This window comes from Erpetoichthys calabaricus, chromosome 3 (assembly GCF_900747795.2).
Source record: "Erpetoichthys calabaricus chromosome 3, fErpCal1.3, whole genome shotgun sequence".
NCBI classification, from domain to species: domain Eukaryota; kingdom Metazoa; phylum Chordata; class Cladistia; order Polypteriformes; family Polypteridae; genus Erpetoichthys; species Erpetoichthys calabaricus.
This window is the reverse complement of record NC_041396.2, coordinates 299,995,954-300,068,042: the sequence shown is the minus strand read 5'-3', so window position 1 is coordinate 300,068,042 and position 72,089 is coordinate 299,995,954. Positions and strand designations below refer to the sequence as shown.

Below are 72,089 nucleotides of genomic sequence, written 5' to 3'. Positions count from 1 at the left end.
CGTAGTTTCAGACACGCGTTGTAGGAGCTTGCGTTGTTTTGAACCCGTGCTTGCCCTGCTTCTGCAGTTTGAGATGCGCGTTGTAGGCGTATATCCGTCAGTCGAGCTCATTCGGTTTGAACCCGTGCCTGCTTCGCCTCCGCAGTTTCAGACGGTGGGTTGCGTTCGGCGATTTGTACGATCCCAAGCAGCACATTATTCCTAACTTCACTCCGCAGTAGTGCCACGCACAATATGGCGGTGACGCCTGCGCCTTCACTACGCAGTAGTGCCACTCACAATATGGCGGCAATGCCTGCGCCTTCCATATTATGTCGGGTTTTACCATGCTGCACCTTCCGGGTCTGCCTCCGCTGTGTGGTGTGGACGTTTAACTGTCGTTTTTTTCTGCTTTTATATTCTGTATCTCGCTGTGCATGTGTTTCGTGCCTAGGTTTTTTTGAAGCTGTTGCATTCCAGTTTTCATCATCTGTAACCTGCTCTCCATGTGTTTGGCCCCTTTCTTTAACCTCTTTATGACGTTTTACTTTGTTTCCTACTCTGTCTTTTATTTCTGACCTCGCTTTATCCTGCTTTTGTTTCAATGACACCTGGTCCGTGGTGATTATATTCTCCCTTTTTCGAGGCATGTCAGACGGTTTGTAGTCTCTCCCGTTTCGCTCTGGGGAGGGGGGCTTTGTGTGGCGCCTGCGCACTATGTCTCCTGCGTCCACGGGCAGGTCCCTGCGTCCATATCCGGTTTACCATTCTCGGTTAGTAATATGGATTCCCCATTGTCATTTCACTATATTCACATCCCTTTCCTACATCTCCGTCTAGCATCCCTTCCTAGCATCTTGTCATGGATATGTCCCAGCCCCTGTTAATACAGGTCCTGATCTCAGTCCCCTTTACAGCCTTCATTTTTTTTCCTTATTTAACTTCATGGCTCCTGACATATTGCTTTTATTTACATTTGCAGTTGTTGCACAAAAATCAGTTATGAAGATCTCACTCTTCAAATTCCAGTTCCAATCCTTTACCCATTTAAATGACTCCTCTCTTGGTCATTCTCTTCAAATCTGATGGAATCCCAAAGTTACATTAACAAAATGTCATGAAACAGTACACAATTTCCGCCTGTCTCCACAAACAATGACATTGACTACAGTGTGCACAGTCCTCCGATCTCAACTCAGTTATCATACTTGGAATGAGACAGAAGGGGAGGTTAGTTTTCAAAAAGTCTGCAAGATGTGTGTGAAGCTATTGAGTATGCATGAATGAAAATCCATAAGGAATTTTTACAGCCCTTTAACTGTGAATGTTTACTTAATAAAATATTTAAAAAAGGGGTTCAACCAGAAACCAAGACCAGGAGATGAAAAAATAACCCCTATGAATCATGGGATTTTCATCAGAGACAGGAGAAAACAAATTCAGACCAATTTTAACAATAGATGAGTTGTACGAATAAATGGCTGATGGCACACAAGGAAGTCAGCAGACACGGCAGACAAAAAAACGGGTAGTGCCACAACTTGAGATGTTCTTCTTCTGTAGAATTCAATTATGTTTTTGTTTTGAGCTTTTGGTTTCATTGTATAAGTGTTATTAATTTTTCATTTTTTCTGCACTGCTAATTTGGTTTCTGTGGGTGGGACCATTTTGTAATGTAACAGGTACATGACATAATCATCAGATAAGCTTGATATTGTGGAATGGTGTTCAGATTTGTGAATATTTTGGAAAATGTTCATGATGTAACAACAACATTTATTCCTGTCCCATTCATTCAAAGAATACAGCTCAAAGTGTTTTACAAGATGCCAAAGAGATAACAGATGGTGTCATTGGAAAACATTTTCCTACAAAAGGTTTTGGGTTAGCGTACTGCATTCAGACCAGTGCGTGAAGCGTATAAAAGAACTGTGATATCTCCTTGTTGTATACTTTGAATAATGGGGGGATAAAACCCCGCTTTAATGTCTGAAGGTGTACTACTATGCATAGATTATACTGAAGAGTGGGAATAGGGGCTTATCCTTCTTGGAGTTTCTAAAACACAGTGAAATGTGGTAACTGTAGAGAAGACTTGGTGTGGGGATTCTGGGTTAACCATGGAAGTTTGAATGATCAGTTAAAAGACAGAATGTTTTTCTAAATATGGATTGGTAATAAGGGATAAAGTGTCAGTACGCACTGGTACACATATATTAACTACTGATACTCATAAGGCTTTTATATGGAAGTGAGAGTACGGAATATCAGTGTGTACCGCTCCACTTCTGGCCCTGGTTTAGATGATTGCTTTTTGAGTTTCTGACAATAATTTTGCCTCCATTTTCTCACTTTTTTCCTGTACCAATTTCCAGGTTAATGGATTTTTATTGTTCTAGCTATTTGTCAGCATTGGCAGAACAGGTAGCAGCTGACCAGCTTGAGCAAATCAGCTTAGTATAGAATTAGAAATCAGGAGCATGGTGGCCTTGGTAAAGGACTGAATGGTGGCTGAGACAAAACAGACTAACTGCTGACCAGACAACTAGAGAAGACATCCATAAAGATTTGGCCTACTGGAAAAAATAAAACTATCTGCAAAGCATTGCATGTGACAATGAAAAAAAACAAACTGGACACACACCACTTAATAAAATGTAGATGTGAAATATGAAACAAAATTAAAACACATACAGTGGTGTGAAAAACTATTTGCCCCCTTCCTGATTTCTTATTCTTTTGCATGTTTGTCACACAAAATGTTTCTGATCATCAAACACATTTAACCATTAGTCAAATATAACACAAGTAAACACAAAATGCAGTTTGTAAATGGTGGTTTTTATTATTTAGGGAGAAAAAAAAATCCAAACCTACATGGCCCTGTGTGAAAAAGTAATTGCCCCCTGAACCTAATAACTGGTTGGGCCACCCTTAGCAGCAATAACTGCAATCAAGCATTTGCGATAACTTGCAATGAGTCTATTACAGCGCTCTGGAGGAATTTTGGCCCACTCATCTTTGCAAAATTGTTGTAATTCAGCTTTATTTGAGGGTTTTCTAGCATGAACCGCCTTTTTAAGGTCATGCCATAGCATCTGAATTGGATTCAGGTCAGGACTTTGACTAGGCCACTCCAAAGTCTTCATTTTGTTTTTCTTCAGCCATTCACAGGTGGATTTGCTGGTGTGTTTTGGGTCATTGTCCTGTTGCAGCACCCAAGATCGCTTCAGCTTGAGTTGACGAACAGATGGCCGGACATTCTCCTTCAGGATTTTTTGGTAGACAGTAGAATTCATGGTTCCATCTATCACAGCAAGCCTTCCAGGTCCTGAAGCAGCAAAACAACCCTAGACCATCACACTACCACCACCATATTTTACTGTTGGTATGATGTTCTTTTTCTGAAATGCTGTGTTCCTTTTACGCCAGATGTAACGGGACATTTGCCTTCCAAAAAGTTCAACTTTTGTCTCATCAGTCCACAAGGTATTTTCCCAAAAGTCTTGGCAATCATTGAGATGTTTCTTAGCAAAATTGAGACGAGCCCTAATGTTCTTTTTGCTTAACAGTGGTTTGCGTCTTGGACATCTGCCATGCAGGCCGTTTTTGCCCAGTCTCTTTCTTATGGTGGAGTCGTGAACACTGACCTTAATTGAGGCAAGTGAGGCCTGCAGTTCTTTAGACGTTGTCCTGGGGTCTTTTGTGACCTCTCGGATGAGTCGTCTCTGCGCTCTTGGGGTAATTTTGGTCGGCCGGCCACTCCTGGGAAGGTTCACCACTGTTCCATGTTTTTGCCATTTGTGGATAATGGCTCTCACTGTGGTTCGCTGGAGTCCCAAAGCTTTAGAAATGGCTTTATAACCTTCACCAGACTGATAGATCTCAATTACTTCTGTTCTCATTTGTTCCTGAATTTCTTTGGATCTTGGCATGATGTCTAGCTTTTGAGGTGCTTTTGGTCTACTTCTCTGTGTCAGGCAGCTCCTATTTAAGTGATTTCTTGATTGAAACAGGTGTGGCAGTAATCAGGCCTGGAGGTGGCTACGGAAATTGAACTCAGGTGTGATACACCACAGTTAGGTTATTTTTTAACAAGGGGGCAATTACTTTTTCACACAGGGCCATGTAGGTTTGGATTTTTTTTCTCCCTAAATAATAAACACCATCATTTAAAAACTGCATTTTGTGTTTACTTGTGTTATATTTGACTAATGGTTAAATGTGTTTGATGATCAGAAACATTTTGTGTGACAAACATGCAAAAGAATAAGAAATCAGGAAGGGGGCAAATAGTTTTTCACACCACTGTAAGTGCAGATACTGCTTATGATAACCTGGTCAGTGCAATAGTACAAGAAAGTCATCTTTGTTATAAACATGAGGGAGAGGAACAAAAGTTCATTGGGAATTTGAGAAAGACAGAATTAGACAAGGAGACTGAAGTCACCAAAATCGCCTGCCAGAGGTGAAATCAGTATAACAGTATCTGAGACATATTGGCAAAGCCAAATCACTAAGTCGGAATTCAAGTAAAACAAAATTGTAAAGTCCTCACAATAGGGGACATGACCAAAAAAAGGAATTCTTATTTCTCATGCGCAAAACAAAATATCAGAGGCTCATGAGATATTTTTTGAATATGGAAAAAGATGATCTGCTGTGGCAACCCCTAACGGGAGCAGCTGAAAGAAGAAGAAGATGACATATTTTTGCATGTGCATGAAAAGGTTTCCCGTGTGCACAGAAAAATATTGTGTGCTCACAGGATATTAACTGTGATAGAAATGGCCTGACAATAGACAACATATGGAGCTGGGCTAATGACTGGAACCTGTTCTGCATAAACACGACTGCATCTTCAATGTCGCTGTAACCCTTCCGGAGAAGCAAGCCTCAAGAGTTCAGAATTTGTTTCAAATAATGTTCAGAAAGGAGGTATCAATGTGTTTGGAAGCATAAAAACAATGTCTTTATAAGTTCTGACCCAGGTTAAAGTATAAGCTTATAAAATTCACATTCACGCCAACGTTCTGATAGGCTACACAATAAAGCAGTTACAGTTAAGGAAGTAGAACAGGTCTACTGGAAATACATACATTTGTCCCATAAACACTAAAACAAAAATATCTTGTGCGCATGCAAATTTTTTTCATGCACACTATGAGAAGAAATAAGTGGATAGGACTGGTGAGCTTTGTTTGGCTGAATGGCCTGTTCTCGTCTAGAATGTTCTAATGTTCTAATGAGAAGTAGGAATTTTATTTCTTTGGTCATGTCCCTTCAAGAAGAGAAGGATTGGGAGATGGATGATAAGGATAGAGCTGCCAGGGAAGAGGAAAAGAGGAAGGCCTAAACAAAGGTTTATAGGATGTGGTGAGAGAGGACATGCAGGTGATGGGTGTAACAGAGCAAGATGATGTGGACAGAAAGATATGGAAGAAGATGATCCGCTGTGGCAACCCCTAACGGGAGCAGCCGAAAGCAGAAGAAGAAGAAGGTCATGTCCCTTCAAGGGCTCTATAGGTTTGTATTATATGCCCTTAACTATATTAACTATATTTTAAGAACCCAATGCATAGATACTAAATACTGCAGGTAGCCATCCTGAATTAAGCTTTCATCATGACATGATTTGTCTGTTATGATTCACAGCATGCAAGAATGACAAAGAGACCTCCAAAGCAAAGCCCAAATAAGGATGACTGCCAGGCAGCCCAAGTGCCTACTCCAATGGCTCACTTCACCCTAAACTGCCCTAAATGAAGTTTTGGTTGCAAACGTTCCACACATAATGGACAAATCCTACAAAATATTTAAAATACCCCACAAGGGAGGGGATAACCATCAATCCCTGGCTTGTGTAAGAAACGGCAGCAAAAAGAACCTTTATATATATATATAAAAAAAAAACAAGGATTTATTGGCAATATTGGGAAAAATGACAAAATATTCCTTGCTACAGTGACCAAGTTCTAATGTAAAAATCCAGCAATCGAAATCCAGAGACATAAAAAAAAACAAGTGCATCAAAATAATGAAAATACATAACAATACACCACAGTGTATTCAAATGAATTTCAAGAAACTTGCTTTCTCATCCCACCTTTATAGGCTTGGAGCAATTCCTTATACCATTGTCTAAGACCGCTTAATCCTGAGCAGGGTCACAGAGAACGATTATATACAATGAATCAAAAATGAACAAAAATGATTTTAAAATGAAATTTAAACATAAGGAAGTAGAATCCTAGCTTAAACATGACAGTGTCATTACATAGCCCAAAATTCATCACTAGGAACAGACGTCATCTCTACAAGCAACATGGCTGCAGCCATCAAAAACAAATGTAAAACAACAGTGCCCAAACAATAGTATAAAAGAAGAATGAACCGATGTCACTGTCAAAATAACAAAAATGAAACAAAATGAAAAACTTATTCAAAATTGACTGAAGTGGGTAAGCCACAATCAACAACACCAAAACACAAATACTGTATACTGTTTAAATAATCCACAGTAACAAAACCACTGAGCAGTTAAACAGGAGCAAAAACAAAATCAAACAGATAAAACAAAACGCTCTCTCCTGAAACCCTATTCAGTCTAGGGTTCTGGTCCTCTAATTGATGTTATTTTAGAAGAATTCACTGGATAGGTCTATCGCACTTTGTTGGGCTGAATGGCCTGTTTTCGTCTAGATTGTTCTAATATTCTAATGAAAGGAGTTATTTACCTTTAAAGTGTTCTTTAAATGTATGCTTCCACTAAGTTTATGTTCACACTACTATGTTTCTGTTTAAAAACTCAGACATTAGTCTCCGTTCTGGCCTTTGGTTCACACTACCTTGATATTTTTAACCCCCTTAAAACAGCTCACCACAGCCATATATTTCTGAAAAACGTCAGGTTACGGTGGCAATGTAGATGGTTGAAAACACAGACTTTTAAAAATGCAGTTTCTAATGCAGTTTCACTAAAGAGTGATAAAAACACAGTGCAAGTTAAAAAGTGCAAGGTGGAGAGTGCAAGGCAGGTATAATAGACAATAATGTTGTATAGTGTTAATGTTTACCCCACTGGATGGAATTGAAGAGTCGCATAGTGTGGCGGAGGAACGATCTCCTCAGTGTGTCAGTGGAGCAGGACGGTGACAGCTGTCTATCGCTGAAGCTGCTCCTCTGTCTGGAGATGATCCTGTTCAGTGGATGCAGTGGATTCTCCATGATTGACAGGAGTCTGCTCAGCGCCCGTCGCTCTGCCACAGATGTCAAACTGTCCAGCTCCGTGCCTACAATAGATCCTGCCTTCCTCACCAGTTTGTTCAGGCGTGAGGCATCCATCTTCTTCACGCTCTGATTGGGTTATGTAATTTATGTGGCTCTTCCCTGGTTGTATCTTGTTCATTACAACATCCGATTTCCTGATTGGTCAGCATAGTGAACACAGAGGGGTTGCTTTTCATGGTGCTTGTTGTGTCGCCTACCTGTATGCATCTAAATTGTGTTGTATACAGTTTGAATGCTGCATAAATGCACAAAAGGCAAATCATTTACAAGTCACTATAGTTAAATCCGACGGCCAACAGCATTACCAGCCCTTCAAGGACTTTTCTGTCATAGTGTAACATAGGTGAATGGCTATGTGTAAATGTGGCCTAAGACAAAGAAATAAAGCAGTAGGCACAGTAAGGAGTTTTCAATCCAAATTTTTAAAATGGCAACAGTGATGTTGCAAATGAACAAATTTGTGTAAGCACCAGGGAAAAATATTCACAGCATGGCATAGTATATATGTATAAATGTCCCTAGTGAGATGTCAACATGGCCTGCCATGAATAGGCAAGACACAAACTTAAAATAAAAATAACAAATGCACTTAGAATCTCACAAAATGCCAACAGGCACCTACAATAAATCCAGGGCTTAGTTGGAAGGAGCAAACAAACGAAAAAACCAACACACTTTGGTGCATCTTTCAGTTAGAGGTAAAATGTTAAAAATTACAAGCACCAGTGAAGAATCGTTTGATGGCCATCTAGTGCTCACAGCACAAGCTTAACAATCTTTGAGAGTTTCAGATAACTACTTCAATAATAGTTTTGGTTCACACCTCACAATCTAAATTGTAAAGGCAAGAACTCTTTGGATGTGTTCCCTGTGTAATATTTATATTTTTAATTGTGGTTATTTATGTTGTTTTTGAATTATTAATTTATATGCTTTTTGCTAATTTTGGTATGTTTATTAATTGTATTATATATTTACACTGTTTACTTGTGTTCCTTGTGTTAGTTCTCTCAAACGCACAAACCCAACAAAAAAGCATGAACAGTCCTCTTAATATACAAAAATTTAACCACTACTCCTCTGGTTACTTTTAGGATCAGGCCTCACCTCAGGAAGCCTGGCTCCAAATTGAAAAGAACGTCTTTTCAAAGACCCTCAGGCTCAAATTTAGGGTTTTAAAAGTTCAAAATACATCTTGAATGTAGAAAAAGGGCAGGAGACAAGAAAAAAAGGATAAAAATTGTGCAAAAAAGGTTTGAATTTAAAAGCAAGCCAAGACCAAAAAGTCCAGATCAATATCTGGAGAACAGTCAATCAAAAACAAAGCAAAATCACTATAAAATATAAAATCCAAGACAATACCTATTATAAACAATCTTCGCTTGACAACCTCAATGAATCTCTGAGAGGCCTAAACTACAACCAGAAATGCAAAGGCTGAGGTTGGTCTCTCATTGTTGATGTAAGGTGGCCTCATAGATGCATAGACACTGCATAAATACACAATACATAAATAGATAAACAAAACAACATCAGCATAAATTACATTATTTAAACATAATTTAAAATCAAAAGGAACTAACAATACAAGAATAACAGAGATAAGCTAGGGAACAAATCCTAGCTGAAACCTAACACCCTGAAGTCTGCCCGCTGGAACCAATTGTTAACACTATTATTAATAAATGATGGATGCCATGGTCCTAACCTAAGATGTGCTCCCCTAACTCGAATATATGAGCTGACCCCAGGATGATAGGCAAGAAGCCACCATGTCAGATCCAAAATCCACCAGAAGTGTCAAGTTTAAAGACTCCATACTGAACTATATAGGGGGATACTACTAATTTAACAAAATTCATGTGTTGAATTAAATATTGGCAAACTACACAGTTGATTTTGATAAGTTGAGTTGATAAAGAAGAAATTGTTGCATCTATTGCTTTGAGGTCAAAGGTGTACTAGCAATATTTTAACATTTAGTCAATAGACTGTTCTCGTCTCATGGTGCCTTTACTTGGGGCAAACCTTTGTCTTTTCACTCACTCAGGAAAAGTGAGTGAAGCATTTGACCGGCTACCAAAACAAAGAGAAAAGTGCAAGCTTTTTTAGGGTCAGTGGAACTATAAAAGGGTTATAATCCCTCTGAAAAAAAAATGAATAAACAAATTATGCAGCATTGACACCAAATGCAAAAACTACATTTCAAGACCTCAAGAAGGCCCTGTTTATAGCTTCCATATTGATTGCCCATAGCTTTCTTTTTCCATTGAATTTCAAGGTGGATGCATCTGAGGTGGGATTAGGAGCAGTCATTGTACAGATCATCAGTGGAAAGTAATACCAGAAAATGTCTCTAAGTCAGGATCTACTGTAAAGGAGCAATCTAACCAGTTAAGTAGGTCTGTCTCCAAATATTTTACTGTCAATTGGGTGTCAGCACAGTGGCAGATAAACTTTTTGAGCACAACCAGAAGATACATGTAGGAAAACCAAAATGAAGCTGAAGCCAACACGACAGACTGAGGTCGAGAGAACAAGCAAGAGGCAAAACCTCATAGTAAGTTTGTTTTTTTGCACAAGGGTGTTTGAGGTTTTGGTTTCCACAGTGGGCGGCATGGTAGCGCAGTGGGTAGCACTGCTGCCTCGCATTTAGGAGACCTGGGTTCACTTCCCGGGTCGTCCCAGCGTGGAGTTTGCATATTCTCCCCGTGTCTGTGTGGGTTTCCTCCGGGTACTCTGGTTTCCTCCCATACTCCAAAGACATGCAGGTTAGGTGCATTGGCGATTCTAAATTGTGTGGGTGTGTGTGCCATGTGGTGGGCTGGCACCCTGCCTGGGGTTTGTTTCCTGCCTTGCGCCCTGTGTTGGATGGGATTGCCTCCAGCAGACCCCCATGACCCTGTAGTTAGGATATAGTGGGTTGGATGATGGATGGATGGATGGTTTCCACAGTTCAGATAAGGAAATGACTTCTCAGCCCTACTTTTTTTTCTATTGCTCAGATTAACCACAGCTCACAAACTCAGTGGACACTCCAATAGATACACCGGGAATCAAATCTAATGATGTGATTACAAAATGGCAGCAACTGAGAGACCTAAAGTGGCATCCAAGAAGTCACAAAACAAATCACAAAGAATGAATCATTACAAAATACAAGCAAATAATTAAAGGAACAGCGTCCTCAAACCTCAGTCATGACAATGGAGGTATATACTGGATACTGGCATTGGGAGACCGGGTAATTCACAGTCGATAACCATCTCAAAAAAGTATTGCAAAGAGAATACTTTGTGCAGATGTACTTCCCACAAACACAGGTTCAGAGAAGGAACTGCTTGGCTTTGCCGCTCTTAAGAGAACTCAATCGGTCGGGATGTATTCTATGAGAAGACAGACCGTTCCATGAGGAAATCACTCGTTTATCACGATATCTGGGTCAGTAAGTCCTGTACTAGCTGTGCATCAAGGTGCAGGTCATGCATTATTTCACGTATCAAATGACACACAAGGTTAAATTGAAAGAAAGAAAGAAAGAAAGAAAGAAAGAAAGAAAGAAAGAAAGAAAGAAAGAAAGAAAGAAAGAAAGAAAGAAAGAAAGAAAGAAAGAAAGAAAGAAAGACTTTGCTTCCTATATTCCAAAGGTCATATTGGTTTAATGGATTGTCTAATTGGCTTACATACTGTACAGTGTAGTGCTCAGTATGATGAAAGGGCATAATCCATTTAAAGAGTGACATCACTGGTGCCACAATGGTTTACTTTCCTGCGATTTCTTTTTTCTGATTCGACTTGTTGAGGCTTTCTTTCAGAGTTCATCACATAGCGTTATGGATGTTTGTTTTTGGTATTCACTGGTGGTGTTCAAAGTTATCTATTGCCTTATATATCACCTTTTATATCTATGTATCCATTTATCTTATGTACCCTGAAGGGACAGACCTGGCGGTGTGGAGAGAATGACCCCAGTTTGGGCTAGTTTATATTACCCATCACTGAATAAAAGACACAGCAACTTGCAATGGTGTTTTCAGCATGGCATCACTGCCATTAATACCTATGCCTAACTCATTGATCTCTCAGTTACTGACAAATAGCTGTTCTGTGAAGGGAAAGAATTGTTCTCTTTTTAGTCAAGTTTAGATTCTTGACTAAAAAGAGAACAATTCTTTCTCTTCACAGAACAGCTATTTGTCAGTTTGTCAGTAACTGAGAGATCAATGAGTTAGGCATAGGTATTATTGTTTATTTATGGTGTTACTGAGGTTAAAATAAATAACCTTGCAAATGAAATGGCTAATTTTCTAATGGATCAGATGAGATTGCCAACTTTCAAAACAACAAAAGAAAATATCACAACAGATAAATACTGTGAATTATGCATTATGCTTGTCTCTCAGAATATACTTGGATTACTATGTTATAAAATAACTTTCAAATTAGATACTTTGGTAAGTGGGTGGTGTGATCAGGAGACAGTTCCCACAATAAATGGATTTCAGCTTGTTTTCCTTATTCTGATTTCAATTTCAGATTTTTGGGTAGTTTAGACATATGGAGTGAAAGCTGGGAGGTGATTGGATAAAGAGATGCACCAAGATGGAAGAGGTGTGGATGACAACTATTGGCAGGCCAAGGATCACATAGTTGGACTTGGTATCAATAGATATGAAATGAATTGGTCCAACCATAAAACTTACCCAGAACTATAGGCGGTTTAGGAGCAACTGCACTCTTAAAAATATTGGTTCTTTAATGAAATGATATGGATCTTTACTGGGTTGTGCGGTTCCTTGTAAAACCATTGCTCAACCAAGCACCATTTCATTCTGAGAATGGTTCTATGCATATGAAGTTGGTTCTTTGTGCTTGAAAAACTTCCTAATATGTAGAAAAAAAACTTGACATCTTTATTGTATGGTAGGCTACCTAGCAGAACACTAACCTGAACTTAACCAGTGTTATTGTATGTAGCAAAAGAACAGGGTGAGTCAAAATGATGTTAACACTAATGGATTATTTTAATCTCAACCGCACCTTTTCAGGTTGATGGATAGGTCATACTGGACGATTGCCATGGCCTCCACACTCCCCTGATTTAACACTCTGTGATTTCTGGTTATGGGGTATGGTGAAGGAGCGTGTGTATAACAGAAACGTTTGTGATATCAATGACCTGAAGGACAGAATACAAACTGTGGTATCATCTATTCCCCGTAAAATGTGTATCCGGCCTTTAAATGGTACTGTTGCTCGTTGGTTTTTGTGTGTTGAACATGATGGCGAACAGGTTGAGACATTCCTGTAAATCATCTTGCACATATACAGTATGTTTTGTGAATACATTGTTTCTGCCATTCAAATGTTATCATCATTTTGACTCGCCCTGTACTTTTAAATCTTGATCCATTGGTATTTCACAAATATGTCAACATCTATTCATGGTTATTTACAGACCTAAATAAATTAAAGTTCTTTCTGGAACCTTCATGTAGATGGGTCTTTGGGGAACCAAAAAGGTTAATCTATGGCATAGCTCTGGAGAACCACTCAGGCACCTTGATTTTTAAGAGTGTTGTAAAGTAAATAAACCAGCTATGTTAAATGGGTTGGAGACGGTGGCACTGACCAGAAAGCAGGAGACAGAGCTGGAGGTGGCAGAGTTGAAGATGCTAAGATTTGCATTGGGTGTGACGAGGATGGACAGGATTGGAAATGAGTACATTAGAGGGTCAGCTCAGGTGGGACGGTTGGGAGACAAAGTCAGAGAGTCGAGATTGTGTTGGTTTGGACATGTGCAGAGGAGAGATGAGGGGTATATTGGGAGAAGGATGCTAAGGATAGAGCTGTCAGGTAAGAGGAACAGAGGAAGGCCTAAGAGAAGGTGCAGGTGATGGGGATGACAGAGCAAGATGACGAGGACAGAAAGATATGGAAGAAGATGATCTGTTGTGGCAACCACTAATGGGAGCAGCCGAAAGATGAAGAAAAAGGTTTAAGCTTGATAAACCTACAAAAATGGCAATCCAACTAGTGGTAATGATAATTATGTCTTTTTTTCTTCATTTTTTTTCTTGAAATGTTTATTTATTTGACTAATAAAAGAAATGTTGCAAATCAGGCTCTGTCTGACTATGATATATTGTCTTGTATGTTTATTATGTACTACCTTTCATCTCTTTATGTCTATAGAACAATTTCTTATGTATCTATATTTTATTATTATTTATTCTTTTCACATGTATCGTTTACTGCCTTTCACACCTCTCTATAGAACCCTTGTTATCTGTCGTTATTTTACATAGTTCCTTTCACATCTATTATATACTGCCTTTCTTATCTGTCCTGCTCTGGTTTATGTCAGAAATAATGGCCATTTTATCTATCATATTTATTATATCTGGTTAACATCATCATTGATCTCAAGAAAAAGTGGAAATGATTTGGTTCCGTGCACACCTGAATAGCCCAAATCTGGAGAGAGGAATAAGATGATATGTACATATAATCGTATTTATCTATCATCCAACCCACTATATCCTAACTACAGGGTCACGGGGGTCTGCTGGAGCCAATCCCAGCCAACAAAGGATGCAAGGCAGGAAACAAACCCAGGCAGGGAGCCAGCCCACCGCAGGGCGCACACACACACACACACACACACACCAAGCACACACTAGGGACAATTTAGGATCACCAATGCACCTAACCTGCATGTCTTTGGACTGTGGGAGGAAACCAGAGTACCCGGAGGAAACCCACGCAGACACAGGGAGAACATGCAAACTCCACGCAAGTTATGCCGCCCCATATATGTATTACATATATATATATATATTATCCATCCATCCATCCATTTTCCAACCCGCTGAATCCGAACACAGGGTCACGGGGGTCTGCTGGAGCCAATCCCAGCCAACACAGGGCACAAGGCAGGAACCAATTCCGGGCAAGGTGCCAACCCACTGCAGGACACACACAAACACACCAAGCACACACTAGGGCCAATTTAGAATCGCCAATCCACCTAACCTGCATGTCTTTGGACTGTGGGAGGAAACCGGAGTGCCCGGAGGAAACCCACGCAGACACGGGGAGAACATGCAAACTCCACGCAGGGAGGACCCGGGAAGCGAACCCAGGTCCCCAGGCGTCCCAACTGCGAGGCAGCAGCGCTACCCACTGCGCCACCGTGCCGCCCTATATATATATATATATATATATATATATATATATATATATATATATATAATTTGCATTGCAGTAAATGTGAATTGGACAATAAAACATGAAACAAGGTAGAACATAACGCAAATGGTGGTAGAATGTTTTGTATCTGTTTTACAACCTAATAAAAAAAGAGATATTTTCCACAGTATATGACTTTAGGTTAAATATATACATACTCTCCTTCTCAATTTTTAAAAGAACCTTTCACACAGGTAATTTGTTCTTTGTAAAGCAGAACGGTAGTTGCTTACCCACACTGTTAAAAATAATGGATCTAAAATGGCACTTTACTGTAGTGTTTGGTTCCTCATACAAACATTTCTTGACTAAGAACTATTTCGTTCTGTGAAGGTTTCCTTGCATACAAATTTGTGTCTTTGGACTTTGAAAAAAGTTTCCTAATATGTGCACAAAACAGAAACCTTTAATGTCCAATAGGCTGGATACTAACAGATCAAGAAACCCTGAACTTAGCCCTTGTTGTTGAATGCGGTGAGAGTCTTTATAAAATCATGAACCCATTGGTATCTCACAAATCTATTGCCATATACGAGGGATGATCAAAAAGTTTCCGCACTTTCATATTTTCATTGGAAACGGTGAAGGCAGGAGGACTCATAATTGGTTGTGTCTGAGAGTGTCATGTGACTGGGAAAATTGTATTGTAAACGAAGGTGACTATGTAGAAAAGTGAGGCAATTTGTTTTTGAAATTCTTAATTAACAGAGTTAAAAAAATGTGTGGAGCCTTTTTGAACGCCCCTCATATTTGTGGAGCCTATTACAGAGCTATATAAAAGGTTCTGTTTGGAATTTTCAAAAATGGTTCCCTAATGGCATCAGTTTGAAGAACCACCTTGGCCTCTTTGTTTTTAAAGTGTGTAGTATAGGAGATCTAGCTGGAGACTGACAGATCAAGAAACCCTGCCTGTGTAATTGTGTGCCTCAAGAGTTCTCTTAAAAAATCAGAAACCCATTGGTATTCCACAAATCTGTGATCATCTAGTTAATGGACATTTTTGGAATCTGTTAGTGGTTTAAATAAAAGTTTACTGCTAAAAATTTAATGTGGTTTGTTCTTTTTCTAGACCAAAAATGGTTCCCTTATGGCATCGCTGTAAAGAGAATCACTTTTGGTTCCTAAAGATAACCATCCACATGAAGGTCTCAGAAAGAATAGTTTGAGACACTGTAACTGAATTTCCCCTTGGGATTAATAAAGTATCTATCAGTCTCAATAAATAAATAAATATGAATAGATGATACCAGATGTGTAAAATGCCAATGGGTTCCTTATTTTAAAAGAACTCTTGCGGCATACAATAATGCAGGCTCAGTTCAGGTTTTCTTGATCTGTTAGTATTGTGCTACACTCTTAAAAATAATCATTCCTTAATGGTGTTGTGTGCTTCATCATAGAACTATTGCTTGAAAAAGCACCATTCCATTCTGGGAAGGGTCCTTTGCATATTACGTTGTTCTTTTCAGGTTTGAAAAACTTCTTGATGGGTAGAAAACAACCCAAATATTTAAAGTATGGTAGGCAACTTAGCAGAACACTAACAGATTAAGCAAATTTGGACTTAGTCTGTGTTATTGTATACAGCCAGAGTTCTTTGAAAATCAGGACCAACTGTAATTTCACAAATCTATTACCATCTATTCCTGGTAATTTACTGTGTTGAGCCTGTTATGTATCTAAATAAATAAATACATAAATAAAGGGTCTTTCTGAAACCTTCATGCGGATGGGTCTTTTGGGAAGCAAAAGTGGTTCCTCTATGGCATTGCTCTGAAGAATACAAAAAAATTATTTTCTAAATGCAACCAGCGCTTATTTCTCCTCCATAAACTCAAACTATTTAAAGTAGACAAGGACCTCATGTTGTCCTTCTATCGTAGTATGATCCAGTCTGTGGTCACTTTCAGTTTCATTGCCTGGTTTAATAGTCTGACAAACCAAAACTCAAAAAAGCTCCAGCAGGTTATGAAGTATGCAGCTAAAGTTATTGGGGCTGATGTAGATGATTTGACTAGTGCGTGTCAGAGGGCAATGCTAACGAAACTGGAAATCATCTCAACTGATGACAGTCATCCATTACATGTAGAACTAAAGTTCAGTAAATCAGGAAGGAGAGTCGCTTTGAAAACCCACACAAATCGCTCCAGAAACTCCTTTCCTCCTATAGTGCCATACGACTTTTCAATAAGAAATACCGGAGATAATGATTAAGGTTGTTGATGTATATCCTGTAACTTTTTTTTTTTTGGTGTAAATGTGTATTATCTAACTGCCTTACCTTAACCTTTCTTGTTTCTATTTGTCGGTTTTATTTCATTTGTCTGTTATTAGATGCAACTGAAAAGGCAAATTTCATGTTTTCTTGTGTAAACAGGACTAAATAAAGAAACCTTAAACCTTAAGAATCGCTCTGGCATCTTTAATTTAAAGAGTGCAGATGGTCCATTATACGAATAAGATTTCTGTTTGGTCCACGTGTCAGGGATTTTTCCAAAGCCCAGCGAACCAGATTCTTATGCAAAGATGTCTCACAAAATAAAGCAGTTCTCTCTCAAGCATATGTTTATAACATTTTAGAACCATCATTTGAAAGAGTGTAAGGGGAATTGCCTTACTTGGCGTTTCTCAGGCTGAATGTTTTTTAAGGTTTTAAGATTATTATTTAAGTTATCTGGTATTGTAGAAGAGCATATAATAATAATAATACCTAGTTACCGAATAGCTTAACCCTTTATTAGAGCATTATGACTGTGAGAAACCAGAACCCATCCCAGCAGCACTGCATCCAAGGCAGAAACCAAATCCCGGATGGCCCACCAGTCCATCACAGGCCGCGCTCACACACATGCCTGTAAGTAGGCCACATTAGAGACGTCAGTCCACCTAACAAGCATATTATTGAGATGCGGAGGGAAAAGTAAATGGAGAAAAAATGTACAAGAACATGAGGAGAACTTTTAAATTGCACACAAGAAGACATTGTTTGTAATCCATTGTCCTGCAGCTGTGAGGTATAGGAGTGTTAACCACCCTGTCACAATGCCACCTCTTATTATTTCTTAGCAAGACAGCTACAAATAACACCCCAGAACAACTTTGAGGTTGCATTGTGGTCAGCTTGAACCATTTGGTAAGCTGCTACAATGGTTTATTCATCCAACGATGGGAAGCTGTAGACTAACTGTGTAACTAATTATATATTACGTCAACCACATACTTAAGTAGCTTTTTTCATTTTCCTAGAAACACTCCTTCAGCTCGCGTTCTTTGATTTCTTTCTCCTATTTCTGCTAGCACAGCACACATATAGTGCAATGGGCTATCACCGTAGATTACTTCAGGCTCTGATCATTCAGCTCAAAATTTCGGACAAATATTTCCTCAGAACTACATCATCAAGACTGTCATAGGCATATATTTACCTAACTTGCGTTAAAGTAGAAATGAGGTCAGACATTTTAGTTGGAAAGAAGGGGAAAGAAAAGTGTTAAGTTTTGAAACGTAAGACATTTTCTAGAAATGATTTTGAAACAGAGCTGTAATTTATTTTTCATTCCTAGGTATATTCACAAAGACAATCTTCAAACACAATGTGTCTCTGCCCGCAACAAATTGCAGCATAAACCCATTTACACAAAGCAACAGAAGCAAAGGCCCACTTTGAGGACAATCAAACTCAAACATGCACACATAACACCTGAATACTCGGGATCAGTGTGATTCACACAGTATAACAATGCATGTAGACAACTAGCATGTGGAAAATTAATTTCTTGAACAGTCAGAGAGTAGATGATAAAAAGGTGTTAAAGAACACCTTGAATAGGTATAAGTCTATATGCACACATCTTGAGACACAAATACAACTACCCAAATCAAAGTCACAATAACAAATGCAAAGAATCAAAAACACAAAAGCATACTGATATACAATAAAAATATATATAAATAAATTCTCAACCATACAGTATGCATCACAAATGAAAATAATGCATTTTTCTTCAAGGAACCAAACCTTAAAGTTCTACAGTGGAAACCCCAGTCAGAAATACACCCAGTACCACCACCACCACCACCACCACCACAGGTAAAGCAGAACTTCGCTGTTACTTGAGCAGTTAAGGTTACGAGGTCATCTCTGACACATTTTTTCCCCCTCAAGTAAAACCTGAACACTGTGACGTTTTAGAGTCGTGCCTTTAAACTCAACCCTGGCTGCTTTGCTTTGCCTTAGAGGCGTTTAGCGAGTCTCCCATATTTAACCACTAATAAAAGCCTACAAGAAAAAAGAAAAGAAAAAACTGCTCGAACTCACGTTATTATTCTGGAATCCGTCTGTGAATTGAGCAGCTACAGTACGGCGCACATCGAAGCTCTTGTAATCCACACACTACACACAATGTCCCAATGTCCCAGCATTAAAAAGCCCTGGCAGCTGTGATCGTGGACAGTTAAGATTATATATGATGTAAATATATTGTGGCTTTGTCAGCTCCTGCAAACCATAAAACTTACTTTAATGACATCACGTGCTCCATGTGAGCCACTCAGGACATTCGCTTGGGGCAATTAACATAAATATCCTTCAAAAGTTTAAAACTACAAAAAAAAAAAAAAAAAAAAGAAAGAAATCACACGTTAGCTGAAGTAAGTGTCTGCTTAAAGTTCGTTGGAAACTTTAAGCGTTTGTTTAAACAGCGTTGGATTTTATCAGGAACAGCCTTCTCTCCTTCAGTAATAAATGTAATTCTGGTTTTAACTTCGTCTTAAAGTGACAGGGTGAGTAATCTGTTTTCCTTTGATTTAAACTACTGCGTTTATTTAGGCAAATAAAGACGAAAAATATAGGTAGGTAGAGGGGAAAAAAATATGTTTTCGTGTCTAATGGCGTACGTCTGTTTACGGACTGACGAGTAACTTTTAGAGCGTAAAAGAGCATTGGATTGAAAACGCGATAATGAGGAAGAAACGAGAAGAAGAAGAAGAATTATAAGAAGACAACTAATCCGTCTATTGGGCCCTCAAAGTTTACATTATTACACTAGTACTAATTTTAGAATATTGGTGACTGCTTAAGTGGAGGTCACTTTTTAAATGTCGTTTAAACCATTATGGAACACTTACCTATGGTTAGTTTTTATTAAAAATGTAAAATGCAAGAAATATATTGTGTCGTAGTTTCAATAGCAAATGTAAACACAGACTGAAGACGACTACGTATTTAACGGGTAATATTTTAGATATAAGCACAGTGCGACTTTCACTTTTTTTTTCCTAAAATTTAACAATATTTCCATGTCGTCTATATGTATATAAACTTAATAATAATCGAAAGGCTTACTACGACGTTATCAATCATCTAAATATTTTACACTCTCAGAAAATCCAAAAACGTAAATTCTTTAATGTATACCCATATAATTATAGTCTTAACGAAATATTATGGAAGAAACCGCAAGTCAACATTCTACCAAATATTTATTCACTTGTAAAGCAGTACTTAAAACAAGTTTTATGCTTAACATTTTTAGAGCCTTTAAATAAAATTAATTTGCATCGTTACAGCTGTAAAACAGACGTTATTCTATAGCCAGTAATTTCATATAAAACATTTACCAGACGGGACTCATTGCATCAGGTTTTTGTTGATTAAGTTTATCCAAGTTTGTACCAGTAAAGGTAAAATATTAAACCATCTGATACAGAAAAATTCATTCTTTCTTTCTTTCTTTCTTTCTTTCTTTCTTTCTTTCTTTCTTTCTTTCTAAATCATAGTGTTTCTATCTATCTATCTATCTATCTGCCATATAGTGCCTTTAATATCTATCTATCTATCTATCTATCTATCTATCTATCTATCTATCTATCTATCTATCTATCTATCTATCTGCCATATAGTGCCTTTAATATCTATCTATCTATCTATCTGCCATATAGTGCCTTTAATATCTATCTATCTATCTATCTATCTATCTATCTATCTATCTATCTATCTATCTATCTATCTATCTATCATTGCCTTTGCTAACAGCATCATCTCTAAGTTATTACATGCAGATTTGCTTTGCTAGGGTGTACGGCTGCAAAAAAAAAGACATGATTTAACGTTACTAGTTTAGGCAAAATCATTCAAGTGACTATATAAAACATTTTGGCTATTGAGCTAAAGTTTTGCTTTAATCGTTATACTTGACCACCACCCTTCCCCCTCTTTTTTTTTTTTTTTTAAACTTTAAACCGAGTTTAGTTTAATTTATTTTTCAGCTTCATAGATCAAAGCTATCACGCTAATTGTAGCATTTTGGTGGAGGAGAGAAAAAAAAACGAGCGAATTTCCTTCAATATGTTAAAAAGCCATCATACAGGAAACGGTTCTCGTTGTTTTAGAAGTGTTAGGGAAATGCTGTAAAGTTTTATTGGGCAATAAACTTTTATAGGCCTCTGTGAAAATCGTAAATAATTATCTAGGAAGCCAAAAGACTGTGACAAGATAGCCAGCTAAAGCGAGATTCCCAACTTTTCAAACAGAAAGCGAAACACTAACATACGGACACAGAAAAAGAAAGAAAAGACTTGATATTTTTTCACGTCGTATATATTTCCATTTGTTCAATTTCTCAACTTACTTAACATGTACAGGGTTGTTCGATTATATATACGTGTGTGTATAAGCGGATAGGTATGTATAGACTCAGACTTCAAGTAAATACGTACAAATAAATTATTGAATACTTTAAAACATTCTGCTTGGCATGCTTGAAACCTCACAATAACACCGCCTGTTTTAAATTAACGCTTAAGTGCATATATATGGGTCCATTTTTCACATAATATACACTTTTAAGGGTTACTTTAGATTAGATCAGATTAGATTAGATTAAATAAACGTTATTAATCAAATCAAATTATTAATCAAACTCAAAAACTTTGACTCTGTGATAGTTCATTTAAGACTGTACATTTATAAGATAAATTAACTTAAAAGGCACATTACGTGTTTGCGGTATACTATTCCCAGTACTGAATTTACCCATTGCATGGTTTTTGTGATAGTTTGGGAAGATTTTCCTTTTATTTTGGAGTGGATTTTATGACTTGTAGGAAGAAACTAAACTTACATTGAGCAAAAGTGTGCAGCAGTATCCATCATAGCATGTCACATATACAATTCAGATAAATGCAAAAACAGCACAGTCTGCCTTTTTACACCAGAAAAACTGAAAGGCGGTTGTATTAATAATATAAGTCGATAAACTATCTATCTGCCTATCTGTTAGATAGATAGATAGATAGATAGATAGATAGATAGATAGATAGATAGATAGATAGATAGATAGATAGATAGATAGATTTTTTTATAGATAGATAGATAGATAGAGATAGATAGATAGATAGATAGATAGATAGATAGATAGATAGATAGATAGAATATACTATATACTATACTATACTATATACTATACTATATACTATAGTGATATATTCATTATCAAAACGTTTCATAATTGTGTTAAAAGTTGCAAACAGAAAAGAAAAGATTTTTTAGACAGGGATGAGTATTTAAGAACAAGGTCATCCATTACAGCGGTCCTTCAATGTCTAGCCATACACAAACACATCTACACATACATAGCATACACAATCGCAATATCGTGGTCAAATAAAGATATTCTTCAGACAAATCTGGAATGCTACTTTTTTTTATTGTACAACACATCAATGTACAAATTGCAAAGTAAATAATTTATCCAAGGTATTTCTTTTTTTTTTTCAACTCATGCTAATTTTATTTCAAGCAACCCCCTTGTTTTTTTTCTCCCCGGAAAATGAACTTTTCTGCCTTTAGTATCGAGTTGGCATCACATAATGGGGCTGAAAATAAGGAGGCTAATTTAACGATATTGACTTTCTCCAACTCATTTAAAGTAGAGGATAAGGGTTAAAGAATGTCTTTTTTCCCCCCCAAGCATGATTGTTACATTAACTTGAATAATAAAACGAAATGGGAAAATGATTTCAGGGGAAGGAAAGCACGCAAATTTGAAACTACGCTGATATATTTACAAACGATAACTTAAGAAACGAGTATTGTGTGAGGGATTGGGAGTTACATTGGAAATGGTGAAACTCTTTCGAGACATCCAGTGACATCAGTTTTAATTTTTTGTTCGGCATGGCCAATTCGTTCATAACACCTAACAACCTTCCTTCTGTATAAATTCGTTGGCCGCTTGTTTTGCTTTCCTAAAAACTGTATATTCCACACGAACTGAACTTAAAAGAGTGTGCAAATTGCTTCTTTTTGAAAGTGCCTTCACGTTCTTCCATAATTGCTTTCAGATTTCAAACAAAATTGATCTAAGTGCCTTTTAAATGTATCCTTCACTTATAACCGTTTGATCCCATTAAGGTTGTTCTAAGAGCAATGGCAAAATAAATTAAGTTTTCTGGATGCAGTTTACATATATGAGACAAAACAATTATTTACAAAGAAAATACAATTGAGAAAGTTGAAAAAAGAAAATCTCCGGATTTCCACGTGTTCTAGGAGTGAAGTTGAATCTCCTCGTTTTACATACTGGTCTCACTTATCGGAATTAAGAATGAATGTCAGCTATTTAAATGGCATCTTTGGTTTTAAGTTTGGAATCTTTCTTCCACTTCATCCGTCGGTTCTGAAACCATATCTTGATTTGCCTTTCGTTAAGACACAAACTGTTGGCGATTTCAATCCGCCTGCGGCGTGTCAGGTATCTATTGAAGTGAAATTCCTTTTCAAGTTCCAAAGTCTGATAGCGGGTGTAACTCGTCCGGGACCTCTTGCCATCTGAATCTGGTAAGGTACGAAAACACAACACAAAATGAGTTTCATACCGTTGACATCAGGCTAAAAGGCATACTTCACATCCTGAAAACTGGACATTGCATACAACCGAGATCTGTCCCTTTAGTAAGCATATTCATTAATTAGGACGATGCAAGTAAACTTACCTGCCTCTATAGGTGCATAAACATTTAAACAACTGAAGAAATGGGCACACAAAGGGGTCATGCACAGATGGCTAGACTCTAGCATCAAGTAGCAATTCAGAGAGATTTCCTTAGAATATTTTACAATTTGTTTGAAAGAGTCTAAATTTAATAAAAGCTTTTCATCCATTCATAACTATATCTGATTCTTAAATATATTTGCACCTATAAAGATATTACTTGGAGAGATTTTATTGCACGTTTTGTTTCTCTGATCCAATTATGCTGTCATAAATTTGGGCGTATATCGCCTTTTACCCTTAACCGGACAGTTTTACGAGCAATTGATGCCTTTGTCATAAAATTTACGACCGGTGGTTTTATTATTTGGCCCGTACGGCCTATAAAACAAGGAAAAATCTAGCGAAGAAAGTACTGCGCGCGGCGAGAGGGATAAAGGGAGAGCCCGAGTGAGGAGTTTTGTTTTACCGTGGCTGATGTGCAGTTTGGTCATCCAGGGGTAAATCTGCGGCGGTGCTTGCTGGTTCAGCTGCTGTGGCTCTGACGGCTCCAGATTGTGCTGAGGTGCCCGTGTTGTCTGGGCGGATTGTACCGGCTCTGCTTTGACTTCATTGGGGCTGCTCTGGTTGCCCTTCTCGCCCGCGGCTTTAGGGCAGTAGACCCCAAGGTTGAGCGGCCCCTGCCTGGGCGACCCCAGAACGGCGCAGGCGGACCCTTCCTGTGAGCTTCCTCCTAGGCTCCCGCGTAGGTTCGAAGTCATGTCCCCACGGCTGAGAGAGTTTGAAGGAGCAGAGGAAGGGAAAGTGATGCTCAGATCCAACCCACTGTAACAATACCTGGATGGATGAACCTCGGATACAGATCCATAGTTCCCGTAACTTTGCATGGAATAGGCAGGCGCCTCTTGGCTTTGCTTATAGAATGAATTGGCTACGTAAGAGCTCATTGTGGTAATGAAAAAAATGCTCCGATTTACAGTGGGCGCTTATTTGTTTTATTTTTTTTTTATTATTATATTATTATGTTTGATTTGTGGCCCTTCAGAAGTTCGGGGTCCTTTGTCCCCAAAAGAGCAGGATTTATAGGTGGGGGGAAAATCTCCGATTTTCTTTATTCTACGTGCTCTGCCCAAATATGGGATGTTTAAATGGAATCACGTGAACGCACTGGCCAGTCATAAATTTGGCTTCATCACCCCAGGAGGTTATTGATGGAGCACTGCGAAACGTGTTTGATAAGTTGGCAAAAAAGGACTTTGAGAGCCGGCTAGTGGCGAGGACGATGAATCGAGAGCGTCACCTGGTGCCAGAATAACGTTACTGCTAATTGCGATCGCGTAGAGACCCCAACGTATGGAATTGGGGCATTTACCTTGGTCGAAATTACGCATAATTTGTGTAGTTTTGCAAGCTAGTCGCACACCTTAAATCTAAAATGGTAAATATTCTTACTGTACTCCACAGGTAGACTGCAATTTTTCAAATTGTATTAAAATTGATTTGCAATGTTGGAATAATATTAAACGATACTGTTCTTTAAATACGTTAAATGATTTAGACATACATTGGGCAGGGATTAAATGTATGCATACCTGTACGTGAAAGTACGGTTAATCTGAATTGAACTGTATACTGTCACACACACAGGAATGCAGTTAATCAAAGTCACTTTTAAACACCCCAGCATAAAGTCGGAAATGTCATTTGCAGGTCACGGAAGCACTTCTACATAGCGTTTAAAACGCAAGTTCCGTTTTTCTACTAATATCTACATTTAGTTTCGATTTTTTTCCAGGCACTGTAAGAATTGTGGAATTTTGCCTGGCATTTCCTTTTCTAAACTGTAGCTTTTTGCCTGATATCCTGGCGTTCTTTCTGCGATGTGACCCATTGATTACAGTGAACATGCTGCTAGATTTGTTTTGCTCAACTTTAAAAAACAATATTTATTATCTAATTAGAGGTCTGCTGCTATTTAGACTTATATGACGAATTTAAGACACGCACTTGCTTACCGCGACTTTGCGGATAATAATTTCATCCATCCATCCATTGTCCAACCCGCTCAGTTCGCATAATCTTTTTATCTTCCGACACGAAATAACAGGGTACTGTAAAACGAATATTAGAATAGGAGTAATAATAATAATAATAATAAAAATAATAATAATAATGAATATGTTGTTCCCCAGAATATGTTTAATCGTTTCAGTTATGCATCTATGATGCGTGCTAGCGAAAAAAAGCGATCATCACTATTTCTTTTGTTTTTCCAAGAAGCTCACTCTTTTAAAATTCAAATTGGACTTCTAATTGTAAAGAAAAGGTTTTTGCATATAATACTTTTAAATTAACAAATATATTGAAAATTTTGTTTTACCTGCCTCATATAATTCATACATTTTGCGTTATTTGAGCCAAACGTGACACCTTAGGCATTAAAAACTTTGTACGGCTCACGATAAATAAGTACCATACATAACTGATGCATTATTCCGAATAATACATAACTTTATTAATAATAATAATAATAATAATTATTATTATTATTAGAATTACTGTTGTTGTTTCTGCTGTTGTTGCTCTGATGGTGATTATGCGGTGATTGGTGCGGTGCGGTGATTGTGTTACTATTAGTAGTACTAGTAGAAACTTCAGTTTCTTTCGTGATTAATACAATTTCTATCTATCTATCTATCTATCTATCTATCTATCTATCTATCTATCTATCTATCTATCTTGTAATTTGTAGTTATAGCAGCAGTAGAAAAAGAGTTGAAGAAAGGTTTTATTACATAGTACAATGCAGAGCGCAGTTAAAATTCTTTATTCCCAAAGGTCTGGTTGCTTTTTTCTACATTAGGAAATTGGTGTTATTCCGAGGACTAGGATATTTTAAATGTATATGTTACAAACAACCATTTTGGCGATGATGCATTAATTGAACAACAGCAATAAAATTAGTAATAATAATATTAATCGTGACTCTGACCATTACAATTCAGAAAAAAAACAAATGGATGCATAAATGAAAGAGACATATTTCAATGAGGACTGGTAATATTTAATCTTATACCACTACAATTTCTACTAATATAGCGTGTATTGGTAAATGCAATAAAGTAGCTAGTGTTCAAAGAAGAAGAATTTTCTCGAAACTCCAAAGGACAATTGATTCATAATATTGGAAAACTGTGTTCGTCAGTTTAATGCTCGCATATGCATCTCATTATATATTTTATTTTCAATTTTACCAAACAATATTTGACCTTTGCTTCAGGAAGTTACTTACACCAAGAAAAATCCAACTTTGAATGATGTTCAACAACATTACAAGCTCACAGTGCATTTTAAAAAATAACTTTATTAAATATTGAACATAGGAGTTGGAATATGAATTGAAAATAGTACATAAAAATGAAGTACATTTCATATGGTTGGCATTTATTTATTTAAGTATTTATTTATGTTCTGATTTCGGATATAAGACACTTTTTCAAATACAGTACTAAACATAAATAGTAATACATCTACCACAAACAAAGCAGCAAATTGTTCACATTAGCTGTCACAGTATGGTCAAAATTTAAATATTCACAATCCCTAATACCATGAACCAGCCCGTAGACTGACCGTAACACTTTTAATTATTATTATAATTTTATTTATTTGTTTATTTATTTATTTTGTCCACGGGAATGTTTCCTTTATACATAGCAAGGGAAAAGTAACACTGAAAAGAAATCTATATGTCAGAAATCGTATTGTATTGGAATTAAACATTGCATTAACTTGCAGTGTGCATATTTGATCATAATGGCAGCTACCCGGAGGACAAAAGCTCAATATAGCGTTTATTTACACGCATTTAAAAAAAGCAGATGCACCAACTCTGTAAACAGCCACGAAAAGTGAATGAACAATATGTACTTAACTACTTTTATCCCGTGAAAAATCCATGTTTAGCTCAATAAGAACATACGTTCGCAGCAACATACAGCAGCTGGAATTTTTTACACATAACACAGAATTAATTTAAAACATTAACATATATATATATATATATATATATATATATATATATATATATATATATATATATATATATATAAATGGAAAGAAACTATACAAGAAATTATGTCTTAAAAAAAATTATGTGGTCACTCCAAGCCCTAAAATGAGTCCGATTTGCATACCGTTATTACCTAATTGCGTTGACAGCACAGGTAGGCCAATGGAATAGGTAGTTTATTTCAGGGATATAACAAAACAGTACAGTTATTGTTTTTCGATTACTATTACTATTATTATTTTACAGTATTGATTTTTCTTTCTATCGTTCAAGCTCGACGTTACTCTTTCTGTTTCTCCTCCGTTTCCTCTTCAATTTCGTCCTTTTCTTGCTTTTGGCAGCCGGACGCGGGTCCATCGCTCGACAAAGTGGAGGTCAGGTTACTTTCCTTCTTCCATTTCATCCTGCGGTTCTGAAACCAGATTTTGATCTGTCTTTCTGTTAAACAAAGTGCATTTGCAATTTCGATTCGTCTGCGTCTGGTTAGGTACCGATTGAAATGAAATTCTTTTTCCAGTTCGAGGGTCTGGTATCTAGAGTATATCTGGCGACCTCTCCGTCGATCCGATCCATAGCCAACTCCTGCAAAGAAGAACATTTTGACATTCTTGGGTGATTTGTTGTACTTATTGGAACAATACACATGCTTTAACTATTACCGTTTGGCTTTGAATTTCATGCAGTATCATAAAAAAACATTAGACCACAAGTCACATGTGGGAAAATGAAAGTTTCTTTACTCAGTGAAAATCTTTTGACTTGAAATGATTAAAGAAATTGGAGCTTTAATGATTAGAACAAGCAATACATGCTAAATCATTTCAGACTATTTGCTCCGAGAAGGGCTGTATATATATTTCATGCATGCCTCATAATAAAAATTCCTCTTTGCTTTATTTCTACTTTTGTATCTTTTGTGCATGTGCCTCTTTTACACGGTCCCCCTCTCTCCCTCTCTCTCTCTCTCTTTTTCTTGCTGTTAGAGTTTAACGTCACTTGACCAAAAGGGGTTTCCCACAGATAAAAAAGGCCTTTTATAGCAACCGAGATGGAGCTGCAGTAATGGTTTATGAGGTCATAAAAAAGCTGGGCTTGTTCTGTTACTGAGGATGGTCGTAAAACAGGCCAATTTATTTAATTTATCTCTCGGCGTTGTAAAACTTACCACTGTGAGAGTTCATCCGCTGCATCCACGGGTAGATCTGGATGCTCGCTTTCTGCTCTTGAGGAGGAGTCCTGCTCTGGTCACTGCTATAGTCCTGGTGTGCGAGAGGAGTCTGTGCTGTATGTCCCAAAGTGTTTTGCCTGCAGCTGGGAAGCATTTCCTTGTCTTGGTAAAACACATTAGATCCATAGTCATAATGTCCACGACTCGACCCAAAAACAACATTTTCTTGGGGCGAGTAAAAAGGTGAAGAGTAAATTCTGTTCTGAGCCACTGCTGCACCGTAAGATGAAAAGTGCCTAACAGGGTCATAGGCACTTGAATTTAGGGCCACGTTTGGCAAGACCTCCTGCCCACCGGCTAAATGACAAGAGAGTGACGGGTTAGCAAAATACGAATTCATAACTTCCCCTCTCTCATACACCCACTCTCCCTCTCTGGCGCTTTCAATGATTTCTATAATATTATTTTCTGGGCTCCCGTGTAGACGCTCAACTAGATTGTTATAGGGAAGGCTCCACTCCAAGACGGACAAAATGACAAAGTCAGCTGACCAGTTTTCCACCAATCACGAGCCAGATGTCAGGAGAGGGGAAAAATTGGCGTAGCCTCTGTTGATTTCCCAGCTGAAACTAAGTATGCATAAAAAGTAAGTAAGGAATTTTGTCATTAATAAACTTATTTACAGTAATAACAGTATGATTGCAAGATTAGTTTCAAAATGAAAAAAGCGTTTAGGCAAGGGGGGGTACGCATTTCGAGAGTGCACTATTTATATTTTCGAATTGTACGTCTGATAAATTTGATGCGCAGTTCGAAATAATCTCTAATTTATGCTTTCAGCAAAATAAACAGAAGTTAAACCGCCGTATAGTATAATAAATAAAATAAAAGGATTAACATCCTCTTCTTTCGAATCAGCCCAGTATAGACACCATATTTGCCGCACTGAAGATGTGAACTCGCAGCTGTTTATATATATATTTATTTATATTTTTATATATATTTAAGGGTGTGTTTTATCGATCGCTATATCACTATGACGAATGCATTATAACCCAATGGAGTGTTTAAAAAACGATTATGTTCTTAGATATTATTAATTATTACATTTTTAACTACCTTTTTTACTTGTTCCCATATAAGTAAAACTGATATTGCAAGTGTTGACTTAGATTGCAAACGTTGATAAAAAATGATTTCATTTCAATTCAAATTGATGTTATCTTCGGCCTATTCGATTAAATAGGTTCAAATCTGTACGGTCACCGAATTGGAGATTTAACCCTAACTTCATTCGTGTTTTTCTTTTGGTCTGTTTTTTCACATTTACGACTTACAGACAGACGTGGAAAGTGTCATTACTGCTCTGGCTCTGCTCTTTTTAAATAGGTTGTAGCAAACCCTCACATACTTGTAAATGAAACCTTCGCCAATCGAAGTGTAAATTTATCCCAATAATAAAAAAAGGGCAGGGATTTCGGTAATCTCGCTTTTCTTTTTCTTTACGCACTTTCTTTTTGTATTATTTCATTTAAGAAACGCGGACTAAAATGAATCGACAAGAGGAAACGAGATAAATATCCCACAGAAAAAGGAAGCCTGGATGAAAGGTTTTATGGTCATTTCCTGCGAAAGACTGCGATGCAATTCAAGGCAATAAAACTTGCACAAAGGACACAGAAGGATGCCGGGGTTTGATTCAGCAGCTGTTGCTCTATACTCTGTATATATGATTAAGGTTACACAAACACACACACACATACACACTTATATGGACTTGTATATATTACACAACTCCGTTTCACTTTCGGACACAGAATAGCACTACGTTATATTACGTTTCCAACGTACGCTGTTTATCGTGTAAACAAGCTTTTAAATGCAATTGCACACGCAATACTATTAATCGCATGCAGTAAATATAATATCACAGCGGGTTTGGCGAGTTAATCCTGTATTTTTTGTTATTTCTCAAGTAGTAGTATCCTTTATTACAATCAAGTCATCCATCTAACCGTAGAATATACCCCCCCCCCCCCCCCAACAAAAAAAAAAAGAGAGGAGAAAATTAAAAACATACGAGCAATAAATCTAAATTAAAATCCGAGCAAAAACAGAAAAAAAGAAATGGCAGAAATAGCATTACTCAGAAGTAAATGTATTGAGAAGGGTCACTAATTCCTTTAATTTAGAAACGCTTCATTGAAATTCCAAAGCCATTAACTTCTTTGAAGCCGTGTATATATTCTTCACTCTTATTTGGAATGAAATTAATTTCAATTATTTCTGTCGTTTCGTAGATGTTATATTCTGTTAAGTTAACAAAAATCGTGTTTAGTGTGTCAAGAAGAAGAACTTTATCAACACTGGGATCAGTTTAATCGCATATATAAATAAAAAGAGTCACTCTTTGTTAGGCAAAATGTGAATGATGAGATAATCAGGCGGAGTTTTTTTTCCCTACATTTTCCTGTCCAGAAATTTCTGGAATATGAAATTCTTATCAATGAAAATATATTATATTGGTTAAGAGAATGACCCAGCAAAATACAAACAAGCTATATATAACAACAACAAAACATTCTTTAGTTCAAGTGATAATACTCTCTCTAGTGAGTATTCTATATGAAATGAATATCAATAAAAAATAAAAATAAAAAAAATCCAATGGTATGTCAATGCCCGAGTAATAGAACTGGTATGTGGGCCGGGTGGAGTGGGGGGAGTATGGGGGGGTGGGGGGGGGATCAGACAGACATGGGATACAGAAGGAGCTATATACTTTTTTTTCAACTGACTACTAATAACATTTCTTAAAAATCTACGGTTCATTGATCTGAGAAATCATATTTTGCCTAATCTTCAAGTAAAATTTCCAAGAATGATTCAGAGTGACTGACACACACACACACACACACACACACACAAAAAGGCAATAAAGAGCGGAGAAGCGCTGTGCAGCTGCTTGGCGTTATTTGTAGGCACTAAACAACATTTTGTTGTGAGACATGCATTTCTGGTGACGGTGTGATTTGCAGTCTGGAGCGCTAAAGTGTTTTATTACAGCCCTAAAGACAAACCAGACTAAAAAAAAGGGGGTCGGGTCTGTTTTGGAAGTGTTAGAAGTGAAGCCTATGCAGCTGTTAGTAAGAAACCGGTCTGTATCGAAAATAAAAAAAGATAGATAGATAGATAGATAGATAGATAGATAGATAGATAGATAGATAGATAGATAGATAGATAGATAGATAGATAGATAGATAGATAGATAGATATTCAAAACCAAAAAGTGACTTTTCTTTCAAGTATTGTGAAAAAAATGCACCAAATTTCTTTCCGTAAACGACGCTCAAACCACCGATGGAATGCAAAACAAGCCGGAACAGCCAGAGCAATTATAGCAATCTAGTATCTTGTCACTTGCTTCTGCGTTCAGTCATATGCCTGTTTTTTTTTTTTTTTCTCTCTCTCTCAAAGTTGTGCTGTTTGAAATTTATACTTACTTACGTTAAAGGTCAACATTAAAAGAAGCAATTTTCTTTTATCTGCTCCATTTAAATATACATTTATGTTTGTAATTTGAAATACGCTGAGATTTGATCGATCTTTTCATAATAGTAATCATTCGGTAATTTCTAATATCTGTAACTCGTTTCATATTTAAAAAGTATTATTATTGTTATTATTGTTGTTGCTGTTGTTTAATATTAATGATTATTATTATTTGAACATCAAATGTTTCGGATCATGAATTGAAAGTGGCTAGATATGTTCGTGATATGTACGCGTGGAGGATGAGACTGTTTACGGGTTGAAATGAAATACCTTTGTACTCATTTTAAGCGTAATTGAATTAACTTTCATTGTGTTGTTTCATAATGCTCGCTACTTCCTTTTTAATGTTATACATATATACATATATAATATATAATATATAATATATATATATATATATATGTTTGTCGATATTATTTTGTGTATAGATACTGTATATACTAGTATATACAGTAAATTACTGTTATATGTACTATAAATTGCTCTTACGATTAAAGCGTTTTTTTCCAGTTTGTTTCAATATAAACATTGACTTTTCAATATAAAGAAACTTCACAAAGGGGTATAGCTTTTGTGTTCTCACACCAGTAATTTCTCACAGAAATATTAACAGTTATTTTGTTCTTTCAATGCTTAATACTTTCTTTTTAAAAGCAATATCATTCGTAAAAGTTCATATATACTGAAGATAGATAGATAGATAGATAGATAGATAGATAGATAGATAGATAGATAGATAGATAGATAGATAGATACCAGTCAAACATATACCGATATTTTAGCATTTAAAGCTAAACCTAGAACTAAACCATGTTTTCGAATTACTTTCTATGTTGATGTACCTTCTGAATTAATTTCACATGACAGAGTTGATAGCTTCTGTTTTGTTTCACCAGTTTTTGCAAGCTACTTTGGATATATTTTCTTACGAAATTAATATATGTAAATATTTTTTTTTTATTATATTCCTTAGTGACATTTCACAAGTCTGTCATCATCGCATAATTATGACCCACATTAAGCAACCGTTTCCATTAGTTTGATTAGTATGTTTCTAAAATTGAAATAGCACTTTACGTTTAAACAATATTTCTATCCCTTTCAAAGCTATGCACTTGGTACGTTACATTTCTGATTCAAAGAAATACGGACAGGAAAACAAGTTAAGAACATGTGAAAAAGAAATTTACAAAGGTAAAATAATCCCAGAAAAACAGAATCTGCGCAAAACGATATTTATCGTCCGCTTCAATGAAAAGAGCCCCATACATTCGTCGTACTTGAAAAATGATAAGGAAGTAATGTTTATATATATATATATATATATATATATATATATATATATATATATATATATATATATATATATAGTCCTGCTAAACGATATCCCGATGTTATCAACATAATTATGTATTAATAATTGAAAATAATGCTGGTTTAAAAAAAAAAACATTACTTAAGAAAGTAATACTATACATGTGAATATTATTAGAATGCAGTACTCGTTCAATGCGAGCTAGTCTATTGCATCTCTGATGTTTTAGTATGCGCGAACTTAAACAACGGTAAACTGGAAAGTATATTCCATAATTAATCATTATTTTAACCTGCTTTTCTTTCTAGCAAAATAAATAAAATGAAAACAAAAAATAATTAAATAACTAAGATAATTACAAAGAGAGTGTAAATCTTATTTAAAAATAAACGTATTTTTATTTATTTGCTTTCTATTTCTCTATAATAATAATAATAATAATAATTCAGAATTTTATGATTGTAATATATTCCTTATCTGTTAATTTGTTTTTTGTGAATTTCAGGTCTGTTTAGATGATCGACTTTTCTGCAGGATGAAAAGAAGAGCTCTCGTGTGGAAATGCAAAAGTATCGGAAGATGCACATAATGTATCTGCCGAAGTTCATAAGCACAAATGGAACTGCTGACAACATTTGTGATTATTTTCAGCACTGCATTGTAACACACTTAAAGCGGCTAGTTCTTTACATTAGTACTTTTTTACTCATATCTATTACAAACCTGTAAATCACGTATTTTTGACAACTATAAAATATGCATAAGCCGAATGGGCCAAGGTTAATTATACTTGTTGTTCAATACATTAGAAGCAACCGAAATAACTACTTGTGGTAATTACACTTATAAAAGGAGGAGAAGAAGAAGAAGAAAGAAAAAAACATATTATTATTTTAAAAAAGTTAAAAACAGATAATTTACCGTTAATGTTTTGACTTTTGGGAATAACTTGGAGTTAATCTGTAGTCTATTAAGTGTGTAACTGTAAAAATTTCAAATTACTAATCTATGTATCATGTACGGCATACGGCATGTCGTAGGTCTGTGACGGACTTTTATTTGTACTTTTAACAATAAAGAAACAAGTAAAGACTCTCTCGTTATTTTTACTTATGTTTGAGTGAATGTGGCTTAATTTGTGAATCTTCTTTGTTAGAGTGAGTTCTTTTGTTTAGTAAAAGGTCGGGCAAGGCTTGCCAGATATTTTTGATACGGTATACATTTTAGTCTACAATGGAAGCGCTATCTATCTATCTATCTATCTATGACTTTATATATACTTCCACGTGACATGGCAAGAAATAAACACAAGGTGGCAGTAGAGGACGGCATTTGTAAACAAGCATCCTGTGTTTAAATTCAGCAGAAGGAAGAAGACGATACATAAAAGAATAAACATTACATAAGTAGGTTAAATGTGGCTTTGGAGTATATGATGTCAAGTTTTTGGCACCTCAGGTTTACTATGACAATGCTACTTAGAAATGTTACTCACATCTGCAAAACAAAAATTGCTTTCCTAAGGAATGTTTAAGGCGGTAGAAGCTATGACTATGAAACAAACAGAGAACGTTTCAGCTGTCAAATCTAGTGCACGTAAGCAAACATTTTATTACATTTACTTATTTGCATTACTTCCCTGTTTACAATAATTGCGTCCTTAGAAAATCCTTACTTAAATCAATGTTGTTAAATGACGAACAAATTGATTTTATTAACAACAACAACAATAATAATAATAATAATAATCACCTTGCAATTCAAAACCTATATACGCTTTTATACAGGTGTGGGCAAAACTGGGTTTACAATTGTTTGTATGGAAAAAGACATGCAGGTTATTCTTGTATGCTAAAACAGTAAGCTTAAGAAGAAGACAAATAACAAGAAAAATAATAAAACTAAATAACACAATAATTACTAAATTAATAATAATACAAGAATAATCTCTCAGAAGTGTAAACCTACTTTTTCCCACCCCTGTGTGTGTGTGTGTATATTATATATATATATATATATATATATATATATATATATATATATATATATATATATATATATATATATATATAAATACACACACACACAAACACATACAGAGAGGGAGAAGTTATTGAGTCACTCTTATTTTTATTATTATTATTAGTAGTAGTAGTAGTAGTTGTATCATCACATATTCAGCAGACACCTTCGTCCAAGGCGACTTACAAAGCATGTTACCATACATACATATTACTTGCAGCATTTTACTCATTTCTGATCACTGTTTGTATGACGTTTTTTTAAATTATAAATAAACTCAAATATAGCTGAATTCTCCAGGCACTAAAAGCAATACACACATTTAAACAAAATTTTCAGATTTAGCCAGTAGTAAAAAAAAAAATATCGATTTTGAAAGTATTAATAACTGTAACCACACTAGACACAATCCTTCCACGCAGACGTATACACACCACAGCAAAACCAATGTCAACAGAAAGGCTAGTTTTGAATAATTAAACACTATCCAACAAATAGATACATAATGCATAACAGCATACATTTTCCATTTGCCTTCAAGGTTAATCCAGATATGATAATTGCACTATACAAATTATCTGCACACTTTATTTTATTTCAAGCACAGAAAAACATTCCATGATTGTATATTTTAAATAAGAGTCTTTGCTTCAGGCACATTCATTTGACTATTTTAATCTTATTAAAACAATGTCCCCCATAAAGCAAGCAAACAAGTTCACTTCAAATTTAGTGGAATTGAAATAATGAAGACAATTATCAGAATGAACAAAGGCAACAACAATGGTACTATTTGAAAGGATTCATGTTATTAGGTTATTTTGATCAAGTTTATCCACGCAATATCAAGTACAATGTATAAAATAAAACTATTTAAAACAGGATATTTTTCTTTCTTTCTTTCTTTCTTTCTTTCTTTCTTTCTTTCTTTCTTTCTTTCTTTCTTTCTTTCTAATCCAAAAACAACCATACTCGTTAATAACCCTGAGTTTAGTAATACAACAGTTGCTTGTTGTCAGGTGTACCAAATGATATTTTGCAAGGCCAGGACCAAGGTCTGTAAATATAACATTGACCTAAACTGTCAATAACAGTTACAACTCTTCAAATGAAACATTTCCAACTCCTTCTCTTTTACACAACAAGTCAGGGTGTTTCACCAATTTAAAAAAGAATTTAAAATACATATATATAAATAAATTGTGGACAATATAATGCAATTTTTTTGTATTATCAGCAGTATGAGACAATGACTTCTAAAATATTTTTCATATCTTTAATTCATGTCACATGTAATATTCATTTTGCTTTTTCACATCAAATTCAGTTTTTAAACTCTTCATTAATCCAGTATTGAAACTCCAGAAAGATGCGTAAAACGTATGTGAAAACGTCAACATGAGGCTAACAACTTAAAAGAAAAATAAATAAAATGTGTCATCTGTACATGAACTAAAAGAAACGTAAAGAACCTATTTTCAAAAACGTACTCCCAAAGCTAAATTGTGCATTTTCAAGAGCCAATCAGATGTCTTCTCAAAGTAATCTATAATACATTAGTTTTTTTTTTTCAAAGTTCATCATTTTTACTTATATGTTATAATTACTTTTTTTTTTCAAAATTTTCAATACAATCCTAGCACCATGTACATATTTATACAATTAACCCAATGAATTAACCAAACATTTCGATGCTCCAAGCTTAGAGAAGAACAGAGTTTACTAATCAATTCTAGTGAAAATTTGATAAGTTATAAAGATATTCACCTTCGTCACTGTTACATTTCCAGAAACAACTAATTAGTTTGGTCACTTAAATGAGCTCAAGGAAGACGGATTTGAGACGCTGTGACATCATGATCTAGTAATGAAGAAGGACAGAAGCCTCAGCATATGTAAGAAAATGCTTGCTGATTTCCTCTTTTCCGATCGACCCCGTTTGCCCGCACGGCATTACATCATTACTTTGCTACTTTTGGACACGGATCATTAGATAAACAGTTAAAACCAATAACGGAGACAGACTTACCCATGTTGCCAGTGTCTTTACGGGTGACGCACATTTGTTATGTCCAGAAACAGTGAAAGAAATTCAAAAGACAATGCCGAAGTAAACACGTCGCTCTCTAAATAATTATCCAAAAGAACAATAAAAAAGAAACGATTGTCTTATCTTTAGATGATCGCATAGATTATGAGGAGAGTAAAAAAAAGGTATTTACAGCCAATTGGTCTCTGTGATCTTTGAATTCTCCCAAGGAAATGTTCAGCTGTTTAGCCTCTAGGGGCGAAGGAGTGGGAGGCGACAGTTCAGTACAGCACAGCACAACACAGCACCATAAAGTCATTATTGTAAAAGCAAAAAGGGGGAAATCGGCTCATTCCCGAAGCAGCCCCTTAAAATTGCTCAAAAAATCTAAGAAAAAATAAGAAACGTGATGTCAAAAACCAGTCCCTGGCACCAGTTGGACTGCTTTCGCAGAGAAACACTGCGTTTCCCTCATAAAGGAAAGCCACATTAAAAGTTCACGTTCATGAGGAGAGCCCACATGACTCCTCGTGACCAATCAGCGCGCCAGCTTCCTCGTAAACTTTTATCACTCAGCTGTAAATTTTCTCTAAACAACGAAGAAAGCGTTACGTTTCTTTTGCCTCTCCCCTACAGTATGCGCAAGTGTACTGCATTCCTCGCCGTGTATGTATGTAAAATGTCTTTATATCGAATTATCAAGACGCGTATCTAATTGGAGGCCTTTTTTATCTATGTACCGTCGAACTGTAATGATATAAACAGTACAAATAAGAAGTAGTTTAAATACCTAAATTGTCTTTTTAGGTATTTAGTGTCTTTCGCGCCCGTTTAAGTGAGAAGTCAAGCAAAATTACACCGTTTAAGTTATTTAGCTGTTAGCACGCTCTTTTTTTGACAACTATTTAATTGGCTTGCAGTTCTTGACTATTGAGGAAAATTAAAAATTGGCATAAAATATAAAAGCTTCTTTCAAAGGGTTATTAAAAATATCTTTCCTGAATTCTATTCAAAGCATATTTGTAGTATATTATGAAAACGCTAAATATGCAGCACAAATCGCAAAACATACCATTAATAAATACCGTTTTATTTGCAAATGAATTGAGTAGCATTCTGCAGTCTCTTCAAACTATGAAAGTGTGCACTTTAAAGGGATTTTTTAATTTACAGCATGAACTTTTAAAAGCCAGAAGCGTCCACTAATTAGTAAAAACTAAAATAATGCACATTGTAGAAAGTATTTAAAAAATGTTTTTCTACACTTTGGTATCTATTACTTCATGATAATACTTAAAACACTAAGTTCTACGGAAAATAGTAGATAGATAGATAGATAGATAGATAGATAGATAGATAGATAGATAGATAGATGTACTCATATATATACGTGTGTAAATAAATACGAAAGCATTACATGTGTGCGCGCGCGATTTACACGCACACACACTTGTAATGCTTTCCTATTTATTTTTTTGCGAATATTGTATTGTAAGATTTGCTTCTGCTGTGGAAACCTGCTTTCTTATTGCTCTTCACCAAGTGAGTGAAAACAACCAATAAAACAGCATACCAGTTTAATTGTCCATCTTATTTACTTTTGTACTTAAGTACATTTACTTTTATTCCCCTTTTACTATACTAAAACGCTGAGCTACCGGATACGAGAAATCAGTTTACAGACCTATCATAAATTTTACAGCAGTAGTTAAACCTTACAGAAGGAAGAGACTGCCCTAAAAAGATCTCCGAAAAACAATGGTGTCTCCAATACGCAGGGGATAATCGTCACCATTAAAGAAAAAAGAAACAATGCCAAAAACGTTACGAACACCATAGCAATCTTTAGCGGAAACTGTATGTGTCATTAAACACATGAAGGGGGAAAAAAAATAAAGAGAAGGAGGAAAGATTTCAAAGTAAAAAAATATCAGAAAAACAACAGTTGCACTTAAATGTGGAAAGTATTTTTTCTAAACATTTTAAAAATCTAGAATGTTCTTGAGTTACTATATTTTCCGCACTTGGATATATTCATGACATTTTAGTAACGTTTGTTATTTAATTTATTAGTATCAAATAAACGAAAACACACTAAATGAATAAACTTGCTACTTGTTTCGCATCACAATTTAGGTCCTCATCATCACATAAGCTGTTTACATCAACGAATGCTTACAATATTTTTTATGCATATGATCCTGCACTCATAGCTTGTTTTTTAAAAATATGTGGCTGCTTAATTAAAACATTTCATTTATCACTAATATTACAACGACTATTAACTGCTAATAATTATATTAAAAACTGTTTAGTAGCTTTACATTTACATTTACTTATTTGGCTGAGTCCTTTGTCCAAGGCGACTTACATTTATGGTACAATTGGTTACATTTCTATTGGTTATTCATTAGTTAGGGATACTGCTAATTCTTATAAACCACACTACATATATGCGTTTCCTGATATTCTTTGAAGGATAAATATATATTTTGAAAAAGCATAAAAGCATAATATATATTAGCAGCAAAATCGCCAGTGCTTAAAGGTTTTAAAGTAATCCTTAAAATTGTATGGGAATATATTGAAACACTGTTTTTTATATATAAACTTTAAGGGTTAATTTATTTTTGGCTATCTATCTATCTATCTGAGAAAAATGAGTTTAAGAATAAAACGATAAACTCTTGTACAACCGAACCTACAAACACACACACACACAAACACACACACACACACACATATATATATACACACACATAATATTTCAAGTGATATTTTAAAGGAGGTCAGATGTAAAAGGCACTTAATTTCTTTTAAATATATTCATCAAATCTTTTGCATGTTTGTGTTAGGACTACCAGATGCCAGATCCGGTTTCATTTTTCAAAAGTGAAAACTTTTATCTTCGCCAAATCCCAAACCGTGAGTATATCTGAGGAATCTTGTAATCGCTTATCTATGGCATCAATGTAAACATCTTGGCTACTTTCACCTAAATAACCTTAAAATGTAGGCAATTCATCACTCTCGTGAGTGGAAACGCATTATAGTCCCATACACTTCGTGCAGCTAAGTAGTTGATAATATTTATAATGCCAATGATTCATTTTAGATGTAGCAACAGTGGTTGTGTAAGGGTTCTCAATATATTTATTTATTCTGGCATAATTCCAAAATTACGCTAAACTAACTGTAAGACAAAAGGCCAGTTAGCTTGCCTACATGTGCTTTTTAGAATAAACTCGAAGGGGGACTGTATATTTCCTCCACTAAGGAAGATCATAGTTATCAAAGGCTCCGCTGTTTTCATTCGGAGTTTCATACAGTATCTTACAAGATGTGTAACAAAGTGTTGCTAAAACATCTAAGTGCTGATCCATAGATGAAAAATTATATTCAACAACACTTGCTTGGTGAAACCTTCAAAATGAATAACTTAAAAAGCCAGTATGAACTATTAACATTCTTAATTGATAGTTACATTACAATAAAATTGATTACAACTATTCTAGAAAAAACAAATCAAACACGAGGTAATTAAAGATATGTTGAGTGAAGATTTCCGATTTTGATAGATTTTATCTCTGCTTATATTAAGGTGTGAGATTCTTTACAAACGCCAGCAAACCAGCTGAACTGCTCTTTTATGGTTAAGGGCGTAGTGACGTTTTGCTATAAATATTACCTTTGTAATGTTCTTCTTTTAAATTTGCATACCTTTCGGAACAATGCTTATTTTGATTGGAGTTTCTTCATTCAGTTTTTTCAGGTATGGGAGGCTAGCAATAGCTATTTGAAATTCTCTTTAAATATAATCTGTCCTGCATATCATTTATTTAATTTACAAAGTGTTGAATTTGCTTTTTTTAAATGTCAGAAGAAAGCCTTCAGGTTTATAACAGTAGAACACCCCCCCCCCCCCCCCCAAACCAACACACACACACACACATCAGCCATAAAGCCAAGTGGGTTGAAGACCAAAACAGCCTTTATTTTTTGACAAGAAAACCGGGCCTCGTGTAATTTCTGACCTTTCTATATCACCCAAAGTCGTAACGATTTCATATGGAGAAAGTTTTTTAAATTATTAATAATAATAATTTGTCTTATGGGTCATTATTTGGCCTTAATTATACGATGATTAGTATAAAAATATTACTAATTTATGTGAACATAGATAGATAGATAGATAGATAGATAGATAGATAGATAGATAGATAGATAGATAGATAGATAGATAGATAGATATAGATAAGCATAATAATAGCCCAGGGAAATTTCTTTCATGAATCAGTTAATGCATAAGACAAGCGACAAACTTTCCTCATTGTCCTGCATTATTTTGCTTGTCCTTTTGGAAAACATACTTGTTTACTCGAGTTACCAGGTAAACATGTTTTTTAAAATGTTAACATATTTAAATAATCAATCTACCTATCTATCTATCTATCTATCTATCTATCTATCTATCTATCTATCTGTAAATTTGATTGAAGAATTTAGTATCACTATTCGGCACTATTCACTATTTTGCCATTTTGTGCGACAGAGTGAGTGCTGCTGCCTCAGCCCAACAGCCTTATAGATCGATTTCCTGCATGTGTTTATCCACTTTCTGTTAGCAGTTCGCCTGATCTCGTCATGCTTGCATCAGTTGTACCCTTCGAACTCTTGTTTTCTTTCCATAAGACGTTCATTTTAGGTGCATTGAATGGGAGAGTGTGTGTCCGTGTTTGTGTGTGTGTGTTTGTGTGTGTGTGTGTGTGTTTGTGTGTGTGTGTGTTTGTGTGCGCGTGTACATCCTGTGAAAGAATGGCACCCTTTCCAGACTTGGGTTCTTTCTTGTGCCTGACATGACTGCATAGTAAAGACACCATCGCCTTGCTCCTTAAGGATGAGCAGGTTAAGAAATGGACGAATAGAAAATTTGCATAGGAAAGACGAAATACATATATAAATATTGGGAAATATCATTATTAATGTTTGACTTCATTGCATTTTATTTAAAAAAAAAGTGTCAGAAAAGACAAATCTTTAAACAATGTTTATTTTTTAACAACACATAGACAATACAAAGATACTCTTCTGGCAACATGGGAGGTTGAAGTGGTACTACTGATTTCTACATTCATGATGTGAACATTATAAACTATTTCACCCAAAAACAAATAAACAAGCATGTTGCAAACAACAGGTTATACAAGATATATAGCTTAAAGATTATATTCAGTGCATTTACTCCTACGCTACACCATTAGCACAATATTAAGTAACACAGTACTGTGCGCTTAACTAGGCAGTTTCAGTTGTTGGGAAAATTTATTTTGAATTGAAAAGCAGCAACAAACAACATCATAGAAGCATACAATAAAAAATAATAATAAAAAAGGAAGATTTTTTTTTCTTCGAGTATAGGTAGCGATATATTACTTAATAGCTGTCTTCTGCTACTTAGTAGCCTGATATTTCTCTCGAAGTATATACCAGTATAATTTTCAGAATATATATATATATATATATATATATATATATATATATATATATATATATATATATATATATATATATATATATATATATATATCACTATAGAGTGAGCGAAAAAGAGAGAGAATACAAAAAAGTGAGTAATGTCAAGTAACATCTATGTTCCAGGAAGCCTTTTGCAAGCCCTAATGGATTTTATTGCAGGTTCCCGTTTAGGTAGTTTGTGAAATATTTCGAGAAAATTCAACTTCCCTGGAAATCCTTAAAATGCACATAAGATCAGTCATAACAGAATATTAATATATTACTTTTACACATAGTGCTATCTATTTAAATAAAAAGCAGCACAAAATACGGCCCGATGAATTGAATGTCAAAGGGAGATTTTATTTTATTTTATTTCTGATACTAATATTGGTTTACTCTAAACTATAAGAAAGGGTAACTGGTTCTAAACTATGTACTTGATTCAGTTGTACATTTTTGTTTTCAAAATGAAATTTAATTTAAAAAAAAAAAATCAGAATTAAAGCATAAGCACTTTCGTAAAATAGGCTGCCTATCTCAGCGCCGATTTTTTAACACTTTTAAATATAAACAGTTCACTAGAAACTTCCAAGACTTTTCATTCTTGCACTACAGCGCTTTTTGAAAGGATCAGCTTTTACTGAAAGTGTCCAGGCTATAGTCCTAAGTATTTTAAAAGTGCGCAAAATATAACTTTTAGACTGCGTTCACATTTTTAGTATATAAAAAGACCAAAATAAAAAATAAGAGTAGACATTGGATAAGTTCATTAACCAAGTATACATTTTTGTGCACGTCTTGTACATTCTAGTGGATCATGGACTGTTATTTTTTTACAGCTAAAATGAAACAGGTAGTAATTTAATGAATTTGTAGAGTTAACACATTCCATAACATTTTTTTTTCAAATGGAAATAATGTCAATAGTCATTTTATTGGTGCCGCCAATCCATTCCTTGTCACTAGAAGCTGCATTTATTATTATCATTTTGTGTGTGTGTGTTTTCTCTTATTGTTCGATTAGCTTCTTTCTCATGCCTGCGAGTGAACCGTTGTTGAAGTGGAAATATCATTTCTCCCGTTTCAAGTCACAAAGAGAGAGGGTTTTAAAGTGAAACAGAAAATGCTTTAGTAGCTAAGGTCTATGTGATTTTTTTTTCCTCCACTTCCAGACTCAATAAAGTGAAACGATAGTCGTAAACATCTCTCCCCTCTCTCTCTCTCCCCCTCTCTCTTCGCCACAGAACCATAAAAAGACTAGGCCATAAAATCACTCCTTATTCTCATCTTTCTCTTCAACTTCCTTCTCCTCTCCTTCCGCTTCGTCGTTGCCTTCTTCGTCTACTTTCTCTTCTTCGTCCCCTCTCTGACCAGGAAATTTGTCTTTGTTATTCTCCTTTTTCCACTTCATGCGCCGATTTTGAAACCAGATCTTAACTTGACGCTCGGTGAGTCCCAGGGCGTGTGAGACTTCAATCCGGCGCTTGCGGGTCAGGTAAGGGTTGAACAGAAACTCCTTCTCCAGCTCCAGTGTCTGATACCGACTGTATGTTTGTCTGCCACTGCGCCTTCCCGGAGCTGCACGGAAAAAAACAGCCAAACATATTATATCAATTGTTAAGAATAAATGTTGTTAAAATGCACCTTGCGTGGGTGTCCTTAAATAGGTCCACTCATACCCCACTGACAAGGGACGGGATTTTGCCACGTCACATTTTTGCAGATGTTTCACTCTGTTCTTCAACAAAGAAATAATTATGAAGTGAATAGTTTGGATTTAGGTTTATAGAATACCGTGGGGATAAAACCAATATATTTTGCAGAAAAGGGACATGCTTTTTATTAAATACAAATCATGCCTGCTTTGAATTGGTACTGTGTGCTTGTTTGAAAAGTTTGCTTATATTTACTTGTTTAAGATTTTACCATGCAAGGCACTATATAAATTAATTGATCATGATCAATAACTGTATTGCAGTCCAATATAATATAACCAAATATACAATGATATATATGTAAAACACAATAAATAAAGCACACGTGCACCCAAGGTGTTAACACTTTTAATATAAATACTAATATTGGGCGATAAATGCAAATCCGTGATACTGAAGACACAAAAAAAAACACCTTTTAAGTTTTTAAACAGTCCTCTTAAAAATCACTGATCAATCAGATAAAGATGAGCTGCACTATTTTAAGATTGTCTTTTTGTCAATGACAGGGCATGACAGTTGTGCTTCCTAAGATATCGAATTTCAGTTTCGTCCCGGTTATTACACTTCAAACTTTTCTTTTCGTGTGTCAGCAGTTTCATCTTAACGATAGCAATATAATAAATACTGATGGCATCGACAGTTGAGACGTTCATTAAGTAGTCAGATGCATTAAAATGTGATTTACTAAAACCAAACACGTGTCTTTTCTAATATGGAGAAGAAGGATTGTCGCCAGGGTTAGTTTTGATTACTATAACAACAACAACAACAATAATAATAATAACAATATTAATAATAATAATAAATTGTGCTATAACGCAACTGACACACATACAGTATGATTTTGCACTTCTGATTCATTGCTCATTCATGGAAATCACACCACTCTCTCACTGTTTGTTCTACACCAGTATTACTTTATGACAGTATAAATTCTATCACTTGTGATCAGCAATAGCAGTGTTGGCATGGACACCGTGCATTAGTAAGCACAGTTCTAGAGTTAACATTTATTAAAATGCAATTACTGTAAAACTGCATGCTCTTGCCAGCGACACTTACAAAATGTTTTCCTTTGTGTGTGTTTTTTTTTTTTTTTACAGAATGATGCACTGGATTCACATGAGGAGAACACAACTGTTGCGGCTTTATATCCTCTGTCTATGCCAATAAATGCACCTTTAAACTTAAACCTACGGAAGTAATACAAAACAATATTAAAAAGGATTCTAACCGTGAGGTCTCATCCAAGGAAACATGAGGCTCGGAGACGAGTTTTGATTTAAGTGCCCTTGTCCCTCCGCCGTGTTACTGATGGAAGACGATTTACAGTCTGGATATTGCGACACATTCGCCTCTTGCTGGGTACCATAAAGCGTCTGCCTCGGAAGAGTTTCGTATCCATAAAATTTCGACGCGTCTCCATGACAAGCCAAGGCGCAGGGGTTCTGCTGGTATCCCGAGTTGGAGATGGTAGAGGAGCCATGGTGGAAGAAATCCTGGACGTGGTGAGACGGGTGCTGGAAACCCGACGCTGCGGCCGCCGGACCGTAGACCAGCGCATGGCTCCTGGTGACGCTCTGGGGGAACCTGCAGTCGTAGTAAGTTGGTTCCAGTGACTCGCCTCCTTTGTATTTGGAGAACAGTGGATTTACAAAATATGAACTCATGGCTATTTCATTCAAGGTGAAGTCAAGTCACAGCAGTAAAAGGAAAAGTCTTTTATGTTATTTTTTTACTACCACCACTGCCGCCACCACCGGAAACCTGGAAACCAAAATACACAGCTAGTCCCTTTGGACAATCTTAGTCCACTCTTCTCTCTCTCTCTTTTTCTCTCCCCCTCTCTCTCTCTCTCTCTCTTCCCCCTCTTCCTCACACTATCTCTCTCTCTCTCTCTCTCTCTCTCTAGTCCGTTATCACCCCCGCTCCCTCTGGAGCGTCTGTAATTTCGGATGTATTTGTCTGTATTTTGTTTCTCCTTTCCTTTCTTCGGTCTCAATAGCGACAGACAGTGCATATGCGTACGCAGTCCTGCATGCCGCCCGCCGGTAGGTAGATCGCTGCGTTCGTGTCCCCTTCTTACTTACTGCTTTCGTTCAACGGCGACTCAGCCAGTTAGCCAAAACCCGGTTGGAGGGGCTTTCACCCGCGATTCGTATTCATCAGTTTCAAAAGCACCAAGACAAGCTGGAGAGAAATGATTAAATATTTGGAGGGGGTTTTCTGGAGTGTGTATGTATGCGCGTGCGCGTGTTTGAGTACGAGGGCGCGCTTGCGCGTGCTCGTATGTGTGTGTGTGTGTGTGTGTGTGTATAGAGGTGCGTGTGTGTGCATGTATGTGTGTGTGACAGTGAGCGACAGAGAGAGAGAGAGAGAGAGACAGAGAGAGAGGGAGAGGGAACTGGAACAGAAGACAACAGAAGATAATACGTCGAAGTAAAAATTAAAGGGGGTTGACCAGTGTGTGGTCAACATTTCCATTTAAAATCAAATCATTGAAAAATAACTACAGTAAAACGTTATGCAGGCAGTACTGATATGAGATAACTATGACCTTAAATATGCATATGTAAACTTCCACAGGAATTCCGAACATATTCAATAGACCGAAGTTATCACTCAATGAGTTTTCCAGTGGAATTGGAAGAAAAAGTTTCGCATCTAAAAATGACTGACATACAATTGTTTTATCAATCCAGAATTTATTACCTCTCGTCATTTAGCCTGCGTCATGGTTATTTGGCTGTTCACGTCACATGTTTATTTAAATTCAATCTATTTTCATAATAAAAATTCTACATATACACGTTACCAAAATAGTAAAATAAAAAAAAATATGTCACGCATTTTTTTTTAAATATAAATAAGTAGAAAAAAAGTAATAGCAGTAAAACAATAGTATGTTTTCTCCGTCGTTTATTCTCTTTTCTTCTCCTTAGGTCAGATTAATAAAAGCTGAAGCTTTAAATGTGAATGTAGTTAATTTCCTTTCTGTACACTCTTCATTTAGCACATCAGTGAGATAGTTAAAACAAAAAAAAGTGAACGAGTGCGACATCAGAATTTACTAAAATCATCCAGAGGAGGTGAAATATAATACCCCCATTCGCTATGCGTTATTGTTTTGTCGTATTCCGTCGAGGAAATAATATTACAAAAAAAAAAAAAACCTTATGGCAAATAACATTTCCGGTGGTCTCAGTTTTATTACCGGTGCTAAAACAGAGAAGTCAAAAATGTCAGCTAAGTCGAAGCTTCACATTTTATTATATTTTTTGAAGAGAATGTATAAAATGGATTTTTGGATTTGAAGGGGTTCATAATATTTTAAATTCTCAAATAGTTTGCAATAAAGCAATAAATTACAAATTACCAATATGAACAAGTCCGACTTCCGTTTAAAAAGCTGAAGGTCAAAATAATTATTTGTATTATTAGAGGAAAAAAAATGAAAGTAGAGAAATAAGAAGTAATTATAAAATACGGCTTGAGTAAAAATAGGTTGAATTGTTTTTGGGGAAAATACATTTATTATATTGTCAACCAATTTTTTTTTTTTTTGTTAAAGGTTTTGGCTATCACAGAAAAATTATTTCTGAACAACTAATAATTTCCACAATACCATCTATCTATCTATCTATCTATCTATCTATCTATCTATCTATCTATCTATCTATCTATCTATCTATCTGTCTGTCTTGAAGTTTAAAAAAAAAAGAATATCTGAAACAATCGAGTGAGATTTTCTTTTCTATTTTAGATTTTCAATTTTGTTATTTTATACATAATTATATATATGCAAAGGCTTAAAAATTACTTTCATGATTGCTTTTAAAAATGGCCATTTACATATACTGACTTTCATTGTTTATATATATATATATATTTATATATATTATATATATTTATTTAAAAAAATGAATATTTAATAAATTGACGTTTTACTGAAAATACTTAATCTCTATTGGTGTTTTGTTGTAATTTTTGAAATAATTATTGATTTTATGTGTTGGCCGAAGTAAGGGTGAACATGATTGTATTATGTTTTCAATCGGCCAGGAACCAAATGAAAGATTTCATTTTTGTATTTTTTTTTTTTTTTTTTAGTAATACAATGAAAATATTTCAGTTTTAATATTTTTCCTCACGGAACAAAACAAGAAAGAAAGCCAACACAAAGTGATAGAAAATAAACTAATACTAAACTATTAAAACACATGTAAAATTTCTGAAACACATCATGATATTCCACCACGAGCTTTGGTAGGTGGCTTTCTATTATATTGCTTATCATATAGTGTTTAAACAAGAGTATTGAAATTGTTATAAAGAACTGATTCGATTTTGTCGAGTGAAAAATCTGTTGCATCATTGAAATTAACGACGTGATTTATTTGTTATACTTTATGCACTAAAAATGTAATTCTTTTTAAAATGCTAGCTAGCTGCTTCACAAAGAATATAAAATGTAAATATTAAAATGAGTTCCTGTTTTACATTACACGAAGAATCTACACAATATATGCGCTTTGAAAATCCCCAAATATAATAAGCATAATAAATATTTATTACAAGTATATAATATTATTAATTTTAAAAAAATGTGTTCGTTACGTGTTAATCATTATATATGTATCTAAAGCAGAAAACATCAAAGCGCTTTACACCGCGGGCAGTTGGAGGAATTGACAAGAGAGGCGTTATAATTAAACAACACTGCCACCTAGTGTCACTTTTTCATACAGCAAGCTGATAATTTGCTGCATTTTACCAGCAATTTAAAGGGATATTACTGTTTATATAATAAAAAATAACAACAGTAATAATTAAAGTGACCCACCTGAGTGTCTTACCAGTATTTTCTATTTAATAAAGACAAACAGATAGATAGATAGATAGATAGATAGATAGATAGATAGATAGATAGATAGATAGATAGATAGATAGATAGATAGATAGATAGATAGATAGATAATTCGCCAGTGTCAAATTAATTCTAATTCTTTTAAAGCAATCCTTCAAAGTGCAAAATATGCACAGACTAAACCAATATATGGTCTTAAAAGTGTTAAATGGTGATTTTACTGTGGATGAATAAACATTAGAACACTCTGTATTTTAAATTTGATGGAACTGTTCAAAACAAACCCAAGTTTGATTAATTACTAAGGAAAATTCGGAGATTTCTTATACTTTGTTGCTGTTTATTTATGTATGTATGTATTTATTTATTTATATTCCCAAATCCCTTTTGCATTTCCGTCGCATTATCACACATCCTGAAATGATCTGTAATCTCGTCTCGTACCTGTAAAGTTAAAAATGAGTTTTTTCTCTTAGTGAAATTTAATTCATTTATGTTTGTAGCTCCTGTGACTTAAAGAGTTGCTTTTCAAACAGAACGTTCACCTTCTTTAAAACCATAAAGCAATTTAGGCCAGACGTCTAGCCATGTCCGCGATTCTGTTTTGTTCTTCTTCTTTCAAGACAAAAACAGGAGTGGAACAAACAGTGCAATAAAACCTGCATTTTTGTGCTGCGGAAATTTAGCGGCGCAATGAGCTTTAGAACTTCCACATCCTGTCTTTATTGTCTCTCATGACAAAAAGATAATTTCATCCCAGCCAGGAGGAAGAAACGAACAGACGAATCGTAACTGCAACACGCAGCTGAACTGTTAGATTTTTTTTTTCTGTCCTATTGACTACAAAGCTAAATATTTATATGTGCTCTTCTTGATGTCCACCACACACAAAACAAGAAAACAGGCTTATTACCATGACACATTTTAAAGTAGGAAATTGAATGTATTGAACATAGTAATAGTCCACACAAAAACCGCCACTGTTAAATGAACACTCGGCGTGTTAGTTTTTGCATATATGAAATTTAAAGAATGAATTTACCAATTGAGACTACATAAACTGTAATACTGGATACATTTGGGTACAGTTTTGGAATAGTAAAGTTATTAGTTTTTTTCTTTATTGCGGGTTTATTTAGTTGTACACGAGAAAATTCAGAAATAATACCTTCTGCCTAAAAAAAATTTTTTTTTCTGAAACAAGAAAAGCTTTAAATACCAGTGCTTCTTTTGCTAATAAGAATAATACGAATAAGTAATAATAATTGTTATAATAAGAACAATTACAAAATCAGTCTCTTCTATTAAAATTAATCAATAAAACGGAAACTACAAGAACTAGTTAATTTAATTCCTATGTTGACTCCTCTTGCCACTTGACACCTGCATCACACTTCTTACAGAATTATGTAAGCCCTATATTTTCCCACAACAAGTGTTCCCATTAAAATCGACATGAGCTTCTTATGACGGAATGGGATTGTGGATGTGACCGAATCAACTACCGAATTACTGGGGTTGCTGCCTGAAATCAAAAACGACACAGCTGCCCTATGAAATTGTCACAATGTGTAAATAATAAGCTTTAATTCTTAAAAGATCTGTTAAGTGTGAATGGTGAAATTAGTAAGAGGTTTATTTTTAAAAATCACACATACACCTGCACGTTTCGTGAATATATACAGAGGTCGAAATGTATCAGTTTAAGATTTAAAATATTTAAGTACATACATATTTATATTTATTCAAAAATAAACGTAAACAATGAAACATTTAAAAATATGTAGCATTTTAAGTAACCTCATCCAAGGAAGAAACGTAAGCTAATTTATTCTTTAATGTACTAGTTTCCCTTCGGTGTCGATCTTTAAATGACAACACTCTAAGGAAACAGCTGTTATGGCGAATACTGCGAGTATAAATGTTTAGAAGCTTTTCTTGGAGATATTTTGCTGTAGTTCCATTGTTGACACAGAGAAACCGTGAAACAAAACATTGTGAAATGGCATTATCCAAGCTTTTTTATTTTCTTCCCAGTGAAATACACCTTCAGGTTTCATTGTACACAAGCTGCTGCCCGCAATGAGACTCTCTCCGCTTCTCTGCAAAGTTATTTTGCAAACGATCATTTGACAAGGGAGAAGGTATGAAAAGATAAACGAGGACTTGAGCATTTTGATATGTACAAATGTGTGTGTGTGTGTGAAGAGAAAGACTGTAAGAGAAAGGGAGGGAAAAGACTGAAAAATAAAAGTCAAATGATACACATCCTGACAAGCCACAAGGCCAGTAAATAGTCAAAAGGCCAGCACGTTTTGTTCACTTCACTGAAATGTTACTAGTAGGTGTAGGTTCCTTTATGTGGTCGTATGAATCAATACAACAGGAGAATTACTCGCCAAGGAGTGTTTGTCCATAACGTAAACTCGCGTGTACACTTAACTTGAAATGTTAAATTATAATACTGTTAAAAACGGACCCTATTTCGGTACGTGTTTGTGCGGGTCTTTCTCTGTTAGGCCAAACTGCCCTCTGAAAAACTTGGCTGATAACAAAGAAAAACTTAAGGAAATGTTCATTAAAAGAAAAAAAAAATCAAAAGGCAGGAAATTATGGTGCTACATAGCGGCTGCTTTCAATATCCTGTTGGTTGTCAAGCGATTGGCACAATTGCTTTAATGCATTTACTTTGTGAACTTTTTTTCTCGCATTATTTGTTTTGTATTGCTTTCTCTCTGCAATATAAATGCTTCATATTCATGCAAGCTAGGCAGAAGAATAAGCTCGTTTGAAAGTTGGTACTTTGTTTATTGACCTGAAACTCCATTCACTACACTTTTTTTTTTTTTTTTTTTTTGACTGAAGCTGTAAACAGTTGACGGCATTTCTACTTGTAGCGCATGGTAAAGGACAACCACTTGGACTCGTGAGGTGGCGTCACATATATTTAAATATAGCTACATTCTACAAGAGAACATAATAATATCACTTTAGTCAGTGATACGAATGTAAAAATTACACAGAGAAGTACAATATTAACTATGACCACAACTTGACATACGCACACAGATAGACGTTCCTGCCCTTTTTTTTTTTTTTTGTACAAAATATGCAAGATTCGCGCTTACAAACTCTTGAGGGGTGGGATGGGAAGGAGGGATATAAGCACGGGACTGTCATAAGTTACACATTATTTAAAAAAAAAAATTCAAGTACTTTCTTCATAATTAAAGACATTATGATATTACCGCAGCAACTTGGTGAAAATACTTTTTTTTTTTCCAAAGACGTTGCAGATCGGTGGCTATCCTAAACATTAAATGAACAATTTGCACATTCAAAGTCTAAAAATAAGTGAAGAATATAAACCAAACAGTTCTGGTTAAAAGAAAAACAGACCAAAAAAAAAAAAAAAAAAGCAAAGTCGTTGCTTAATGTGTCTCTTTTTACTTTCTTTTTCTCTTTTTTTACGTCGCTGTTTGCGAACGGCTTCTTTTGTTTATGAAGTTCTTTCTTTTATAGTGGACGGAAGTATCATTGCTCCTTGTTCTCTCCCTTTTCTTTATTCATTTTCTTCATTTTCATCCGCCTGTTCTGAAACCATATTTTAACTTGGCGTTCAGTGAGATTAAGGACTCTGGCCACCTCATATCGGCGGTCCCTTGTAAGATACATATTGAATAAAAACTCCTTCTCCAATTCCAGGGTCTGATATTTAGTGTACGGGCACCTCTTCTTTCTGGTGGAGCGCGCATGGATCCAGTTGGCCACGGGGTTGTCTGTAAATGCCAGTGGAAAGAAAAAATAGGATGAGGCTTTGTCCTTGCATACCTAATATTATTCCTTTCTCAAAAGTGCACATTTAGCTTTGTTTTTATTAAGTTTATCTTCATGACTGTAAACTCTGAATTGCTTGCAATTGAAAGTAAAACACCACTCACTTGGATTTTTTTCAAAGCATTCAGTATTTAAATATATAGGAAGGAGGTATTGTCAAAACCCATAATTAAAAAGGTACATTTCGATATATCATATAAACCTATCTCTCTTATTTTTTGAAACCAAAAGCTGAGTGAAAACATAGACTCAAAATGTTCTCCCCACCTCCATAACCTACAGCAAGTAGTCACTACACAGGCCCACAAACTTTGATCTTTGATTAGGATCTCTCATTTGTAATGAAAAGCAAATGCTATACAATCTAACCAAGTTTAAGTCCCAATCATTCTGAAGCTAAATATATAAAAGGCTCAGCGCCCTTTTTTTTTGATTAAATTGAATCTAGGAAAGATGCTCCCAGAATTTAAAATGGATGCAATACATTTCATGTAGACTGAAAACTTTCTACACAGACACACATACCCTTTCAAACATAAATGAACAAATCATGTTATGTGTAAAATGGTTTGTTTTTACAGTTATAAAATGTATGCAATATATTGCTGAAAAATTATCAGAATATATATACAAATGACTCACCAGAGTAATATGATTCAATAGAAACTCTGTTTTTGTTTTTTTTATAAGTAAATGTATGTAGCATTGTAAAGAATTTGACAACCACACAAGCTAGAGAAAAACAGCTTTTTTGTGTTTAATCTTGATAATTTTAGACTTACATCTGTCATTTGAAACTGAAATTATTATTATTATTATTATTATTATTGGTGGTGGTGGTAGTGGTCATGTTGCTGATGATGCTCATAATAATAATAATAAAAATTATAATAATAGTAATATGGAGATAGATAGTTTATTATAATAAATAGTTTCATTCACAGCAATGTAAATACTTGCAAAAGTTGACAGTAACAACACTGAAAGGAAATGCAGTTCCTACCAGTAGACTATAAACTTTTATTGTCATGTAACTTTTATTTTATTGGCTTATTTGATTTGATTTTATTGCCAGTTAAAGAAAGCATTGCTAGATTGGGGCATCAGTTTACAAATACCCTTTAATTCTCACTTTAGGAACCCTGTGTTCTTACCTTTTAAGATTTGTGCACAATACGTGAATACAGGAGCTATATACTTAAAAAAAATGTTGTCTGGTTAATAAACAAACATAGAGAAGTGATCTGAACTGTCGCACAACAATTACTATCGTGTATAGTGTAGTAAGTAATTAAACCCACTTGCTTGTAGTTTGTAAGCAGTGATGTTTTTAAGCATATACTGCAATACAGACACAGATATGTGTGTGTTTTACACACGTGTTTGTGCTCTATCTATCTATCTATCTATCTATCTATCTATCTATCTATCTATCTATCTATCTATCTATCTATCTATCTATCTATCTATCTATCTATCTATGTTAAGACCCTTTCATGATTAGAATTAGAATTTAACTTTTCATTACATGCACAATTTTATTCTGAAAAACTTAGCGTTCATTTAATTCTTTGTAGAATGTGTCGCCTTTTCTCTCTCTGCCTGTCCTGGAGGATGAGCAAGTCTCCTTGTCTTTTAGACTTTTATAACCTACGGTTTTATTAGCCTCACAGCGTATGCAAGTCTTTGCATTGAGGATTTCCCTAGCAAGAATTCCAAACAGGCAAAGGTAATTTCATTTTATTGAGGACTACAGGCAATAATTCCTTCAGCACCCGGTTGTAAACAGGAATGACTTGTACTTACTTGGGTCTATTTCTGTCTTCTCTTCCTTGTGCTTACTGGAAGCTATGGGCTCCGATTCCGGGGACGGAATGGTTTGCGGAGTCCTATCCCTGAACTCCGTCGAGGATCCATACAGATAGTCCGCATAGTTTCTGCCATCGGGAGCGGCGCACTCCCCACTCCTTCTGCCGGGGTACGTGTCTGCTTTGAGCCCGTAGTGTCTGCTGTTCGTCGCAAAGCCGGGAAAAGATACGGCGCCCGAGATGGGTTCCAACCAGGAACGCACGTACCTGGAGTCTGGCCCTATGTGCGGCTGATGCGTGTAAGGGTGGTAGACCACTGAAGACTGAGAATGCACTGGGGCCCAGGACGTGGTGAAAACGGAGGGCTTAGGTGCAAAACTACAAGACGGGAAATCTGTACAATCCGGTACCAAGCCTGTCGCTCGGGACCCTGAGGGGTGCGATCCGGTGGCCGAAAATCGAGACGCCAACACCTCTTCGCTTTCATGGTTAATTAAGGAATCCACATAATAGTTGCTTATAGGACCGGTTGTCGACATGATGATGCCTCCAGTCTGTTTTACATTCATCAGATTATTGTATGAAGTGTATGTGTACTTTTTTATCTGCTCATAGAACAATCAAGGCAGGTAATTATTTCTACGAGGTCTCCTTCTGCTTATTGGTTGTCTGCAAACACGTGACTATATTTACCCCAAAAATACAATGTGGATCAATGCGCGGCTCTTTCTGGGATAGCACTTCACTGTAAAGCTATCCCTTTCAGTGGATAAAATTGTCAAACGAGTAATATCAAAGAAAAGCCCTTCGATGTCAATGTTATAAATAAAGACATCACTTTCTAGAAAACGCGTTTCATCCATGTGGACCAAGGTATGTTAAGAACAGAAGAACGGCACTATTTTTTAGTGCAATTAATCTATGTCTCCTCAGCGCTCTAATGCGTGATAGACAGACATGGATGGCTGACAATATTAAATTAAAAACCAACAAGAAAGTAACTGCTTCTTAGTCGAGTCTAAAGAAAGGAATTCTTGGACAAAAGAAAACAAAATACATCTCTTTTTGGCCACCCAAGAAAGTGAAAAATGGATTTAATAACAATTTAAAAAAAAAAAATTCAGAGTGGATTAAGGACGAAACTGTGTAATATTTATTGGCAGTTTTTTTTTTTTTTTTTTTTTAATGTGCACAGTCGAGAAAAGAAGAAAAAGACACAAGAAACAATGAATGAAAGGAAGAAATCTCTCGTTGGTTATATAAGCAAACAGTGAGGATGTCCCTCGTAAAACAGCCTTGTGACGGAGGGTGATTCGCAAGGCGTTTGAAAACCTGCCTACGAGAGGCTATATTCGGCAACTGGTGTGGATGTTTTTATGTCCATCTATAAATTTTTACGAGAACCATTTGATTGTTCATAAACGTGTCGTTAATAAAAACTGCAGTCGAGTTACTAGTAAAACATAAAACCAACAGTGATTCTGGGCGAAACCTATTTCTAACTAAAGGCAAAACTCCTTCCCTAAATAAAGGGACAAAAGCAGGCTGAACTTCGACAATATGCAGGAGGCTTAATGAAAAATACAAATATCCCTCACGCTGAATAGCTGACATCTTCTGATAATGGCAATCCCAGTATAATTAAATAAAAAGAAGGTCAGTCATATGAAAGAAGCACTTGGAAAATCAGCACTGCTATTTTTCATAAGCAAATATGCTACCTAGTAGGTTTCATCTGAATTTCTATACCGAATTCATATGACGAATGCACTTCAATTTTAGATTTTGGGGTTTCTATCGTACTCCGCAAAATTCGTGCAATAACTATATATATATATATATATATATATATATATATATATATATAGGTGTAACTGCTATATTTGGATCAGGTTTTGAATGTCTTATAAAATGACTTACATTTAAGCTATGCATATATGCATATATATGCACATACATATAAACCTCGGGTGTATCGGTTTTCGGCAACGTATTATGACAAATCGATGCTTTTTCACAACTAAACTCAACTGTTTTCGTTGTCTGGCAGTCAATTTTTAATTTTGGAAAACATTGTGTTTATTGTTTCTACATTTACCAACACAGATACATACTCATATAAACCGAATAACGCACATCTTTCTATTAATGGGTTTCTTTTATATTTCAGTAGATATCTGAGTCGCTTTATAATTATCATGCATGCATTTATTAACTAATTAAAGGATGCCATTTTCTGTAGTGCGGACTGTAATTTTAATGATGATACTGTTAGCTTAATGTTCTAAAACATTTACTAGTATTGATTTTCTGTTAATCTCTCAATGTCTAAATTTTCATAGGCATTGTGTGCTGCACAGCAGTTTTCCTAGCTTGCTGCATTCCTTTTTTTTTCTGAATGTTTATGTGGTGCGTATTAAATGTGTGCGAGAAACTTCACAATGCTAAACTTTCTTTTCTTTTTGTTTTTTCATCGAATCCGTAGTTCTAACGTGATATGGTAAACTGAGATTCAGGAATCTTCTATCGTAAGAATATCCTGCGTCCCTTACTTATCGTAAATACTGTTAAATTCCTACAACTGTTTTGGAAGGCAAAACCTTTACATCACCAACCGTCCAACATTACTTGAAAACTTTTTAGACCTATTTTGAGGTATGCAAGGCTAAACTCTTAAAATGTTGATGCCCAAATGACCTGGTCAGTATTATTTTAATTTTTGCTTAGATATGCACTTCATATTGAATTTCCGTATCTCTTAGGCTTAATTTAACATGTAAATTACTTATATGGATGTCTGGAAGGTACGAGGTCGAGACTCGCAAGTGAACCGAAATAGAAAGATTTACCATCCTATATGAAGTAGTGGAGAACCAAGGCCTTCCGAGATAGACGAGAACATGATATGACCTACAAGTCTGGTTTTTTTTTTGTTTTTCGCGCATTTCATAAGTTCGCACTTCTGAGAATGCCTTCTACCCCCAAAATAATAACTAAATAAATAAACAAATCCATACGTGCATAAAATGAAAACGTGCAAACAGTGTAATTTGAGAATGTGTCCGCTGCTCTTTTCTACAAATTATTTTGTTGATTGAAAATATCGAGATGTATCGGTTGTTATCGAAGAATTTTCAATTTTTATTGCATCTCCCAGGAACGTTAAACGAGCAGATGAGGCTCCCTGCTTGAAAAAATGCGTTTTGTATTCCATGAGTCATTGTGTCACAATGCCTGAAAGTTCAGATTGAATCTCCAGGAACACAAATATAAGTAAAATTTGAACAAATTCCCCCGTGCAACTGGGGAGTCTTTATGTTTGTGCAGAAACACTTTTTTTTGTTTTTTTGTTTTTGTTTGAGTGATTCATATTTGTATTTTTGTATGTCTTTTTGTAGGTGTTTGTTGTTCTCCTTTTGAGGCAGTTTATTTATTTAGATAAAAGTATAGACGGTCATGAATCTGCACTCTTCAAAACCTCCGAGGTTAAGTTTGCATAATGTGAAAGCTGGAGTTGTTTGCACTGGCCAAAGAATGGGAAATCAGCGTCTCACCCTTTTCTGGGTTTTCGTTCATGTGGTTGATTCTCTTACTAAATCCTCTGATTTAGACCTCTTCTCGAAAGGTTTAGAGATTTGAAGTACAATATTCACTTTAGTAATACAAGTTGCTTGGTTCCCTGAGAGATTCTGCGGAGATTAATTGACAGGCACTACAGAGCTGCCGCATTAGCATACAAAAACAAGCCATTCTGGCAGGCAGACAAACAGCATTCACAAGGTTTAGTTTCCGAGCACCGATCAAAAACACCGTCAAGGTCGGCATTATTTGGTCTAGATATTCGAATTTTAATTTTCACTAAATTATTCCTCAACAGTACAATTTTATTTAATAATAGATGGTGAACTTTATTTACAGCGTGTTATGCTTATAATGTATGGTAAACGTATGAGACTAGGTACGAATGAGACAATTATTAAAAAATTTTCTCAAAAAATAATGATACCACAACTACTGCTACTGTTACTATTACTATGAATAATCCTTTCAAAGTACATTTATAAGTCAAAAATAACAATTCTGTTTTTATTTAACTTTAAATAATTATTTTGTTAATGATTACAATTTTTAATTTATTTTAATTATTTATTGCTATGTGTAGCATTCGATATTTTTCATTTAAATATAAGGGTACAAATGCAGAAAAAGGGAAAGACATTATGCTGAAGGTTAAACCTCTACGCAATTACTGCTGCTACTAGTGTTCTTTGTGTTCTAGAAATAATCTGCATTAATGTGGAGATAAAGATAAAATAAATAAACAGATAAATGGAAAGCTTTACAGTATCCACGCATGACAAAATTTAGAACAATTTTTTCTTTTTTTTTTTGCCCGTCCGAACAAATTATATAAACGAATGCGGGGGAAAATCTGAAAAATGTAATTCTCGAGAAATGATCGTTTTCAAAATGTTTAAAATTGCTTGGTATCTCAATTGTTTAGGTGCAACATGAGTTTCCTATAGTGAGTATAATGTTGATTAATTGCTAAGTTTAAAAACATTTATCAACGTGCACATGCAATGAGGGACACAGTCACTTACGAATTCAGTTTAAGTAAAATAGAGGATAAATAAATAAATAAATAAACAAATAAATACAAAATTAAATAATACACTCATAGAAATTAGACAAAAATGCGGATTTGCGCATGTACCGTTTTGAAAGAAAAATATACATACACACACACACACACACACACATTATATATATATATATATATATACACACACATACATATATATTTATAAACTACGTTTAAAGTAATAGATAGATAGATAGATAGATAGATAGATAGATAGATAGATAGATAGATAGATAGATAGATAGATAGATAGATAGATAGATAGATAGATCCGCAAGCGTCACGAGGAAAAGCTGTAGCAGATATTGAGATGTCCGATAGTAATACAAGGAGTTAACGCAGGAACGTTATGTCTTTTATCCTTTTTCCTTTTCATTATGGAATATATTTTAACGTATATATATATATATATATATATATATATATATATATATATATATATATATATACACACACACACACACACACATTATATATATATATATATATATATATATATATATATATATATATATACATGCACAGACACAAACTTGCACAGTACAAGTAATTAGGAACTTCCTGCCAAGGGGCAGTCGTTTATGTTTACATGACAAAACTAAGTAGTATTACGCTGAACACGTGTTTTAATTGCTTCCCTGTTTAATCATACTTTCAGTTTATACATCATTTAAAACATTTTCCATTGTACAATAATAATACGCAAACACAATCCTTAGCTATTGTTTCAAAAGACTCTGAAATTCATCACACAAAAGTGACTCTATTTTATTTATTTATTTTTTACTTTATCGTTCGTTAAAAACGATTTTTTTCATGAATTCCGAATGGTATACAAATAGACTAGTTTACTCGATTTTACGTATTATACATATAGTTGACTCTGATTTAATTCCCGTACACTTTATAGTTTTTCTACTTCGCGGGCTTTTGCCGCACTTACTATTTCTTCTGCAGTGATGTGTAAAGCCAACGTGTTGCTGTTAATCCGTTCTGAGTTGGCCACAGAAATGTTCAACGATTTTTTCAATTTAAGTTTCAGCCTTACGCTTATTTTTTACTCGTCTAAATACAAAGAAATAATATAGCTCCATAAAATAATTTCTGTCAGTTTTCTGCACTATTCTTGATCTTAAAGCAGCAGGATTAACATTGGACGTTAGTATTATGAAAGCAAACTGTCAATAAATATCTATTTTTTAATAGAAACCAAGTAACCAAAACATTTCAGCGGCAGGAAATGTCTGCTTTTTAAATAAAACGAACTTAAAAAAATCATTTTAGTATTGCCGCTTTATGTTAATATGTATTGTTGTTTAGGGATAATATACACAGAATCTAAGAAACGGGTTGTGAATGTTTATTATGTCTTGTGTATGTTGGTATGTTGGAGTAAATTTACCAATATTAAGTCATTGCTTTTTTTAAAAAAGATAGCATTTCTGAAATATGCTCAGATGTAACAACAGTCTGTATTATGTTACAAAATACCATTTTGATAGAATGCATTTTTGAAATGTTAAACGCTATACTGCATGAGATACTATAATAATCTGTCCGAAGATATTTAGTTGGAAGTTGTTTGCTACTTTACTGGTCTTATTGACGTCAGATAATGTGTTATTTTCTTTCTATTTGTATATTTCACTGGATAAAATGTTTCATAATAAACTTGGTACTAATTGTCAGATTTCTAGTCTTTTTCCTTTCTTTCTTTCTAAAAAGCCATACAGTCACAGGAGCATACCACAGGAGCATCGGTGCCCGGAGGAAATAGGAAAATGTCCGCGACAGGAGACGGGCGGATTTAGTCCAATATACTTAAATAAATTTCCAATCATTTTTCAGCATCACATAGTTGTTAAGTAATTGATCTTAACATTAACAATGCACCTTCCACTTAATACACAAAATAACATTTTTTAAAAATTATATTTGCAAAGGTACTAGACAAATTATTTCATCTTCTAATCACAGTCTTTAGTCTCCAGTCACCACAACTGCCGTGCATATAAGACAATAGTCACATAAACAATTTTGGCATACAGCGTTATACATAATTCCAACATGATGCACTTTTGGTTCTTTAGACGTTTGCTGATCACATTTATTGACAATGCAAATGTAACATATGGCCTTAGAAAAGAAACCTTCATTCCATGAATGAAATGTAAACCAAATAACAAAAAACAACAACAAAGAAAACCTGTACAGACCAAATTTTATATAAATCTGATAATAGACTGCCATAACATAGATAGATAGATAGATAGATAGATAGATAGATAGATAGATAGATAGATAGATAGATAGATAGATAGATAGATAGATGATACATACATAAATACATACATTATCAAGAAAACAGAGCAGGACTCGTAGAAACTAAACGAATGTTAACTTTATTGAACTGGTTTTCATACCATTAAACATAGCGCAACAATGAAAAAGGTCGTTACTATATTTTATAACTTAAGTACTTAATTCTGGTTTATCTAGCATGACCAAATAAGCTATTCAGTAAATATATTGCAACCTTTAACATGCAGCTGGAATTCTGGTCTAAAGTAACTATTTTTCAAGTACCTTGACAAATTAACACTGTATTGGCAAACTTTTTTTCATTTAATTTACATTTTATCAGCAGTGTAAAGTTTACAATAGTAATTGATACATATAGTTTACGTCATAGCCAAATAAAGCTCATCAGAATCTGATAACAAGCAACCTACCGAGTTTATGCATTTATGGAGTTTTCACATAACAACAGATCAGTTATCAGGGTCTAAGTATATTGGCTTGTGCGTACTTCATATGGTCACAAAAATGACCAAAAGATACGCATACTGTGAAAGGATGAAAGAAAAATGAACAATATTAGGGAAGAAACACTTGGGTTTGTGCCCTTCTATCTATCTATCTATCTATCTATCTATCTATCTATCTATCTATCTATCTATCTATCTATCTATCTATCTGTAATCACACAACAGAAAAGTAAAGATCTGCCACATGCGCCATTATTTTGAGCTTCTACAAAGACGTATGTGTTCCAGATGAGACGATGCACGTCTTTCCGATTAAGTATGACTAGACCCCTATTGTGTTAATTTAATTAATGACAATGTGCCTGATTAAATGCGGCATGGTTTAGAGAAAAAAAAAATCTTCATTATGCTTTAATTTAATCACTGGAGGAATGATTACAACTATGACTGTGAGCACTCATTTTTTTGTGATTTAGATTGAACTGTAATATGGCAAAGGCGCATTATTTGCGTGCCGTTTTATTGTTTTTTATTTATTTCTTGTCGTCTTTGCAGTTATTTACTCTGTTATACGATCCCCTATGCCATGCTTGTTTAATCCAGCATGGACAGAGTCTTATTGTAATATAAAAATGAAAGACTGCTGCAGGTAGAATTGACTTCAATACCCCCAAGCGAACAGGAGAAAGATGTTCATTTTTCCTCTGACAGGTAACCCGACTCTTCAATTACTACAAATGCGCTCTAGTAGAAGGATGAGCCACAGCAGACCCATTACTGTACAATTCCCTCATGGGCTGGGATCCCCAGCAGAGGTAAACATTGCCGCATCAACATCACTTCGCACCATCCTCATAATCCGGTATATGTGAAAGAATGAAGTTAGAAATTAAACTTCCTGAAGTATGACACCTCATTGATATTTCTTTGTTTACTCGCTGACACGTATTGCGGTTAAGATGTGGTAAAATATAAATAATGGTGACGTGTGGCAGTGTACAGGCTTTGGAAACAAAATATGTACATATTAACAAGAACACCTGCAGTAGGAACTGAAGGACACCACAGCGCCTACCATACATCAATCTAATAGAGACCTTCTACGACTGAAATGCTTCCGACACCGAGAGCTATAGAAAAAGAAGGAAAAATCACTCTCATGAGCCCAGAATTTTCAACATCGAGGTAAAAAGAGCACAAGAAACATTCCGTTGATTTTGGAGCATCACTTTAAGGCTGCAGGGGTGGGAAAATGAGGTTGCCCACAAAATAACGTTCTCTATAACGGAACTATTGCCCTTGGTGAAGATGAACTGACGTAATTAAGGCAGTTTCTCGTTGCCGAGGTAAATTGCCAATCCCAACAACATGAAACTACCTAAATCACAAACCAGCTGCTCAGGAGGGCGGATGATCCACCTAATACAGCATAAACTTTACCACTGCTATGCCTGATGTTTTAGATAACAACAGCAGCAACAAAACAACAGTAAAAACTGCAAGAAGAATATCGAAATAGATTTCAACTATGCTTAACCAGTAGTGTGATTTAAAAAAAAAGGCAGCTAACCATTACCATTAGCCCCCCCCCCCCACCCCACCCCCCCTTAAAACTTCCATTCAATGGAGCAGCTCGACTACCGCTCGCCTACTCTTTAACTTCCCTCCCTGTCACTAGTCCTGTATCATAAGGGCCTTGCGTTCACGTGCGTACCTGCCAAATTCGCACACAGCCATAAGGAGAATTGGTGATGAAAACTATCCACTTATTCTCAAACCCACACATCAAAGCTTGCAGCGAAAGCTCCTGTGAAATATTCTGTTAATGTAGTTACATTAATACAAAAAGACATAACACTCACAAGTTTCGAGTAAACAAAAAACAGCGCCATTTAAAAATTGCCATAACTATACCAAGAAGTAAAATAAAGGAAGATTTGCACGCTACAAATGTACAGAAATTAAGACACGGCCCAAACTTTTCTATGCCAAAAGAACCTTGACTTTGTAAATGTGTGAACCGATACCAAAAGTCCCAAACACTATTAGCATTATTCATCGTAAAAAAAATATGGATTTATTTTTAATATCTCCGTCTTACCTTAACATTTCCTAGTTCCCCGCGTTTCTCAAAATTCGTACTGAACCCTTAAATCCAACAGTAAGGAAATACATAGAGTTATCCTAGAAGCAGTGTCGCTCCAGTAAAGCCACCATAGGAATGAGCCGCGAATCCCCACATTGCAGATTCCGCTCTGCGTTCCGACCCTCCTCCAGTCACCTTTAAACGCATCTTTACTGCTGCGGCACATTATATTTGCAGATCATAAAATCCACCTCCAGCGCTTTTCCTGGACTGTCCTGACATTACTATTTTATGACCTTGACTTATTGTGGTCACCTGGATAATATTTAAATCACCGTTATGGTCTCTCACTTATATTAATGCTGCCACTACTCTGTCTTCAGGAAGCCGTAAAAGACGATCCAGACAAAAACACGAGCAGTACCGGTTAGACAAGAGACGTGTCTCATGGATATTTGGACATTTTTCCTTTTTCTTTTCTTTTCTTTTTATTTCCTCCTGGTTTGTGATCATGTCTGGAAAATCTGACATTTTTTTAAATTGTTTATTTTACTTCATTGAGTTACATGCGAAATGTCAAATACAGAACATTTTATAATACACTTGGAGACAACATGAAAACTGCACATTATTATCCACTGAGCTGTATGGTAACGTGAGATCTACTGAAATAATCCATTATTTATATATAATCTGATCATTCCAAAAAAAAAAATAAGTCGCGCATCTTAAATGTACAAAATCAAAACGGTCATTGATTTGGAGGCAAACTGATAGTTTTAAAAGGTTTTAATAAAGTTCAGTAAAAGATAGATAGATAGATAGATAGATAGATAGATAGATAGATAGATAGATAGATAGATAGATAGATAGATAGATAGATAGATAGATCCGGAAGGCGTGCATTCATTGTAAGCACTCGAAGCTTTCTTTGAAACAAAATTTAAAAAAAAAATGAAAAAAGAAAAAAAAACAACAACTTGCAATTACCTGTCAGGTGTTTGGAAAACACACTTCGTTTAATAATTCACTCGACTTTTGCAAAGGAATACATTACATGTGAAGTCCTTTTATCGTCAAGGAGTCGTGTATTCCTTTGCTTTATGTGTCGTTAAATGCTTTAAAATCTTACTTCTTTCTTCAAAGACCAAACAGAAATAAAAAATGTAAATAAAATGAAACAAAACAACTAAAATATATGCGTCACGTGACCTTATTTTGCCGAATAGTGATACTAAATTCTTCAATCAAATTTACAGATAGATAGATAGATAGATAGATAGATAGATAGATAGATAGATAGATAGATAGATAGATAGATAGATAGATAAGCATAATAATAAGACAGGGAAATTTCTTTCATGAATCAGATAATGCATAAGACAAGCGACAAACTTTCTCCATTGTCCTGCATTATTTTGCTTGTCCTTTAAAAATCATGCTTGTTTACTCGAGTCATCAGGTAAAAAATGTTGTTTACAATGTTAACATATCTATCTATCTATCTATCTATACAGACAGACAGACAGAGCTTATATTTTTTTACTTTATGTACAATTGTGCATTGGTTTGAATGAACAGAGTAACATCGCAATGTATACCTCACAGTAACACGAAAACAATCAAACAAACTGATACTTTAGCTGGTTCAATTTGTCTTTGTTCTTATGCTCGTAATAAAGTTTACATTTATATACATCTTTTTGTATCTGATGTGTGTGCTGCTTCTTCATCGCGAACCTATGTTTTTGCATACATTTCTCCATTACATTTTTTAAGTAAAGCTGAAAGTTGATGTCAGTTCACGAATTCGACTCTCTCTGTTTTGCTTCTTCAGTTTCATTCTTCTGTTTTGAAACCATATTTTGACCTGGCGGTCTGTTAGGTTTATACTTTTGCTTATCTCTAGGCGGCGCTCCCGGGTCAAGTACATATTAAACAAGAATTCTTTCTCCAGTTCCAGAGTCTGGTGTTTAGTATAGGGACATCTTTTCTTTCTTCCACTTTTTGCTGTCAGCCAATTTCCAGTGGCGTTTTCATTTTTGTCATCCCCTATAAAGAAGATAAACACATGTCCAACATAGAAAAGTCGTTAGACAAACAAAGGAACAGAGGTAAATAAACTCAGTTCAGCGAAAATATAATTAAATCGCTGGACCACATATAATGCAAGGTAAAGGATTAGAGTTGAGATCGATATTCCTTTAATACCGATCATACTGATATAGCTGCATCATAAACAATTAACATTTCTACAGGTTCTCTTTAACTAACAATTCTGTAATTGGAACGCACGTTAATCTGGATAAGCACGCGAACAGTTATAATTTACCCGAAAAAAAAGCATTTAGCCTTCTACACCCCCTATTAAAAGATATAATGTACGCATTGATAAAATAAACAACATACTTGACATGATGTGAAAGAAAAATCTGAATGTGTTTATGCAAATCTCCATATAAAAACCAAGATAACAAATGATTGATTTACGAGTAAGAAAGACAATGCCTCGCGTGCTTTACTCGATTTTTAAATATTGGAGATTAGGTTGTCATTGTTTAATAAATAAATTTCCCCTAAATTATATATATATATATATATATATATATATATATATAAATATATATATGCATGCATGCATGCATGCATACACACACATATGTGTGCAAATAGGAGAATACTACTTACTTATTGACGTCCATAGGTAACTATATATATATATATATATATATATATATATATATATATATATATATATATATATATATATATATATATATATATATATATTTATGTGTGTATGTAAATTATTTCAGCTTTTTGTTTTAAACCGACGTCAATAATATTTATTTTCTTTACATTTCCACTGTAAATATGGTCTTTCGTTTCGCCAGTGCAGTACAGCGCGTGTTTATCAGTAAATTATTTCATGATAGATAGATAGATAGATAGATAGATAGATAGATAGATAGATAGATAGATAGATAGATAGATAGATAGATAGAAGTGAAGTTGATTTGATGAAGTCGGGGTTGATTTGTAAAATACATGCTTCTGCCCTATATGCAAAAAATGTTCTGATAATGCAGTGGAGCAATTACTTAAAAGTGTCTGAATGCTTTATATATGGTTGAATAATTTTGAAGAGAATATTTTACATTTTTAGATAATGAATTTTGCATCGGTTTTATAAAGAGAATAAAACCAAAAAATTTTCCTGTTGCTTGATTTGATTTTTGTTAATCTCTGAGAATGTTTTTTTCTTTATTTAGTACTGGTAAAATACTGGTAAATAAATAAACACTGCATTAAACAGTGTTTTATGCAAAAATCCGGCTCACTTGAGGCAGGTGGTTAACATATATGCAGATGGCATGCATGCCATTATATAGTATATTTTTATTTGTTTATTTTAATGGGCTTATACTCATTCACAGTGTGCATTAAGAAATATAAACGCCTGTGTGAAGTTAATTGTCCTATTTAGCTCACTAACACCTTCCGGAGGTCCGAAAAGAGGAAGAGAGAGCGAGAGAGAAGGAGAGAGAGAGAGAGAGAGAGAGAGAGAGAGAGAGACAACCGCAATGATAGCCCCGCTGTTTAAATGACTCAACCACAATATAACTATTTTATTATGTTTGGCGCGTTGTTCTTTCCGAAGAACTTCCGCTAACGAAAAGAAATTGAAACCCTGTTGAGCCTAAAGTGAAAATCGCCGCATGTGGAATTTTCGTATGAAGCTGAGGAAATATTTATTTCTTCGGGTAACTTACTCCTGCAGTATCTGGAATTGTCGAGACTTCACAGAAATTAACAAATATTTCTCTCTCTCTCTCTTTTTTCGAGTTTAGATTTAACGTTTTCTCAGTATAATGAAATCGACATTAGTGTGTCCTCCGCGGCACTGCAGGACTGGACACTAAGCAGGTTCAAAAATGGATAAATGGACGGATTTTTTTTTTGACTTGCTTAGAGCAACTAGTTAATAATAGATAATATTCTTATTGTTGTTGCTGTTCATATTAGTATGAATAGAGATAACTGTAATAATACTTTTCTTATTTTTTATACAATAGTAGTGCTTTCAACGGTTGTGTTTGCTTTGTTCATATGAAGCGCATTAGTCTTGTTAAGGGATATGCTTTTACTTTAAGGTAATCCTTGCACTTTTTTGGACTGATCCGTGTTGTCTTAATTAGTGAGAACTGAAAAATAAACTTTTTTTTTCCATGCACATTTTTTTGAAAAAAAGAAAGAAACAAACAAACCTAAATGATGACAGAAAGCGTTAATAACATTTCTGACGTTCTATTTTCTTTCCGTTGGATATATTTCCATTCAAACAGAAACACCTACGTCTGCTAAGTGTCCAAGTATATATATATATTTTTTTTATTTTTTTTGCTTGCGACTCGCAGAAACTCTTATTTGTAAAATCTGTCATGAACTGGTCATTTGTGCACAGAATACTCCTCTAATACTTGCCTTTTGCTTCATTGTCGGTATTATCCGAGCTACTTTCAGATTTTCCGCCTTGGTCATCCTTACTAGTAATGGGCAACTTTTTCGTCGGCGTTATGCCTTCCCTTTTGATTTGCCTTGAAATTGTATCTTTGCCATGTTTCGAATTTTCGGTTTGTCCTTCTGGAATGTGCGTTGTGGACAGGAAAATCACATTACTGTTTTGAGGCAAGCTTGGCCCCACTTCAAAGGATGAGGGAAAGTCGCTGCGACTGAACCCATCTCGGGTCTTTCCCTGTGTGTAACCTTGACTGACTCGGAAGTATCCTGGCACAGGCAACTCGTGATCAACTGGGGAGCTCTCCTGCCCAAGTCTGGTGTACGTGGGCTCTTCACTCTCTTTGTCATTCCTCTTGTCGGATCTGTACAAGCAACTAACATTTTCCTCCTTCACATTTGAGGTGAATGAACAAGAAGACTCAACTCTGCCAACAGGTTGCTCAATTGCACATGAAGTTTTGGGGTCTCCCCAAGGGTCTAATTGCGAAAGGTAGGAAGTGTGAAATGTACTGAGAGCCACGTCCCCGGTGGTGACATCGTTCCTTTTGGAAAGGGTGGACGGAATAATACCACAGTTCCTCATCGCTCCACAGCTATAGTCTGCTCCTTGCTGCATATACATCCCGGAATTAGAAGTATAGCTTTCGCCTCGAAATGACGAGCCTACAATGGGATCCATCAGAAAAGCGCTTGCAGTCACACTGCCGGGGCATGACATTTTTTCAAGAGACTGGATTCCAAGGAAGAAGGCTACACTTGGAAGCTGACATTTTTTTTGGGGTGTGTATTAGGGGGAGGGGAGGGGGGGGGGTAGTTGATGGTAGTGTATCAGTGACATACTTGTGGGCGCGTTGCAATCGTCACGTGACTTTCAGACCAATGAAATTTGAAGGTGGCCTTGATGTGGAAACACTTGAGTGACGTCACGAGGTCAAGTTGGAAAGATTCAGGAGCGTAACGTGGAGCAACACCGCCATCTCCTGTTAAACTGTTGTACTATTCTGCAGCTTAAATAACAAAAGACAAGCTGGAGAGTTTGTTTACCAGTGCGGGAGTGTGCAGTGTACGAAGAGGACGGTCCACAATGGACAAAGTCAAATTCAACACTTAGAAGAAAAGTTAACATTAATAGGAAAAATGTATACTTTCCTAAATGTACATTATTTCTAAAGTAAGTTTACCTTAACAAGGTGTAACGGACCATAATAGGTAATTTATTTCTTATTTAGTTGCATATATATATATATATATATATATATATATATATATATATATATATAAAATAGGTAATTTATTTCTTATTTAGTTGCTTATATATATATATATATATATATATATATATATATATATATATGTGTGTGTGTGTGTGTGTGTCAAGTAAAGTCTGACTTCACTGGCTTGATAATTTTCTTTTAAATTGTTGGGTTCTGCTGTTAAAAAAATAAATCAATCGAAGGATTACTTTGATTTTTTTCTCAAAATTGTTTTGTTATTAAAATAATCACTTCTCTAGAAGAAAGACGTGGTCTATTTTGTGAACAAAATAATAATTTAACTAAAAAACAAGCAGATTTCCAGTTAATATTTTTCAAAATGACTGATCATAAAAGTGAATTTTAATTTTCTTTCTTTAATTCTAATTATTAATGCTTTGTGGGCAGTCTCCGAAAACATAGAAAACTGCAATTTATTTAGTCTTTTAAAACAAGGTAAGTATGAAGCAGTTGCATTTGTTTATGACTGAAGGAATATGCTGTTTACTTAAGAATATTTCCAGTGATATGCCGTATATGTTCTTTCACTTTTTTCATTTTTCTAAGCAGTTGTAACTATAAGACACTAAAAGGACGAAATGAGATTCAGAGATGAAAGAATAAGTCGAGAGTTTGTAAGACTATAGAGGGCCACGTGCTTTTTTCCCTTTACTCAATGAAACCAGTGGCTACAAAAGAGCGAACGGGCCGAACACAAACTAAACCTGTTTATTGGTGTACATCAAGGTTTTAAATTGTAATGTTTACTAGAAAACAATAAAAATGTATCTATCACAGTAATTTCAAACTTTGTTCACTATTATTATTATTATTTAGTAGTAGAAGTAGTCACCATGCAGTTATTGTGTGTTTCTGGTAATTAAAACAGAATATTTCGTAAAGATTATTTAATTGATTATAAAAACAGTATTAACAATTACATTTAAATATATTTTCAAAATAACTCTTTACAAAAACAAGAACAATACTGCCAGAAAGTAAAACGAGCAATACTTATTTTAACATAATGTTAATTAAACTTGTGAAAAGTTCCAAAATCTCGCCATATCTTAGATATTGGAATATCCAGGTAATGCTCACAACTTTCTATTGTTTCATTTGATAAAGTTCTTAATCTATAAAACATTTTCGGTCACTTAAATACAGTATGTGCTCTGTAATTTGGGAATAAGAAATTTAAAAAAAAACACATACATACACAAATAAGCATATACGTGAATAATAATAATGATAATAGTAGACTTTTTGAAGTAACATAAAAACAAATTATTCCTGACTTTTCATCTTGCCTTTCTTTCTTTCTTTCTTTCTTTCTTTCTTTCTTTCTTTCTTTCTTTCACATATATAATTATTTTTATGCTTAGTCTGCTAACT

The 72,089-nt window shown here is 35.1% G+C and overlaps 5 protein-coding genes across 6 annotated transcripts; all 5 read right to left on the bottom strand.

The window, feature by feature from the left end:
• Positions 1 to 22,099: 22,099 nt before the first annotated feature.
• hoxc5a (homeobox C5a) lies at positions 22,100 to 24,894 on the bottom strand. The gene is made up of 2 exons (XM_028798588.2): positions 23,983 to 24,894; positions 22,100 to 23,356 (listed from the first exon to the last, which is right to left on the bottom strand). The coding sequence occupies exons 1-2, from the start codon at positions 24,458 to 24,460 to the stop codon at positions 23,142 to 23,144; spliced, it is 693 nt and encodes a 230-aa protein (XP_028654421.1). The 5' UTR covers positions 24,461 to 24,894; the 3' UTR covers positions 22,100 to 23,141.
• Positions 24,895 to 27,664: 2,770 nt separating this feature from the next.
• hoxc6a (homeobox C6a) lies at positions 27,665 to 38,175 on the bottom strand. Of its 2 annotated transcripts, XM_028798587.2 has the most exons (3): positions 37,675 to 38,175; positions 28,751 to 29,110; positions 27,665 to 28,167 (listed from the first exon to the last, which is right to left on the bottom strand). In XM_028798587.2, the coding sequence occupies exons 1-3, from the start codon at positions 37,706 to 37,708 to the stop codon at positions 27,866 to 27,868; spliced, it is 696 nt and encodes a 231-aa protein (XP_028654420.1). In that variant the 5' UTR covers positions 37,709 to 38,175; the 3' UTR covers positions 27,665 to 27,865. The 2 variants fall into 2 exon arrangements, with proteins under 2 accessions (XP_028654420.1, XP_028654419.1); XM_028798586.2 differs by lacking the exon at positions 37,675 to 38,175 and having other exon boundaries at positions 28,751 to 29,153.
• Positions 38,176 to 42,706: 4,531 nt separating this feature from the next.
• hoxc8a (homeobox C8a) lies at positions 42,707 to 47,463 on the bottom strand. The gene is made up of 2 exons (XM_028798583.2): positions 46,144 to 47,463; positions 42,707 to 44,769 (listed from the first exon to the last, which is right to left on the bottom strand). Exons 1-2 carry the CDS (start codon positions 46,577 to 46,579, stop codon positions 44,462 to 44,464), a joined length of 744 nt encoding a protein of 247 aa, XP_028654416.1. The 5' UTR covers positions 46,580 to 47,463; the 3' UTR covers positions 42,707 to 44,461.
• A 4,697-nt stretch (positions 47,464 to 52,160) lies between these two features.
• hoxc9a (homeobox C9a) lies at positions 52,161 to 56,332 on the bottom strand. The gene is made up of 2 exons (XM_028798581.2): positions 55,420 to 56,332; positions 52,161 to 53,555 (listed from the first exon to the last, which is right to left on the bottom strand). Exons 1-2 carry the CDS (start codon positions 55,988 to 55,990, stop codon positions 53,311 to 53,313), a joined length of 816 nt encoding a protein of 271 aa, XP_028654414.1. The 5' UTR covers positions 55,991 to 56,332; the 3' UTR covers positions 52,161 to 53,310.
• Positions 56,333 to 66,500: 10,168 nt separating this feature from the next.
• On the bottom strand, positions 66,501 to 70,236 carry hoxc10a (homeobox C10a). Its single transcript, XM_028796240.2, has 2 exons — positions 69,406 to 70,236; positions 66,501 to 66,972 (listed from the first exon to the last, which is right to left on the bottom strand). Exons 1-2 carry the CDS (start codon positions 70,157 to 70,159, stop codon positions 66,695 to 66,697), a joined length of 1,032 nt encoding a protein of 343 aa, XP_028652073.1. The 5' UTR covers positions 70,160 to 70,236; the 3' UTR covers positions 66,501 to 66,694.
• Between the last annotated feature and the right edge of the window lie 1,853 nt (positions 70,237 to 72,089).

What these genes read in the sequence shown, in the direction of transcription:
- hoxc5a (XM_028798588.2), bottom strand. Translation starts at nt 24,460, where the DNA reads ATGAGCTCTTACGTAGCCAATTCATTCTATAAGCAAAGCCAAGAGGCG. An exon ending in CAAACTGCACATCAGCCACG is followed by an intron (nt 23,357 to 23,982) that starts GTAAAACAAAAC and finishes GTACCTTACCAG; the next exon opens with ATTCAGATGGCAAGAGGTCC.
- hoxc6a (XM_028798586.2), bottom strand. Translation starts at nt 29,153, where the DNA reads ATGAATTCGTATTTTGCTAACCCGTCACTCTCTTGTCATTTAGCCGGT. An exon ending in GCGGATGAACTCTCACAGTG is followed by an intron (nt 28,168 to 28,750) that starts GTAAGTTTTACA and finishes TCTTCTTTGCAG; the next exon opens with GAGTTGGCTATGGATCGGAT.
- hoxc8a (XM_028798583.2), bottom strand. Translation starts at nt 46,579, where the DNA reads ATGAGTTCATATTTTGTAAATCCACTGTTCTCCAAATACAAAGGAGGC. An exon ending in TCCTTGGATGAGACCTCACG is followed by an intron (nt 44,770 to 46,143) that starts GTTAGAATCCTT and finishes TTTTCCGTGCAG; the next exon opens with CTCCGGGAAGGCGCAGTGGC.
- hoxc9a (XM_028798581.2), bottom strand. Translation starts at nt 55,990, where the DNA reads ATGAATGTAAAACAGACTGGAGGCATCATCATGTCGACAACCGGTCCT. An exon ending in GAAGACAGAAATAGACCCAA is followed by an intron (nt 53,556 to 55,419) that starts GTAAGTACAAGT and finishes TGGCATTTACAG; the next exon opens with ACAACCCCGTGGCCAACTGG.
- hoxc10a (XM_028796240.2), bottom strand. Translation starts at nt 70,159, where the DNA reads ATGTCATGCCCCGGCAGTGTGACTGCAAGCGCTTTTCTGATGGATCCC. An exon ending in TACCGACAATGAAGCAAAAG is followed by an intron (nt 66,973 to 69,405) that starts GCAAGTATTAGA and finishes TCTTCTTTATAG; the next exon opens with GGGATGACAAAAATGAAAAC.